Source organism: Ananas comosus, linkage group 16 (genome assembly GCF_001540865.1).
Source record: "Ananas comosus cultivar F153 linkage group 16, ASM154086v1, whole genome shotgun sequence".
Classification (NCBI taxonomy): domain Eukaryota; kingdom Viridiplantae; phylum Streptophyta; class Magnoliopsida; order Poales; family Bromeliaceae; genus Ananas; species Ananas comosus.
The window spans coordinates 2,318,045-2,390,133 of NC_033636.1; the positions used below are offsets into that span (position 1 = coordinate 2,318,045).

Here is a 72,089-nt window from a genome sequence, read left to right on the forward strand (position 1 = left end):
CTCTAGCACTAAAGCATGTAAAAATTAGAGTACACCGGAGGAGGGAAAATAGCTTGGAAATAGAGAGAAGCAAAATGAAAACATGCAGCGAAGCAGAGACACCAAACAAAAGTGTAATCCCACATAAAAAAAATGTAAACTAATTTAGTAGAGAGTTGTAATCAACTATTCTCTATTTTTGCTTGTTCCTTTTATTAAAATCATCATTGTCTCTTTCATTCAACTTATGCCTTCTAGGACATTAACCAAACGAATAAAGCATTAACGAAAAGAAAGGTAATAAAGTATATGTTCAAGGAAGAAAGAAGCAAGAATGTGGGAGAGCCATTTAGAGCCATTTATTAATCAAACAGAAAGTCGACAAATGAAATGAGGGGAGAGAGGCTTTAAATAACATCATCAAATCTATTAAACATAGGATAAATTCATTTGTAGAGGCAATTTTAGTAAAAGAGTAAATAATAAATAGGAACAAGAGAAGCGAGCCTCATCTCAAAGGAAAAAAAAATCCTAAAGTTCAAGAGAAGACAACATCTATGAGAAAGGACGTAGAAAGTAAGGAATATATATGGGAAACAACATATTCCACACAATAAAACATTTAGCACTAATATATAAGGAGTGGAATTTTACTAAACAAAGTAGGGAACAAATCGGCAACACAAAAAAGGAGGAGAGCAAGGTGTGATTCGCAAGGGGTTGCCTGTAGCTACCTAGCAAACAAAGAAGATACAAAATGTTAGCAGAAATTCATACCCACGCCATTTTTAGAAACTGTCACATAAGTAAAGGTAGAAGGAAGAAAACCTATAGGATCAAAGGGTATTCGGAAGATGTTAATTAGAAGTTACCTACCAAACACAAAAAATTCAATATTTTAATTGAACATACAAATAAAATCTTGAAGACACAATATCTCTAAGAATTATTATTAAAGAACTATCAAACCTTCGGATCCAAGGTTGGGCCGCCTTGTGTTCTCTCTGAGAAGTACCACCTCTATTTATAGCATGAGGCCTCCGATGAGCATAGCGTAGTAGAGATAGAGGGTGGCTGTGGGAGGAGATAGAAGGAGAGGGAGGAGGTGGCAATGTTGAGGCAGTGTCGTACGATCTAAGGACATGCTATTGTATAGAGTGAGCAGATTGTGATTATGGCGGTCAATCCCATCATCGTTGACTACCAACACTTCTAATGGGAAGGGGCAGAAAAGAGAAGGCCTCGCATGACCAGAGGGACACAGGGAGGAGCTAGAGGGAGAGAGAGGGGTGAGAGAGTACTTTGTGAAACCTGCTCATGCATAAAAGCGAGGAGAGGCTAATGATGGTTGCCAATCCCATCATTATGGGTTGCCAACATCTCCGAGAGAGAAGGGAGAGAGTACAAAATAGAAGAGAGGCAAGCAAGAGAAAGAGAGAGGGAAGAGTGAGAGAGTACTGTGGCTGTACAAACCCGTTTATGCATAAAAATAAGGAGATGTTGATGATGGTGGCCAATCCTATTATCGCACATTGCCAACACCTCCGAGAGAGAGGATAATTAGTACAAAGAGTAAGAACGGGAGAGGCAGAAAAAAATACAGAGAATAGATAAGAATGGTGACGAATAGTAATTCCATCGCCATTCATTCCCCATTGGCTCTACCGTCTATGGCGGAAGAGGATAGTATGCATTAAATGCAAGGATGAAGAAGGACCATAGGCAACAAATGTGGAAACGAGGGAGATAAGGAGCTGTACATCACTGGACCGACGAAAGGGGAGGAAAAGGGCTTGGAACGGGACCGTATAGCGCCGTACATTACCATGGCAACCATCCCACCAAAAAACGGCCGAGGTCCCTATTGGCGCATATCACAGATTGCACTCATAAAGAGGGGGAGTAGGCGAAAGGGTGGACAACATATGTGTTTATACCTCACCATTCAAGTAGAGGAAAGGACGGTGGTGGGGGTGGGAGTGGGAGAAAGTGCTGGAGACGGAATAGAGGGGGGGGGTATTTGGTTGGGGTGGTTGGGACGGTAGGGCGGATGGAAAGCGTAGTAAGGTGGGGGCTGGGGAATGGATAGGGCGTACTGCAGGGGATGGGTTTGACGGAGGGGGAGGAATGCCGAGGGGAGGAGGCGAAACGGTAACAGTACAAGAAATCAACATACATACAAGAAATCAACATACATACTGTTTAGAACTCACGATTCATGTCTTTTTTATAGATTCGTTACCTCGAGAAATTTTCCTACTGATTTTTTTTTTTTTTTTTGGGTTCTTCTTCCTCTTTTTCTTCTTGCCTGCACCTACTCTAGGGGTTTCTCTAATTTTCACCGTATGAAGCAATTTTGTGATGCGACCTTGTCTTTGATTTTTGTTTTTGTAGGTAAAGCCGGATCAAGAAACAAAAAATGTCAGGAAACCTCAAGTTTATCATTTCTACAGTACTACTATTATTTGGTATGTCGTACTTTAATCTTTGTCATGTACTTTGTGTTTCTACAAGCTTTACGTCTCTCTCTCTCTCTCTCTCTCTCTCTCTCTCTCTGTTGCTGGAATTTTTGGAGCATTTTCTATGTTCTTCATGTCAATCTTGTATTCATTTGATACTAGATTTTATCATAACTGACATTAGCATTTACACTCTTTTGTATCTTCACCCTTTCTTCCTTTAATCATGAATGAATTAAAAGTCTTGCAGGTCCTCTGCCCAACCATAATCTCTCAAATCCTCTGGTTTCTCAGTAGTTTTGCCTTCTGTACACAGTACATTGCTCTAATTTGTTTTTACACTCTTTCATTTATAGAACCGAGCTTAACATCACCTATTTATGTCTTTCCAACCCTTATCCTACTTGTTGGTTATTGGTTTAAGTCCTTTATCTGATTTAGTAATTCAGATTTCACAAAGAATTCTTTTACAATAAGTCGAAACCTATTCTTCATTGTCTTTATCTTCTGAGTTGAAGTGTGATTTGAGATGTGGTTATTAGTTTCAGGGTATTCTTTCTGCAGCATTTGCAGATGTTCTTTTAGCTATTTCAGATAGCTCATATGTCATAACTTCTATTAGCAACGTTTTATGTTCTGGCAATATTTCTAATTTTCCAAATGCATACTTGTTTTGCTTTGTTAGTTCATAGAATACGGCTTCTCTAGTTACTTGAAGTGTCCTCACTAATCAACAATTTGTCATTGATAGTGTTGGCACATGCCTCTACTGTGAATAACCTGACAGTAATTTTTTTTTTTACTATTGGTTAGCAATATCAACACCTGTCTGCTCCAATGAAGATAATTATTTGCATTGTCAAAGGGTTGTTAAGAATTGGGTAGAATCTTCCCGTGAGAGTGGACAAGACAGAGATAAGTTAAACCTGAAAGATTTATTGTTCTTTTTACATGTTCCTAGAACCGGTGGACGAACATACTTCCATTGGTAAGTATGTCCAAAGTTGCGCTTACATAATAAAGTCACAGTACATTTTTGTGCCACCGAACTTATGCTGACAGATATTTTTACTATTGGCAGCTTTTTGAGAAAGCTGTACACCAGTGCTCAGGAATGCCCACGCTCATATGACAAGCTGCGTTTTGACCCCAGGTGATTGTCCTTTTTGGCTGAAAAATATATTAGATTGTGCTGTACCGGTGCCACTTAGTTCTCTTATGCATAGACTATGTGAGATACAAATGGTATATGGCGCAAGCATGTAAATGTTTGCTCTGTGTTTGTTGCAAGTTTGTCGCTCTCAAAATTTCTGACATTTTGATTCTTAAAACAGTAAGAAAGAACATCATTCATCTACCTTTGCTATCATTTGGTTTAGAAAACAGTAATAGTTATAAAACTTTTATTGAAAGTAGTAGACGTTCCTCTATAAGTGCATTTCGAGAATGGAAACAGCAGTTATAATGTGTAGTAGCAGTAACCACTGGACCACTTACCAGGAGTTCATTAGTGTTGTGCGAATTTTCTGTTTGTGCTGATAAGCAATCTGAAATATTTTTCATTTGTACGTACTAATTTACTATTCAACCAATAGAATTTCAAACGCATAATTTGACAATTTATAAGCATATTTGACCAATTGGTATTTGTGTTTTTTGACGATTCTTTCATAGTTCTGTGAAACCCGAGGAATTAGAGTATATTGATATTGTGCATTCTTATTAGGTAACAGAGTACACATGATAAATTTATTCGAGTGGTTTTAGTTACTTACATCTTAACTTTGGGCAGCAAACCAAACTGCAGATTGGTTGTTAGTCATGATGACTATAGTTTGATTTCCAAACTGCCTGAAGATAGATCCTCTGTGGTGACAATATTAAGAAATCCACTTGATCGCGTATTTAGCACATATGAATTTTCTGTGGAAGTTGCTGCTAGGTTTCTTGTGCATCCAAACCTAACTTCAGCGAAGCAAATGTCTAGTCGAATACGGCCGAAATCTCGTGGTGTAAGCACGTTGGATATCTGGCCTTGGAAATACTTGGTTCCTTGGATGAGAGAGGACCTCTTTGTTCGGGTATTTTTCTCAACTTTTTTTTTTTTTTCCACCTGTGTTTTGTGACAATGCTTTACTGTGAATTGTAACCAAGTTTTAGTAAAATTATGGGAACAAATGCATCAAAGACGGATTTCCTAATTCATATCCCCCCCAAACCATTTTGCATCTTTGAGCCTTCCCCTTTGTTAGCTAAGCTTCCCCTCAATTCTGGAATTACTCTTATAGTTGGAAACAATTAAAATCTAAGAAAAAGTTAGGAAATGTCCCAGATTCTGAAAGGGAGCCTGAAACTCAAATTTTCTTTTTCCTGTGTATATCTATGTCTATCTCATAGGAGAAAACAGATATCTTATTGCGATTTTTTCTATTTTTTACCTTGAACAACAGCTGTTGGTAGTTTGTGCAGCTTACAAGTGGAAACGGTGCTTGTTTTAGATACTATTGGTACTCTTCGTTGTGTGGAGACTTGATTATCATCTGTTATTTTCTGAGTCTTGTTATCCTAATTCCTCACCATCACAACAATTTATCTTCATTCACTGGGATTGAACATATGCCTTCCCAATTTTCAATTTCTAATTGGTCTTTATAGTTTGAAATATTCTCACATTGTAAAAACGTAGATGCATGTTAAAGTTGAAGTTACACAGTGAATGTATATAGAATGTCTTATTATTCTTTGTAACCAAAGACTAAAGTAAATTACTGTATATCTGAATGGAAAAGATAGTGATATAAGTTATTGTCGTGCCAATTTAGAGTCGTAACTAAGTGCCTCCACATTCGTCAGTATCAAGCTTGACTGCCTTAGTCAAATAATCCTTATTTTTTAAAAGTTATCAGTTTTTCTCTCCTCCGAGTCTACTGTAACTTGATCGTCTATCGGGATTTTTATTATGATCCAACAACTTCTTTGCAACTTTCCTAAAAGAAATAGTCGCTACCGTTTATTGTAATAGACGTACCAAATGTGCATGAATTTTAATGCTTATGTTGAGTGGGGTTGCTTATCAGAACTCTCCATTCCTCCCTTTCTCTCTGACTCCTTCCCTGCGCCCTCCTCGCGCCCCTTCCCTACATCGCCCACCCCCTCTGTCACTCTAATCCAGTAGGGTTGGATCTCCATGTGCTCAAGATCGTGGGTTTTCTTTTCTTCTATTCTTTTCTCCGATTTAAGAAAAACATAAAGTGGGCTAACAGAAACCTACCACAGTTTTCTTTCATTGGTGTTCATTGGTGTTGGGACAGGAAATTGCCTGATTATTTTATGATGTAACTGTTGCAATGGAACTTTTTGTTTCTTCTTCTATTTCTTTCTTCATTTACCTCTTCTCCTAATTTTCTTTTTTCTTTGGAACATTTTACTAGAGGGATGCAAGGAAACTTGGGAAACTTAGAAGGATGAATGAAATAACTGATCCATATAACATGGAAAATATGGTGATGCCTCTACATGACTTCATCAATGATCCTTTAGCTCATGAGATCGTTCACAATGGAGCGACTTTTCAGGTATAGTAGCATGTTTCTTATGCCTTTCTTTTTCATTACATGGGTGTCATGGGGCTGAATTGCATGACATTCTATCTGCCAGCAGTATTAAGGCTGAATAAAATTTGTGCTACTTGCTCCCTTAAGTAGTCATTAGGCATTGAGCTCTAATTGACATTTAAACTAATTAAATTTTCTTGAAGAAGCAAAGATTGATTCTTTTCAATTTTCATCCCACTTTATCTAAGCCTTTTGTAGTATTGAAAGCTAGTCTATATGTAGAAGTCATTTTGTTCTTTGCTCTTTCTATTGCATGTGCTGATTTTCATTTGAAGTATTCAAATTAACCACCGCCAGTGAAAATGTCGGATCATTTAGCTGTGCGTGTACTAATAATGCAAAGCATCTACGTCATGATTCTTCCTTTTTACTTAATTGAACTTGGAACTTTTGAACACGAGATGATTACATATTATCTAAGAAAATGTTCCAAACTTTTGTGTTCCGTACCTGTCAAAGGGCATGGCTACTTATTTTTGATTCATTCGATAGAGAAGACAGAAGCACGATTCCCGTTGTTTCAGCTGTATTGTACAGTAGGACGTTGCTTTCCTTTTCTTTTCTTTGTTAGCTTTAGTATCTATGATTTTCACACCATTGTCACATTTTTTTTTTTCCAGGAGTTCTTGTAAGCCATGTAGTTTTGATCTTACGCATGACTTTCTGAAACCCTATTTGGGGATTTCACCTTTGTGATGTGTATGACAGAACATTTGAATTTTTCTGTTGCTATAGTAGGCGTTATTTGCTTAAATTTTGGATATGATCTCCAATTCTTAGTATTAGATTCCTTTCTTGATTTTTGTCGATACCTTTTCCCTTCAATTGATAGGTAGCAGGACTGACAAACAATTCTTATTTGCCGGAAGCTCATGAAGTGCGTGAATGTGTGAGGAAACACCCAACACTTGGCCGTGCTGTACTTGAGGTTGCAAAGGTACATAAATAATCATACCACACATATTTTTTCCGTATTTGCACCTCCTCCTCATTTTTCCCATTAGACGGCAGTGACTTTGTTTTCTTATCATACAGAGTAGGCTGGATCAAATGCTGTATGTTGGACTTACTGAGGATCACAAGAAGTCTGCCAGATTGTTTGTTAATATGGTTGGAGCACAAGTCCTTTCCCAATCTGAAGCCTTGAGCTCCTCTGATGTTCAGGCTGAGGCATCCAGGAAAACTGGTATTGCTGCTTTTTAATTTTTATTTATACTTTTTTCTGTATCTTGCCTTAAGGAATTATAGACCAGATATTCTCATTCTCACTGGGAACATCTGATTCATCTCTGTGCATAAGTGATGCTAACTTTCTTAGCTATGCGGACAGTTTGGTATATTAAATGTGAGATATGGATAATGAAAGTGTCGTTTCTTGTGAATTTGCGTTCGCAGAATTAAGCTCTTCCTTTCCAGAGAGTGAGACCGGAGAACCAGATCAAATTCAGGTAAACTGTAACTGGATATGATTGTGCATGAAATCCTGATAGCCCTCTTGAACCATTAGCAAGGATATCCCCTCATGCGTTTTCTTTCTTTCATTATAGAGTAGCAACTACAGTCAACTAGGCACTGAAGTTTCTTCTCCTACAGATGCTACATCAGTTGAAGCAAATGTAATACCATCGATTTACCTTTATCTTTATGCTTGAAAATGTGTTTCTGATTTCTTGAAATTAATTTATATATAAAAAAAACTATCTTCTCATTAATTGCACCTTCTTACTTTTGACTGATATCAGATGACTGTTGAGAAATTGATGGGAGCCTATGAAGAATGCATTTCCAGCTTGCGAAAATCTCAATCAACTCGGCGTAGTATGTCTCTGAAAAGGATTGCTCCTGCTAACTTTTCAAAGGAGGTAAGGTGCAATAGGGAGTCGGATAGTTTGCAACAGTAATTAGCTTACTTAATAATTTTGTTCCTTATGTTTAATACACTAAAAAATATGTGGCTTGTATCAACAGAATAGGATTTAACCGAGGGCCCAAGAGACATAGTGCTCAAACTTTGCTATCTTTCTTTTTTTTTTCTTTTTTTTTGTCTTTTTTTTTTTTCAGTTTAGCTATGCCTGTCTCACTAAGTTCAATGTTGTTTGTGAAGCGAAGTGATCTGTTTTGGTCAAATTCTAGAATTAGAAAAGTAGGCAATCTTCTTTTCTGTTGTTTGGCCATTCATCTAATCTATTATCATTTTAGGCTACCATTTTTGACATGCTATATAATTCTGAGAAAAGCTTCTTGTTACTTTTTTTTTTTTTGATGCAAAATGTAATAACTAGCCTATGAAGATTGCTTCCTTGATTTTGGATCTGTTTTAAATTTGATTGGCTTTACCTGCACATTAAATTCTTCATGACTAACATCCATGGTGAGACTGTCGGAATTCAGAAACGTGAGCAGGAAGTTGCTTTGTAAGTATGTGTCAAGCATTTTGCTGATGCACATTTACATTAACTAAATTGCAAAGTTATTTTGTGATTATGCTCCTTGAATAATGGCATTGGAAAGACTTGTTACTAACTGACGACAAATGATTATTTTGGATTTGCAGGCACGCCTCCTGGTCCCAGAAACAGTTCTGCAGCAGATCATCTCATTGAACAGCCTTGATATGGAACTATATAGGCATGCAGAGAGTATCTTCTTGCAACAAGAGCATCATAGTCTTAAGGGGCGCGGTGCTTTCATGGCGCAGCAACAGCAAAAGATGATAAACACTGTTAGTCCTGGTTCATCCCTTCATTTACATGCAAAATCTTGTCAGTTTATCAAAAAAGAAATAATTTCATACTTAAATTGATGGCCAAATCACACTTTTGACCCTCAAACTGAGGCGGTTGAGACTTTGGTCCTTAATCTTTTGGCCTTGTTTGGTATTGTGTTTGTTTTTTATTTTTTTGAATAGAATTTCTGTATATCAAAAGTTTAGGAGTGGACAGTGGATTGCTTTCTATCCTTTCATCCAAGGTACTTGACAATAAAACACAAAAACTTTAAAATAATATTTTGTTAATTCCTTTTTTTTTAAACAAATTATTATCTACCACTTAGCCGGATGGATTGTAAGCTAATCAACTATAATAACAGAAGGTCTTTCTTCCAATATGTCAAATTATATAGATTAGTGTTTAAAAAAGTGAGAAACAACAACGATACCTAACGAGGTCTTAATTTGTTGCAATTTCTAGCTCGCACTTTCTAGATTGTTGCAATCAAGTTCCGCTGTCCAAATTTAGTTGACTAGATAATAATATGTCGCTGATGTGGCATTTTAGTCATTACCATCTCATTAACTACAATACTGCAAGTCACTGCATCATCAACGACACGTTACCATTTGGTCAACTAAATTGTACTGTGGAACTTGATTGCAACAGTCTAGATTGTTCGAGCTAGAACTTTGCAACAAAAATTAAAGTTTTGAGTACCAAAGTGTCACGCGTCTCATACCGCCCCATAGTTTGATGACCAAAAGTTTAATTTAAGCCTAAATTGATCTTTTATCTTAAAAAAAAATTAAAAGCTTTGGCTTGGGCTCCCTTGATGTTCTTGTTGGCAGGGAATTACATCATGGTAGTAAAATATGTGCTAATGTTTGTGATGTTTCTCTTACTTTTTAGGAACATGAAAGCTCATGGAACAACTTGTATAATGGGTACTCTTCAGGGAAGGTTTTCTTGTTAACCACCACTCTAACCATTTGCCTCATCTTATTTGTTATAACAAAAAGGAGGAGGACATCTAAACTTAAGGTTTGAACATGATAGCTGCTATAAGTAATGCTCTTGTTACACATATATTCAAACTTAAAAAAAGAGCTTTTACACCTATGTTTGGATCTGTTGACTTTGTTAGGCAACATGCAAAAGGTTGAAAAGCTGAGTTGGATCACTGACTCTCTGTTGATGGTTCTGGCCATTATTATTATTATTATTATTTTTTTAAATACCTGTTAGCAGCAGAAAAGTTGGTTAGAGTTTTTGGCCAAAGCACTGAGCAGTTGGAAATGCGGCAAATAAGTTTTATTTAAAAAGGTGATTAAGGTCTAGTTTGGTAATGTGGTGACTATATAAAAACACTATTTTTATACTACAGAAGGATAATTTTAAAAGCGATTTTAACCTTTTCTTCTTTTATACTTTAAAATTGCGGTTGCAATTGTTGTGTTACATGCTTCTCCGGTGGTAATTGCGATCGCAATTTTACAGCATTAGAAGAGAAAAGATTGTAAGCGCTTTTCTTAAATAGGTTTCAGTAACCTCTCGTCTAAAGTTAGACTCTTCCATGCGGGAAATGCGGCAAATTTCAGTGTGGTTCCATTGTAACAGTAGAGCCTCTTTGTTAACAATTTCTGCAGCAGTTGGATGCTATTACAGTAATTTAAACAGGGAAATTGAACCCACCTGTTGTTACATCTATAATGCAGTAGCAATTGCATGCAAATATGCAGAGTCTAAATTTCGTTGAAACTATTGTATATCGTGGCAGTGAAGAGACAAAAGCAATAGTAGACTATTCATGATTGTGGGGAGAATGCGACGTACATGTGAGAAAGTACGATCGTAAAATATGTTGTTTCTTGTCATAAAAAGTATTATACCACGTGAATAGCAATGATTCAGTTAAGATATAATTTTGAGTCCCGTTAGAAATTTGAGAAATATTTGAAATATATTGCCTCAACTAGGGATGTCAATAGGTACTGATATCCGAAGTTTTAACCGAATTCGAATGGAGTGGATTTATTGGCTGCTAAATGAATATGGTTTTGGATATGGATATTAAAAATAAAATTCCGACGGATATGGATTTTGATTGTACCTGACCCAAAACAGAACCTGACCCGAACCCAAATTTATTTTACATTATATATAATATATATATCAAAATTTGATATTATATTTGAATTTGCAATTTATAAATTTAGATTTAATATAATATATTTTGAAATATTGAAAAAAGAGAAATAGTTGTTTTGGGTCAGATTTTTTGGTTCGGGTGTGGGTTCGGATTTCGGATTTTTGGTCGGATTTGGATATGGATTTAAAATCCGTTGGATTCGGATTTCGGGTGTTTGAAAATCTGACCCGAATCTAACCGGTTGACATCTCTAGTCTCAATTATTGTTTGCTATAATAGTTGATAGTTAAATCATACTCTGTTTAGGAGCATATTACATCTCTAGTCTCAATTATTGTTTGCTATAATAGTTGATAGTTAAATCATACTCTGTTTAGGAGCATATTACAGTTAAATCATACTCTGTTTTATGATACATTCATACAGAGTTCAAAGATGAAAGGTATGAATGGTTTTACAAAATATACTAGTGAAGGTTGATTTTGTAGAAACAAATAAATAAAATAAGCTGAAGAAAGAAAAAATAATAAATACATAAGGAAAATAAAAGAAGGATAAAAGAAGAATAAAGGCAAAACTATAAAAATAATAAATACATTTATAGCAGTTGTAAAAGCATTTGCAAAAGAAGAAAAATTAGCAGAAGCAACAGTAAAAGAAGAAGAACTAGCAGAAGCAACAACAGTAATAAAGTTGATCAATGAAAAAAGATGAAACAAAAATAATAACAATAGCAGAAGAAGAAGAAGAAGAATCAGAATATTAGTAGAAGCAAATGGTGTATTTGTTGTCTTATTTTACTGTCCATCTACTATTGTTATTTTTAGACGACTGACTGTATAAGTTTTTATATATAGACTTAATATAGTGTAGATTGCATATATTATATTAGATTTTAATTTTTTGATATCAATCTTTCAAAACTAAGTTTAGTACATGCAATGCATCAATAAATAGGTGATGATAATAATTCATTATAGTTGACAAGGAAAAAATAGAATGGTAGAGGAAAAATGTTTTATGCACCGGGCATAAAGTAAATTTTATATACTGTATTTTTAAAACCTCATTATAATATTTTAAATTCTATAATTTTTTACACAGTCTTTCGTATGGTTTAGGTTGAATGCATTGAATAGATTTTAGATTTAGAGCTTTTTTGCATTTAGCCCTCTAGCAAATTTTTTCTTTGCAAATAACTTTATAAAATTTATATTTATAAAATTGGGCCTATCTTTGCTATGCAAGCGCCAACTCCCGCCATACTGATTTGGGGGATTTTAGTTGAACAGGGCGAATGGTTCATCATGTATAAATACGATAAATTATTTATTTTGTCCAAACACGATGAATAGTTTTTCGTATTTAGACACGATAAAACATTTGCTATGTCTAAACATGGTGAATGGTTCATCATGTTCATGTCGTATATACCAGCCCAAACCGCACAATCTCTCTCTCTCTCTCTCTCTCTCTCTCTCTCTCTCTCTCTCTCTCTCTCTGATCTCGGGGGGTTTTAGTTGAACATAGTTAATGGTTCATCGTGTACAAATACGATAAATTATTTATTGTGTTCAAACACAATGAATAGTTTTATGTATTTAGACACAGTAAATCATTTGCTATGTCTAAACACAGTGACTAGTTCACCATATTTATGCCTTATATACTAGTCCGAACCGCACAATCTCTCTCTCTCTCCCCCTCGAGCTTCCCCACCCTCTCCTATGTCACCTTATCTCCCCCCGACCGTCGTTATTGTGTTGCGACTGCTGTCACTACACTTATCCCCCTCTCTCTCTGCTCCTCTCATCGTGCTCTCTGCCATCGCCACCGTCGACAGCATACTCTCTATCTCTCTTTCTCTTACACGCACACTTTCTCTCTCTCTCTCACCCTTCCTCATCTCCAGAGCCCTATCTTTTTCTTACCTCCCCCGCCTTCTAGAGCCCTCGCTCTCTCACTCTTTCTCTCTCCTGACCCTTCTCCCTCTCTCCCAACTCTCTCCATCTCTATTTCAAACTCCCCTTTCAGAGCCAAAACCCTCACTCTCCTTTTGTGTGTCAAACCTCCCCTCCTTCCAGAGCCAAACCCCTCCCTCTCTCTCTTTATCTATCAGCAAGCCCCCTTCCAGAGCCTCCATCGAAAAGAATTCGTGCCGATCTTGTCCGCAAATTACTAATTTCATCTTTCATCCATTTCCTTTATTATATGTTATATATGTCACCTAATAAAATATGGTGAGACTCTTATATAAAAATTATTATATTTTGCCCAAAACTTATTTTAAGTTTTTAGAGATTTTTATAGATAGAGACTATTCACCTATATATTTGGTAATATTGTTTACACTAGAACATTATATTTGGTGAATATGTTTTATGTTGTATCTATTGGGACAAAGATTTAGTCATGATTGATAATGTACCACAATACATTGGTGGCCGTAATAATTGGTTGGTATCCGACGTGATGTCACATTTCGAAATTTCAAGACGAAAATATATAAGGTTACAAACTATGATTGAGTGGAAGCATATCTCCACATAACAGTTTGATTGTCCAACGAGAGCTAATGAATGGGAATTACTTGTCATATCAAGTGACAACACAATTGTTGGCGTGACGAGTTTTTACCTATTCATGGTTGCATAAAAGTATTTCAAAAATCTATATTTTACTCTCTTAACAATTCAAGTTATTGCATTTAGTCTCCCTCCGTCAGGGTTCCATTACTATTTCGTGTTAACGATACAAGACTGTCCATGTCACGCCCCGCGACCAATCGCCAATTTGGACCGGGTCGCGGCGCCGCCGACAGACCGCCGAACGGACCGGGAATTCCCCTGTACGCGGACAGAGTCTCCCCAGTACGTCCAAGGCGTCGCAATCCAAACAATCAACGAATGTTCCAACAAGGAACGGATATCAATCCAGATTGCATAAGGAAGTATCAAATACATAATCTACTTGCTATTACAAGAATTCATTCACAATCACGTTATACATCACAGTTTCAGTTTACATTTTTACTTCCAAATTACAATCTTACTATTACATCAGAGTTTGATACATTTTCTTTTCTTGTCTTCTAGACCCCTAAGCTAGACTGGTTCAGGTATGCTAACATCGGTCTCTGTGTGGGGCGCATCAACTGCAGCCTACGCCTCGCTCGCGCCGCGCGCCGCACAGAACGATCCTGCAAAACCCAAAACAACGTGGGGGTGAGACAACTCCATGGTTTCCCAGTTGCGGTACGGCCACCCAAAGGAAAGCTCGACATAGGCCTACGTAGTCCCTGCATCATGTCAAGTTCAACAATTATACGATTAGCAATATATTCAATTGAAACATTGTTAGACTAACAATAGCAAATAATGTATCTTTTATGCTTTTCTCATTACATTACTAGTAGATGTGCTTGATTCTACTATGCCTACTTTAGCTCATAACTTACTCTAAGGTTTCTATTACCTCTAGGATCACACACTAACCACTGGCTTCTAGAGTTCGTATTACCTTTAGCTCAATGCCTCTCATCTCTAGCTCATAAGGGTTCTACTACCCTATCATAGCTAACCACCGCTCGGCCTTCGAGTCAATCATCCGAGGATAGCCGCGCTCCGCTGGCTCAGTCAAGACCTACGCGCACGTCACTCTCGACTCAGCTCCTCAGCGGCGAAATCGTCGCACACAGCTGAATACGCGCTCGAGCACAAACTTAACCATCGGTGGCGATCGCGTCGCACTTACCCAGCAGAGAGTCGAGACCTGACATACCATCGGCGGGCGAACGAGTGCGCACCACACCCCACTAACGGTATTAGTCAGACTCAGTCATGCGAGGAGCCCGCATCGTACTTACCAGCATGGACGCAAGTCTGGCTCTGCGTCTGATCTCTCAAATGGCTTACCACTACTTGGGGCGAAAATCGTCGCACAAACGCCGAGCACAATGGTTCAAGCCCCGGGCGGTATACTCATGGTGATCGCCCCCAATTGAACACTCGGGTACAAGAGTCATCGGGCGGCGAAGTCGTTCGGACGACAGCCCTAGCCCGTACCAAGGAACATAGCAAAGTCCTGGGATTCCCGGAAATCACTTACCACAGGTCGAGGGTTGCATAGCCACCTCTACTGTCGACCTAGCTCAATCTAGTGGCTATACCACTATACTCATCAACCTAGGTTCCAACACTCTAGGTTCTATGTCCACATCACTTAACCTAGATACACTTGCTAGGTTTTTATCATCTTTGCCTAGATGTCCACTTCTAGGTTTATTAGTTCAACCTAGGTTTACTAATACTAGGTCAAATGCCACACACCTAGATTGTTCGACTCTAGGTTTACTGATCGACCTATGTTCTTTAACACTAGGTTAGATGCCACTCGATCTATCTGACAACCTAGTTGTCCAATCAACTCTATTTACACTAGAGTTATCATGTCACTTACTTAGCTCTCATGATGCTACTTTACATTCTCTACTTTAACTAGCATTATATACATGCTATGCTCATTATGCTCTCTACTTAGCATTTCCATCTATGCATAATTAGTACATGCATTCTTTACATCAACTAGCATTAATTACTTAGCATGCTTTCCATTTAGCATTTGCATCTTATATTAATCACGCTCTCTACTTAACATTTACTAGCATGGCTCTATGCATCATTATTTAACATGCATTTACACTATGCATTATTATCATCATGCATTCCAATTACTTGCTTGCATTATCTATTTATCATGCTCATCATGCATTCTTTACTTTTCTTGCATTTACTCTATGCATTGTTATTAACATGCATTTACTTTACATCATGCATCATTTAGCTTGTCTACATGCACATGCATCAACGTGAGATTACATTGCTAAGACATAAAGGGCGACCTAGTCGCTTCGGTAAGCACAACCCACCTTAACTCGCGTTCCGATTGCTTGTCGTCACTTGCAATCGGCCTCCCGCGGCACTCGGCACCCTTTGGGCCCGACAAGATCTTGCGCCTCAACCGTGTTCCGCTTTACAAATCCGGAAATTATAGGTCTTCGGTTATGTGCCACGATGCCTCAAATCCATTTCCATGATTTTACGACGTCGCATCGGCCCTCCAGGCGGAAACGAAGCCTAAACGTCCGTTTCTTTAATAACTTCTCACCGGCTCGTCGAATCGACAAACCGTCGCTTCCTGCGCGTTCGGAGACATAGCAATTAGGTTTCTGACCACTCAATTTAGATCAAAACCCCTCATTTACAAAAACCCCAATTTGGAGCTCTAATATGCTACTATTGCAAGAATAACCATATTAGCCTTTAATTCAAGCAAATAGCTTCTACTTAGCATCTAGGGAGTCCTCTAAATTCATTTCTAGGATATATATATATTATTTCCTAGCAATCCACCATTAGAGGTTCATGAAGCTTACCTCAAACACAAGCTTCCACTTAGACCAAGAAAGGAGAAGATAAAGATGAAGCTTCAACTCCAAGCTACTTCAATTTCCTTCAAGCTTGCCTCAATTTTCTTCTCCAATTCTTTCTTTGGTAGAGAGAGAGAGAGATTTCTCTTATGTTGGCTCAAATAGAGAGAATGAGGGAAAGAGAGAAAAGGCTCAATCCTTCATACATATATATTGGCATATAGGAAACTTGACCTCCAAGTTTTCCAGAACACTATTCACATTCAGGCAGCTCGAAATCTGATATCTTTCGCCGGAGCCCTCTGAATATCCGTTGAGCTCAAATTTGACATCATGTTCGTTTAACGTACTGAACAAGAATATATATTAAGTTTTCAGTTTCGACATCCGTTTGGTCCACCGAAAACTGTGCCGAACTGCAATTCTTATCAGATAGCTTTCGATTTTATTTCTCACTCTAACGTGTCAGAAAAATATGAAACCTAAATCTAGCCTCATAAAAATATTTCTGACATATCCCCCAATTTCATGAATTTTCTGAGACTGTGCATTCTGCTAATATTATCGTCCGTTTCCAACAGAAAGATTCTAGATCTTCTGTTTCATCCCGATTTCAGCACAAGTCACTTCTGACTTATGTCTTACTTCTCTAAATCCAATAAAAATAGTATCTCACACTATTTTTATTTATTTTCACTTTTACATTTAAAATTCGGTATGTTACATTCCACCGCAACCTTACCGGAACCTTTTAAATGTACACCGTAACTTCATAGTTTTAGAAATCCGGTACCTTACAGTCCAACTTCTGTTTACCATATGAGAATGCTCAATAGTGATTATCAAAGAAATTATATTGATCTCGAACGAATTCCTACATCAAGGTGTATAATAATGATCTTTAAAATTGTTTTCACACTTTTTCCTTCGTTAGTCCAAGTACAAAAAATTAATAATTTAGACTTTTAGCTATTACAAAGAGTTTGGATTCTTATGTGTGTTGGAAAATTTTTCTGATCTTTTAATAAAATATTCTTTAAATATAATTCGAAAGTTTAATTTCAATTTTAGAAAAATTTTGAAAAGAAATTAAATAATAAATACTATAGAGAAAAGGATTAGAAAAAGCATGTGGATCGATGTGTGCAGAGCATTGTCCTAGAAGTGAAATTGCTCTTCCACGTGCAAGGCTTTCCAACAATTACTTCCAGCGATACAACGTCCACGTTCCACCCCGTAGGCATGCTTTCAAGGTGGCGCAAGATGAACCCAACAAGCTTTAGGAGATCCAGCAAAATACTAGAAAGCTCAATGAAAATCAATGCAAAAGATCAATGGCGAGAAATAGAGGCAGGGATTAGGATTTTGCTCTCAGGTATGCCTCGGTTCGGGTTGAGCTCATGCAACCTCCTCCAATATATATATTGAAGGCAAAGATCTTGCTTCAACATATCAATTTCGTGTAGCGCAAGACAAGCCTAAGATATACGGCATATGGATTAGGATAAAACCCAAAAATAAAAAAAATAAAATAAATCGGATGCATGAATTGCGCACGCCACGGCCTGCCCGGCCCGGCTCGGCTCATGCTCGTGTCGTGCATGCGTGTGTTTAGTCGAGAGCATAACTCTCATTTTCTCCCAAGCAACTAGCTTGAGAATAGAGTATATAAATAGCAACGACATACTTTTCGTTTCCAATGTGAGACTAATCTTCACATGCGAAAACCTTAGTTGGGCTCCTAAGCACGACCCATGAAGTATTGTGCTACCCAAGAAGCATAATAAGTTTTAAATCACTAAAAAATCTAATAAAATCTGATATTCCCCCACATGATTTAAAACTTCAAATAAAGAAAGTAAATAAACTGAAATTCAAAATAACTTAAAAGAATGCTCGATCTCTTATACCACGTATTCAGCAAAGATACCTTTTGGGTTGGAACCTTCACTTCTTAGTGCTTGTCAATATACATCCGAGGGCAAGATAGTGGACTACACCTTGAACTAAGGCCAATGAATTGGATTTCCACAAACTGCACACATAGTACAACTGTTTAGGTTCTAAGCAGGTGAGCGCTATTATAGCCATGCGCTAGTATCGCTTTATGTGTGTTTTAGGAAACTGCCTTCTTCCCATAATCACGGCTGTACAACTCCACACATATAATAGGTTCTCAAAAGGTATCTGTAAGGTTACACCCTGCCTTATAGGTCTCGGAGCCATTCAGGGCCAACGCCCTTCCTATCCACTTGCAGATATGAGCACCATCGCAACAAGGATGAGGATATAAAATAGTGCTCCTCACAACTATTTATTCGACTTGTTTCTATCCATTGAATCTGCAACAGGTTGGGTTGCTGTCGTCGGTAACTTTTATTGTGGGCTGAGCCCCATCCCACTCGACGACTCTAGGATTACTGTCCTAGATAATCCGTTCGTAAGTTGATCAGCCAAATTCTTTGTAGATTTCATAAATTCCAATCCAATCACATTTTTCTTTAAATTCTGCCGAATGAACTTATGTCTTACTTTCATGAATCTATTCATCTTAATCTCCATATTCTCTTGGGCACACTTATCTATCGCAAATCTATAATCACAATAAATACATATAGGTGCTAAAGGTCGCTCCATCACTGGCAAATCATAAAGAAACTCTCTAATTAACTTAGTTTCTGCTACAGTAGTATCTAAAGCTATGAGTTCAGATTCTTTAGTACCTCTAGCAATAAAAATTTATTTAGTTGACTTTTAAGAAATAGCTGCTCCTCCTAGGAGAAAAAAAATTCAGTAGTCGACTTTACATCAACTGTATCACTAATCCAATTAGCATCACTATATCCTTCCAATACTGTAGAAAAACAAGTGTAATGCAATCTATAGGATATAGTCCCCTTCAGATATTTCAAAACTCTTTCTAAGACATTTCAATGCTCTCTATTTGAATTATGGGTATATCTTCTCAATCGATTTACAGCATAAGTCAAATCAGGTCTAGTGTAATCTACTAGATATCCTAAGGATCCAATAATTTGTGAATATCTGTTTTGACCTATTGGATCTCCTCTATTCTTCTTAAGATGCATACTGGAATCATAGGGTGTCACTGCAGGTCTGACATCAAAGTATTCAAACTTCTTCAATAACTGTTCACTATAGTAGAATTGGCTCATAATAATTCCTTTCGATTTTCTAATGATCTTCATGTTGAGAATTACACCTACTTGTTCAAGATCTTTCATATCAAAATTTTCAATTAGTAAATTCTTTACATCATATATCAATTCATATTAGTACCAAAAATCAAAATATCATCAACATACAAATATAAGATCACTATCTGTCCATCATATTCCTCCGAATATACATATTCATCAGACATGTTCACATAAAAACTATTTGATACAATCAAAAAGTCAAATTTCAAATGCCACTACTTAGAAGCTTGCTTAAGTCCATATAAAGATTTATTCAATTTGCACATTTTGTTCTCATGCCCAGAAACTACAAAGCCTTAAGGTTGATTCATTTAAATCTCTTCATCTAAATCACCATTCATGAAGGTTGTCTTAACATCCATTTGATGAATAATCAAATTATGGATAGAGGCCAAGGCAATCAACACTGTAATAGAAGTAATCTTAGCAACAGGAGCATAAACATCAAAGTAATCACCCCAGGCTTTTGTGCAAATCCTTGTGCCACTAATCTGGCCTTATACTTATTATCAACAGATCCATTGGGTCTCAACTTCTTCTTAAAGATCCATCTACAACCTACAGGTTTATATCCTAAAGGTAAATCAATCAACTTCCAAGTATGATTCTATAAAATAGACTACATCTCAAAACTTTATAGCTTGGTCAAAGGTATATTGAGTATCTTCTACTAGCAGGACACAAAATCATCTCCAAAAGTTTTCTCTACTCTAGGACGCGTATTTCTCCTAAGTTCAGTCTCTCCTATAGGTTCACTTATTCTAGATCTACTAGAGCTATCTATAGGTTCAGCTGGAATAGGTCTATTTACTCTAGTCCTAAAAAAAAAATATCCTCAAAGTATACTGCATCTCCAGCCTCAATAATAGTGTTGTTAGAAATCTCACTAATTTCATAATTTACCACAAAAAATCTATTTATATTGCTATCTTGTGCATAACCTATAAAAACTGTATCCACAATTTTAAGTCAAATCTTTCTCTTCTTATTCTCAGGTATCTTTATTTTAGCTAGGCACCCCCACACTTTAAAATAATTCAAATTAGGCTTCCTACTTTTCCAAAGCTTATAGGGAGACACATTAGAATTCTTGTGGTGAATTCTATTTAAAATCATACATGCAGAAATTAAAGCTTCCGCCCATAAGTTCTCAAGTATACTTGAACTAATAATCATCGAGCTCACCATATCCATTAATATCCTATTCTTACGTTCAACAACTCCATTAGATTGAGATGTATATGGAGCAGTCACTTAATGCACAATTCCAAACTCTTGACAAAATGCAGCCATCTCATTTGAAATATATTCACCACCTCGATTAGACCTCAAAATTTTGATTTTCTTATCTAATTGATTTTCAACATCAGCCTTATAAATCTTGAATCTGCTTAAAATCTCATCTTTTGATTGATCAAGTAAACACAACAATACTTTGAATGATCATCTCTAAATGTCACAAAATACTTATTTCCACCTCTACTAGGTTTGCTTCCATCACAAACATCACTGCGCACTAGTTCTAAAAGATCACAATCTCTATCCACAAATTTAAATGATTTTCTAGGCTCCTTAGCTTGCACACATATTTCACATTTATGATCAGATAAATCAGATTTAGGAATCAAATTAAGATGCATCAATCTTTTGATAGTATTAAAATTCACATGTCCCAATCTTTCATGCCAAATATTGGGAGAACTAACATTCAAAACATGAGCATTTTCATTAATGGAAGAAGAAGATACAGATAATTTAAATAAATCATCACTCAAAAATTCCTTCCCTATAAAGTTCACACATTTTGTTATAACTACCCTATTACATTCAAAAACTAACTTAAAACCTTGCTAAACTGAAAAAGAACCACTAATCAAATTCTTCCTAAGGTCAGGAATATGGTGGACTCCGTGCAAGGTTAGGGTCTTCCCGGAGATTAGATTCAAGTCCACTCGACCTGTCCCTAGCACGTGAGAAGAGGCAGCATTCCCCATGTTCACCGATCCTCCACATGAGTCCTGATAAGTGGCAAACCAAGAGCGATCAGAACATGCATGAATATTTGCTCCGGTATCTATCCACCAATCAGAAGAACTATAAGCAAGGTTAACATTAGATAAACTAGATCTAACCTGATAGTGGAGTCAGAAGGATCAGACCCAGCAGTCAGCAAATTTATCAGGCGCTCAGGTGGAGCTTCTTTCTTTTTTTTTGGGGTATGGAAGGTCGAGTCTTGCGGAAGTAGCAATCTTTCGCAAAGTGGTTCGCCTTCTCACACACAAAGCAACCAGAGTTGCCTCCACTTTCCTCAGGCTTAGGTTTCTTAAAGTTTGGGTTGAACTTTCTATGATGGAAAGGTTTTTTCTTAAAGTTCCGGTGATACTGAAAGTTTCTACCCTTATTTTTAGGATGCTTTACTAGGTTGTCTTGGGTTGTAGGTTTACTGGGCTTCTTATCCCTAACTCGGTTCGACTCTTCTATCCTAATGGATCTATAAAGGCATAATTCAGGGATAGCTTTCTCTGATTGTGGTTAAGATCGTTTGCATGGTTTGACCAAGAGGGTGACAACTTATCTATAAGGGCGGCAACTAAGAAACTCTCATCAAAATTTACACCACTAGATCTAAGCTGCTCAACTATATACTCAAAATAATGAAGCTGGTCAGACATAGACTTACTATCTACTAATTTAAATTTAATTAGATTTGACACCTGGTATCTCTTCTGGGTTGGATCAACCTGATCATACTTGTCTTCTTAGAATGTCCAAAGTTTCCTAGCTATTTTAGCACTACAGTAGATGTCATACAATTTGTCAGATAGGGTACTAAGAATTCGGTTTAAACAGTGATAGTTGATAATGTTAAGGTAAACATGAGGTATATATAGTTCTTGAATGTTTCTTTTATTATTATAGTAAGATATTTTATTTACTATAATAATAAAAGAAATAGAAAGATTAAATTAAAAAATTTCGCTTCTAGAATGTTGGAAAATCTTTCTGATCTTTTAGTAAAATATTCTTTAAAAATAATTCGAAAGTTTAATTTCAGTTTTAGAAAAATTCCGAAAAAAAATTAAATGATAAATACTGTAGAGAAAAGGATTAGAAAAAAGCCTGTGGATTGAGGTGTGCAGACCAGTCTTAGAAGCAAAATTGCCCCTCACGTGCGAGGCTTCCTGACAATTACTTCTAGTGATGCAACGTCCATGTGCCACTTTGTCGGCATGCTTTCAAGGTGACGCAAGATGAAGCCAACAAGCTTTAGGAGATCCAGCGAAATACTAGAAAGCTCGGTGAAAATCAGCGCAAAAGATCAATGGCGAGAAATAGAGATAGGGATTAGGGTTTTGCTCTCAGGTATGCCTCAGTTCGGGTTGAACTCATGCAACTTCCTCCAATATATATATCCAAGGCAAAGAACTTGCTTCAACGCATCAATTCCGTGTAGCGCAAGATAAGCCTAAGATATACGGAATATGAATTAGAACACCCAAAAAGATTAGGATAAAACCAAAAAATAAAAAAATAAAATAAACCGGGTGCTTGAACCGCATGCGCCGCCCGCCCGCTCGGTTCGGCTCGGCTCGTGCCGTGCATGCGTGTGTTTAGTCGAGAGCATAACTTTCATTTTCTCCCAAAACAATTAGCTTGAGAATGAAGGAGTATATAAATAAAAACAATATACTTTTAGTTTTCAATGTGTAACTAATCCTCACATGTGAAAACGTTAGTTAGACTTCCAGGCACAACCCATCAAGTATTGGGCTGCCCAAGAGGCCTAATAAATTTTAAATCACCAAAAAATTCAATAAAATCTAGGCTAAATTACAAAAAAACACCCTGTAATAACTCGCTTTTTCACTCCCCCCCTGACATTTAAAAAAACCTACACTTTGCCCCCTCGTAAAATGAAAAATGTTCATAGGGGAGTTACGGTGTGTAAAATGTCCATTTTGCCCCTCGCCATTTTCGTCTTCTTCCTCATCTTTCTCAGCCGCCGCTTCGATCGGCCGCGATTCCCACCTCAATTGGCCGCGATTTCTTTCCATTTTCTTCTCCACCTACTCCCCTTCTCCTCCTGCACCCTCGCCACCCCTCGATTTCGACGATAGTAGGGAGGAAATCGAGGTGGGTGTTGATGGAGAGGTAGGCAAGGGCAACGAGGGCGAAGGCGAGGCGGCGGAGGAGGGCGAAGGGGATGTGGGCCAGGGCGAGGCAGTGGAGGACGGCAAGGCGGCAAGGCGGCGAGCCGGAGGGAGGCGAAGCAACAAGAAAGAGGGCAGAGGGGTATTTTCGGCATAAAAAAAATATTTTATAACGGAACCCTAACGGTAGGGGGTAAAGTGCACATTTTTAATTTTACAAGAGGGCAAAGTGTAGGTTTTTAAATGTCAGGAGGAAAAAGTAAAAAAGCAGGTTATTACAGGGGGGTTTTCTGTAATTTAGCCTAAAATCTAACAATGTGTGCCAAAGAGTGCATCATTGCCATCTATTATTATGGATCTCTCTCTATTGGTTGGACTTGATGAGTGGTAGGTGATTGTATGATTTAGTTATATAAAATTTGAATCAGTACGAATAGTTAATCTTAAATATCTTTGCAGGTTAACTATCCATTATAATTAAAGTGAAGGTTCATCATCTAGTGTTCGAGAACATACTGATTGGGAAGTAAAAAATGCGAGTGATAATGAGGATGTAACTAGAACTGATGATGAGCATGTAATTGAAAGTGACGATGAAGATGTAAATGGAACCCATAATGACTCTACATATGACGATATAAACGTTGTTTTATAATATGTGGATGTTGATTATGATGGTGGTTTGAACACTCTCACATATGTCATTCGAAATAAAGGTGTCAAATGGGTTAAAAATTCAAATGCCAACAATGATAATATACCAGACTCAGTGGAATATGAAGAATTTGAAGTTTAACTAACTTAATATTAAATCGTTGGATTTCAATGTTACTTAATAAATAATCCAACTGGTTTAATTAAAATCGGACCACTTCACCGGTTCGATAGTGGAACCACCGGTTCGAACTTTCAAAGTAATTTTTAAATTTATCCATTTCAAAGGATTAAATTGAATCGCTTTATAAATTCGGATCAGGCAATTCCGCTGGTTTGACCCATTTTTAAACGATTGTTTGTCCGGTTTGACCTTTTTTGAAATTTTGAATTTTAAATTTAAGATTTGAAATTTAATTTTAAAACCTTAAAATTTGAAATTTAAAAATTCAAATATAAAATTAAAAATTTAAAATTAAAATTAAAATTAAAATTTGAATCTAAAATTAAAATAAAAATTTAAAATTTGAGTAAAAAATCTGAGTCAAATTTTAAGAAGCAGGTTTCAACTGCTTCCGGTTTGAGCCTTGAAAATCAAAAAAATAATTCTAAAAATCAGAATCAAAAATTTGAAAATAAAATTATCAAATACTCAATTGAGGTAAAATTTATTTTTGAGCTAAAAATTCCTCTTCAAAAGTTAGCCTAAACAACCACTAATTCTTTAACAAAAAAATTGATTTGAAGAACTGACGGTCCTAATGTAACTGGCAAAGGACTCGGTCGTTGATATTGAAAGTTTCAAATTCGAATTCTAATTCATTCATATTTTCAGCTAAATTTATTTATTTTTTTAAAAAATAAACAAACCGGCTATCTTGCTATCTCTCTCAAAAAAGAAAAAAAAATACGGTGAATGATTTACCGTGTTCAACTTAACTAACTGGCCCTAACCCAGCCCACATGACGCTGACGTGTCGCTAGCGTGACAAGATCGTGACTTTTTTTACAAATATAAATTTATTTTTAAAATTAATTGTTTTCATAGGGCCAATTGCCGAAAAAGCCCAGAAAACGATTTGAAGAGCGCGAGGAAGAGGGCTTTTTCTTTTCGCCAGGGATGGAGGGTTGGGTTCGCGGCCTGGTGGAAGCCATTCATTCAAGCCCCACTCAGGCCGTCATCGTCCTCGCCGGCGGCGCTTCCCAGGTCTCTTCTCACCCCTCTCTCTCGAACTCTCGAACTCTCTCCTTCTTCTTCTCTCTTCTCTATCCTCTCACTACTCTTCTTGATCATCGGAGATACGTAATCACAAGTGTTATTATATAAACAGGCACTGGGATGGCTGATGTCGGTCCCAGGCGCTTCTAATACTATTCTTGAAGTCGTCGTGCCCTACTCTAAGATCTCCATGGCCCAATTTCTCAGCAAGGTATTTATATTTTTGCTATTTATAAACAAATAATTATACATTGCATTAAGAATATTTCAATCTAGCATAGTTTTATTTTCAGCGAGTTGAGCTAGAATGCTATCAGTAGCAAGCGGGTTCCGTTGCCACCCATTTATTTTCGATGATGATGGAGTCTCCAAATCGACGATCGGCACTATTAAACATGATCTGTACCACTTGAAGCATTTAGAAACCAAATTTTATGTTTTTTCGATATTATTCTCTTGTCAATTAAGTGGATAAAAAAATGAACGGCTGAAAATAAATATCCTTTAAAAAGTGATGATAGAAGTCTTGTAATCAAGATCAAGAGTATAGATCTCGTTCTAAAGAGTTTAAAGAATTTTCTAACCAAAATTCAATTGATTTGGATATCTTTACGCTGTTAAATGAGAAAACGTCTTATATCGACAATTAAAATTACAAATTTTGAAACTCTTTGATCGTTAGGCTAATGATGTCGAAAAGATTTGAAATTTGGTTTTTATATATTTCAAGTGGTATAGATCATGTTCAACGGTGCCGATCGTCGATTTGGAGGCTCAATCATCGAAAATAAATGGGTGGCAACGGGGCCCGTTTGTTATTGATAGCATTCCAGCTCAACTCTATTTTCAGCTTTTGGAACTTACATATGCATCTGGCTTCTAGATTCCTACTCAATTCACGAGCCAACAAACTGCAGAGGAAATGGCGTTGGTGGCATACAATCGTGCTCTGAAGCTTTCTAGACCAGGTTTGCATTTGTTGTCTGCATTATCATAATCTGCCTGCATTCATCATTATCATAATAGCAAATCAGATCAAAATAATGCTTGCCGTGTCGAAGTGTGAAGTGATGATTATGTAATGTAAAGCAATTTTCTCATGGTAAAATGAGCGTGTTACGCTCATTTTAACTTAATTCTTTTCAATCAAGATTAAAGGAGACCAAATCCTGAAGGAATTGAAACATTAAAACGCTCAAAGAAAAATAGAGAACAGTATCTTCGTTAGGAATCAATGGAAATTGTACTAACTGCTACTTATTGAAAACTGAACTGCTAAAATGACTTTTTTTCAGTGATTGGTTGTAGTAAGAGCCTAAGGTACATCACTATGATTTCTATCCTTTTCATAGATAATGATGACATGCTGACAACTAACTGTGGAGATTGAGTTATTTTCATCCCGTGTGCTGTTATGCTGAAAGACTGCTCTGCGCTTCTTGCTGCGTTAATTGTGAATTACTCGTGGGATTCTATGCAAACTAAGAAAAAATAATTTTCTCTCATTAGGTCTACCAGTTTTGGGTGTTGGATTTACTGGGTCATTAGCTAGCACACATCCAAAACGTGGCGACCATAGGTACACTTTCCCTTTCCTCTTCCAATTGTTTTGTGAGGTGCTATGGATTTGACCAAGTGTAAATTCATCTCAAACTGGTACATATTTCAGTTAGATTGTAGTCAATTCTTTCTAATATGTTTCTCCAAATTCATACATAATTATAATTTCTTAGTTTGGCATTTCCACTCCTATTATAAATCTAACACCTCAAACAATAGTGAAATTACCGTGTAATAAGGTAAGGAAACTTGTTTGTACTATGAATAGTGACTGTAACATAAAGATCTGAAATGCCAAACTCTTTGAGAGAAGTTAATCGATCAGTCCACATCACAAAAGTTATAGGAGAAATTCTGAGGAAATAAGATGAAATACAAAATGAGAATTTCTGAAAGAATGAGATGAAAACGATTGATGTGATAATTATACTATGTTACTCGATTGATTAAATTATGATATCCTCACTGACCTACTTATACCACATTATACTCCTCAATAGACTGATTCTGCATAGGCTTGCCAGGTATTGACTGATGCAAGCAGTATGCCAATGCTTGTTTACCTACCCACCCTGCTGCTAGCTTGTAGGCACCTCTCTGTGCTGATTGGTGCGAATTTTTTAGGCACCGCTCTACAAAGCATGCCAAATATAATTATTCTCTCATAAATAATGCATATTGAATTAGCTTTTTATCAATTATCATGAGATGACATGTTTTGAGATAGCGCAAGGTTAGGTTCCTCCGATTAAGGAAGGAATAATATCATTGATTGGTGGGTGTGACATTCTTACATTAGGTTGGCACCCACGTGAAGGTCGTACAGGGTTTAAAGTTTTGTTGAGGGCTTTGAAGAGCATACCGGTAATTGGCATAGTTTTTGGGAAGAACTTCAAATGGTGTGCTATAGGATAGGTGTGTTCCATTAGTACAGTTGATGTGCAGCTGGACTTGATAGAGAAATCGGCTAAGAGGAATACAAGTTTTATCTTTTACTAGTATAGTAACCCGTGCAATGCATCGGGTAATTTTTTTTTTATTTTTTTAGAAAATAATTTTGATTCGAAATGATTTAATATATGCGAAGAAAATTGCAAGAGAAGAAAAAACTGCATATTAGTGCAGAACTGATTCAAGATTTCAATTGGGTCTCAGACAGCAAAATACATATAAAGTAATAAATAAGTATAAGCAAAAAACAAAAGTATTTGAAGACAAAGAAGCCTGAATAAACAAATATATACAAACGACATACAGTTTCAAGACCAAAACTAAGTTTGGAACAGTTCTGAAAGGCAACAAATATAATCGCCAGCAGCAGAGATTATATTTCTTCGGCATCTGATGCGGCGTCCTCGATGCAACTGCATATTATAGGAAAGAGTTTATGATGATTTCTTTAGAACTGGTGCACATGATAATGAACTGATATACGATTATTTTTTTTATTACCTAAAAGGTCTTTTTCCTTTTCAAATTTTTTGGTTCTCCCTCACCCACCTCCATGTCAACATAAACACTAATCAAGCCTTGTTCGTCTTCATCCGGGATACCGTATCTTGGCATCGCGAGAGAAAATTTTTGGCATACCTCATGGAGCAGTTCACAGAAATAAATCGTAACAAATACTGACGACATAACTGCACCCAAAATCGAAGGCTAAATATCGAAAGTATGCAAGAAACACAAAACCCAACCTAATAGGAAACACAGGCGAACGTAAGCAGGTAGGACAACAGCCCCAAGCAAAAAACCAATTTATTACCTCACAACACGATAAGCTATCCCTCAGCCACAGGACACCCACAAATAGCTTCTGCCATATCGAACACAAAACAGTAAAAAATAAACAAATATGCATCAGTAGGGAACAACCAATTAAGTTACAGCAAATACAGCATTGCTGCCCAACAATCAATAGTAAAATTCATACCTATTTTTTCAACCAGGGAAAAAGCATCACAGCAGGTTAAGCAGCAACATATTGACGCCACACCGAATTGCGTACAACCACATGCAATAACACAATTATGAATTAGCAAAATTGCAGAATCCATTTATATTAAAGTGAATATCAATCAATTTGCTTCATATTTATAACTAACATTCGTTTATTTGCCCATAACAAAAGAATGTAAGAAGATAATATTATATAGATAGAATGGTCATGATAAAGAAGGAAAGTAAATATTAGTTGATCAACTAACCAAAAAGATGTAAATTATCTAAATTTTAAATATCTGAAAAAATATACTCATTAGTTACAAATTTTGAGAGATAAAACTCTCAATTCTATACTTTGTAAGAATGTATGTAAATTTTATTTTATTTAAATAAGGAAAATGTATAAAGGCCTTTAAACTTTTTTTTTGGCGACAAACTCATGAACTTTTAATTTTGATAATTAGACCGCTTAAATTTTATAAGATTATTGAATAGCCCCTTTTCAATCAAAGTAACTAATTTTGCCATTATTTTATTTGGAACTCTTTCATATATTATTTCTTCTATTTTAGTACATGAACAAAAAATAGTAGAAAGAATAGACTCACTGTATTTTTTTAATTCTCGTGCTTAATTATCAAAACTAAAAAAAAGGGTATTTGAAAGTACTCTTACAAAATTATATATAAAATATACGTCGAAAATAGCTATGTAATAAGTAATTTTGATTGGAGAAAGAGACTCATAAAACTCTTTGATGAAGTTAAAAATTATAGTTGTAAAAATCAAAAGTTTGAATGGTATGCTTATAAAATATTAAGCGTATCTTTAAAAAAGAAATTTCAGTTAGATAGGGTTAAGAAAAAAAAGAAAATTGGAAAGGAAGATGAATTAAATTAATGGGCACAATAAATAGTTTTCTCTCCTTCGTCACTCACATAATAGGAGAGAGAAAATAGAGTAGCACTCACTGTGGAGGAAGAGGAGGGTAACTTGCAGGTAGGTCCCATCAAGGATTTAAGTGCCGTGGCACAGGGTCGTGCCGGAAACTTGTCGGCACGGTGCGTGCCGAGCCGTGCCGATGCGTGCCAGTCAAAAAAATTCTTGTGTGCCGACATATAATAACATGAAATATTTATTTTCTTTAGCAACAAAATATTCTAACTATTTATTATGTCTTTTATCACATCTTTTGAACGTCATTGAGGAAATTACTTACTAATTTAAAGAATAGAGGGTTTTGAGCTGTGTCATCGGCACGGGGTCTGTATTGTAACGGTATTTTTGTTGGCACGGTACGGCATGGTGGATACGGCCCTTGCCGATGGGCACTTAAAACCTTGGGTCCCACACCCTTTAACAGCAAGAAGACAACATCTCCACACCTAATTCCCAACGCCAGCAAGATAGAAATCCACAGCAAATTTGCAGGCAAGAACGGAGACAAAGAACACAAAAATACCGAGGGAAAACCATAGAGAAGAGTAAAGAAGGAGGAAGGAAGAAAGAATATGAAGAACAATACTGCTATTTATAACAAACCGGCCATAGTAATGAGGAAAGACGAACAGTTTAACTGGAGCAGAAGAAAGTAGAAAGTCCTAAGGTCAAATCAAGGACCTATATAGCCTGTCAGCACCCACCACACCCTCCTAGTCATCTTCATCGGCGGCCGTATTTCACGCTGCCTCGGCGAGTTGTAGGAGGGCACGTCGGCCTGCCATCCCAAGTAGAGGGCAGGTGTTCCGTACAACCATCCACCAGCCATGATGTAGACAGCGACAAGGCCACTCCGCGGCTGTCCTAGCAAATACAGAGGTAACGACCATCGGCACGACGACGTCGGAGAAGAAGAAGAAGATGGGGCGATGGAGGGAACGGAAACGGTAAAAATCCAGACGGAGTAGGTTCGTATTCAAGCGAATAGACACATCGGAAATATCGCATTTAATGCGCAACAACAGCGCATTTAATCGGCAACAACAGCGGGCCCCACAGGCGCTAGAAGCGGAGAAGCCTCGAACAATTGCCATTCGTATGTATATAATAATATATATAATATACCAATATAGCGGGGCTCACAGTATCATTCACATTTCAAATGTATGGCGGGCCCCACAGCATGTATAAATATATAGTAGACCCCACAGCACCATTCTTTATATCTGTATTGCGGACCCTACAGCATATATACAACATGTATAAATATATAGCGGCCCCAGCACCATTCTTTCTATGTGTATAGCGGACCCTATTGCATGTATAACATATATAGGGGGCACCACAGCACCATTCTTAAAAACTATAATTATTCATAGATGCCTTAAGGTTAAGATTCAGTCAAAAAATCATCACATATTCTATAAATCTATACATAACATTTTTATCCTAGCACAAATTTAAGTAGGTGTAATAATTTAAGGTTAATTAAATGATCAATTTTTAATTTTTGAATTATATAATAATTTAACATTCTCTTTAAAATTTTACAATTAAAGATCTACAGGCGATTAAGTGTAATAATTAAATCTCATTATGATTTTTCGTTTTTAAATTATACATAGCTGTAATGCAATTGTCCATTAAAGTATTCAACATTAATTATTTCAAGATTTAATTTTTTTAAATCTTATTTAAATAACTCACATATCTCACATAATATTTTGCTATCAAAATTCTTAATATTAGAGTATTTCTTATGTGACCCACTCAAACAAAAAAAAATTAAGCGAAAGTTTATTGTCAACAATACATTAAAAATGTATGAAGAACCTCACACCTGTAGCCCGCTTTGATATGGCCCTAACTTGGATTTTTTTATATATATACATTTACACCCTCTCAACCTAAGGGTTTCTTTAATTTTAGCAATTGAGCGTTTTTTCCCAACTAAATTAAATATTTTATCAAATTCTTCTGTGAGGGATCTCAATTGAAAAACTTTTAACCAGGTATAGCCAAAAAAAAAACTAAAAGTTCAAGGGCTCTTAATGTTAAAAAATTAAAGTTAAAAGGTCTATCTGAAAGGGGTTTCCATATATTTTTACCCACTAATAATTAGTGCTAGAAATGTTATTTTTAATTAAAAGAGTACTCATAAAATTGCCTCTTATTTATCTACTGCTAAAATAACACCCTAATTTTTTAGGGGTAAGTCAGTCATTTTATAACTTAATCTTTATTTAACTAAACTTTAACTATGATAAAGTAACAGTTCGTTAGAAGGAAGGATAATCATGATAAATTTTTTTATTTGAAGGAATACATATTATATTTTTAATTTTGCAGGGGTATTTACAATATTTATATATTTGAGAGGGCTACTGGTGAAATTGTCCTTCTTCATATGTATAGTGGGCCTACAGCACCAGAGGGTCCCACAGCACCAATCTTCATATGTATATTATTGTGTAGCGGGCCCCATAGCACCAGTGTTTAAAAAAGTCCAAGGCGCACCTAGGCGCAAAGGCCTGTTGGAGCCTAGGCGCAAGGCGCAAGGCGCAAGGCGCAGGCGCGCGCCCGAGAGAGGTCAGGCGCACAAAAAACTAAAAGAGAAACTAGAGAGAGGCCAAGGGAGAGACAAAAAACCTTAGAAGAAGAGGCGAGCGAGTTGAAGAAGCAAGGAGGAAGTGCCGGAAGCAAGGACAACCGGAGAGGGAACGCCGGAGAGAGAGAGATGGTCGAGCGGGCGAGCGGAGAGGGAGAGGGGCCGAGCGGACAGGGAGAGGGTCGAGCGGACAGGGAGAGGGAAGAGCGGACAGGGAGAGGGGAATAGAGAGATAATTGATGATTATTTAGGGTTTAGTTTAGGGTATTGGGTTTATTTTAGATATTTTAACCCGTTAGACCAATAAAATCTGGATCCAAACCCGTTACTATAAATATTACCTAGGCGCGCCTTGAGGGCGCCTTGCGCCTAGGCCCAGGCGCGCGCCTAGGCTGCCTAGGCGCGCGCCTGAGTCATGTCGCCCGCCTAGAGCTGCTCTAGGCGCTGGCCTGTGCGCCTAGAGCCTAGGCGCCTAGGCGCGCTTTTTTAAACAGTGCATAGCACCACTCATATTACATATGTATATAGTGGGGCCCACAACCCGTCAGATGCGAAGCTTGGCATGGGTTGCCAATTCATATGTTTATTAAATAGTTTTGCAGGTCTAGGCAAACTCTTTCAAGATTTTCATCCTTTCTATGCGATACTCAATTTTAAAAATATTCATTCTCTCAAGGCTAAATTATATAAAACCGCCCTGCCAATACCTGTTTTTCACTTTCCCCCCTATCATTCAAAAACCTATACTTTGCCCCCTTAAAAAATAAAAAATGTTCATAGGGGGGTACGGTGTGACAAAATGACCAAATTGCCCTCATTTTCTCATCTCCTTCTTCCCAATTTTGCTCATCCCGGCGGCAGAGGAGGGCAAGAGTGTGTCTGGGCATGGATAGAGGGGTGGGCGAGGGCGAGGGCGAGGGCGAGGCGGCGGAGCACAAGGCGGCCGCTGAGGGCATGTGTGTGGGTATGGATGAGAGTTTTAGAGGTATTTTGGGTATAAAAAATAAGATATAAACGGAACCCTAACGGAACACTGATGGCGGAGGCCGAAGTGAACATTTTTCATTTTTTAAGAAGGCAAAATGTAGGTTTTTGAATGACAGGGGGGGAAAGTGAAAAAGCGGGTATTGATAGGGGGGTTTTCTATAATTTAGCCTCCTCTTTCGAATGCTAGTGTCTTTTTTTTTAATTGTCTTTCATTTATTAATCTTGTTATTATTTATTATGCTCGAATAGGTTCTACCTGTCCACTCGTACATACGACAGCCTTAGAACCTCAAATGTTACCCTCTTGAAGGTACTTTATTATTTATTTGGTTTCTTGACTAAACCATATTCGTAGAAACTTTGTTTTATGATGTTCTTTCTGAAGGGTTTGCGAACTAGAGAAGAAGAAGACAAGGTTTCGAGCCATTTTTTACTCAAGGTATGCTAGGAGTTTCAAATGCAATTTTTTTTTTTCATTCCAATTATTCTCCATCGTAAGTTCGATTTTAATTTCTACATAACATGGAGTGTGGAATGCTTTGCGAATTCAATGGTTCTAAGTTGCCTTTTGGTTAGACGGGGCAACAAATGTAGAAACTAGCTAATTACCTGAACTAAAGGGTAGTTTAAGCAGGTTGTAAAAATATATGATATTCCTAATTGCTTTAGTTGTGTTAAATTTACCAACTGCTAAAGTAGAATGGAAGCATATACCTTTCTCTTTTTGTGTCTTCTCACTAACAATTGGCTTTTATCAGAAAAAGGAGATTCTGTAACTAATTGTCTCAAATGTTCTTTATCCTATGTAGTTGCAATCTGCATTGGAAGTGTTTATTTTGTTGATTTTATTCCATACAAATAATATTAACCTCTATGGCAGTCAGAAATTTGGATAAGCTCAGGAAAGCAAAACTATTTTCTGTCAGATCACCAAGTATATTGTATGGCTAGAAATCAGAAACTATTGTCTCATGCATATTTTCTAATTTCTACTTAGATCCCTTTGCATAATTTCCCTATGTAACTTCTTACTGACACACACACAAAAATGGAGACACAAACACACATATACACAAATTAGCTTAAGAAAATTATTGGATCAATAGAGGCTTGAAACTTACCTGGTGGAAACTTGAGTTTGTGCTTCTAGTGCTTTATGTGATCATCACATACTCTTTGTACTACAGCTAAGTTATGTAGGACGGTTGTATGACTAGAATTGCAGCTGAATTGAGTAGTTAAGGTGGATAACTGATGCCGTTAGAGCAGATCAAGCAAGGATGACTATACTTGCTGCATGTTAGAATGCATCCTTTGAGAGCATTTGTGAAAAAACTATTTAAATTTGTTCGGTGTTATTTAGCAGTGACCAAACAGTAAAATTGGTTGCTGCTAGCTGCAATTAGGCTGATTACCAAGGCGAGGATAGATATAGTGGAATAATATACGGTACACCTCAAATAACTAATGGCAGGAAGAATCAAATCCAGCCAAGTGAAGAAAGATTCATGGAGCTGAACCTGAATCACCTTTTTAATCAGGAATATAAGATTTTACTATTTAATTTACACTTTGCAGTTAATTACTTGCGATAAGTTTTACTTGATTGTTCTTGCGCTGCTTTTGCTTAAAAGAAATTTCCAGAGCACATCAAGAACAAAAACAACTACAACATCAAGACCAACAAGCCTTGAAGTTCCAACTATTTGAGATAGTGTAGCTTTATTATTTTTCTTTTCCAAACTAAGAGTAGCACAGAAAGAGTTAATTTTATGCTTATTGGGTATCATTCAATTTGGAATCCATTAGTTTTTATTGTTATTGACTATTTATTTTGGTGGCACCTATTGTGATTGCCTTTTCTATCTGTTATCAAGGCAATTGCTGACGCCTGCAAAGTCTCTGCAACCTTCAAATCAGAATTACATGAATCTGAAATTCCATTTCAAAGTGAAGAGCATTTTGATGAGGATCAACAGCTTCAGCAGGTTATTGATGGGCAACTATGCATGAAAATATACGATTTTTCTAAGGGTACTGCAAAATATTGTTACTAACTATTCTTGTCATCAGAAATGGGCAAGCTTCCCTTTTTCTCCCCTCTTATTTTGCTTTTTTAGTAAGCATGTGCTTCTCCTGGTTTTGTAGATTCTGACATAGCAAATAAGGACAGGAAAGTTATATTATCTGGTTCATTCAATCCCTTGCATGATGGTCACCTCAAATTGCTTGAAATTGCAACAAGGTATACTTTCATACTAAATCTTATCAAGTGTACATGGCTAGTTTTCATTTAGTTTTAAATCCTTACACGTACAGTTACTCTGGAAATTTGCTTTTGCACCGGTATCCATTGTGTGTGAGATAATGAAATTTCATGGCTTCTCATTTTGTTATAGGAGCCATGTAATTGCAACTTTATAATCATTCTTTTGCAGTCCTCTTTTCGAGAAGACTACGTAACAGTAGAAAATTAAAAATAATAATAAACAATGATCGTAGTTCTGGTATAAAGTTGGAGTCACAGGTCCTTTTTCTTTTATCGTCTTCAATATTTAGATTCATGTTTGAAGTTTGAGGGAAGCTGGAATTCTTGGTTTTGAAGTTTGAATGTTATCGTCTTAATGAGATGTGTCATGATAAATTAAAAAGTTAAATGCAAGGATTAAAATGCCGTGGCATGGGGGCGTGCTGCTGTTTGCCTGGCACGGCACGGCACAGGCACGCTTCCGTGCCGACATGTGGTACGCTTGCGTGTCGATGGATACGCATGACCTCCTATTGGCACGTTTTGGCACATACTTATTTTATTTTTTTTTATTTCAATAAACTCTTATGATATTCTTTTGAAAGATTTAGTCAAATAATTATGAATATAAGCTATGTATAGGTTACTATATTCATCAATTAACATACTGGTAAGTTTTTTTTATATGTAAAGTACAATTATATCTGATAGAGAATAGAAATTAAAATATAATAATAAAATTCACAACTATAATAATTATTTAAATTTATATTTTTACTGAGAGATGACTGCTTAATTTCACATAGATCGTTGCAGTAGATCATATGGCATGTTGTTATCTGCAGATATAAGATTTATTTGACAATGTTGGTATAAATATTGCTGGTATTGTGAGAAAGTCATATATTTCCGGTGCATCTAATTGTATTGTCGTACATAATCTGCATATGCAACTGGATTGTGGATATAATGGACAACAGTCATCTGTGTCATATGGACTGCAACATCTATTAATAAACATTTGAAAAAAATATTTTTTTATTAATTTTTTTAAGAAAAATTGTTAAATCTATCAATAAAAATTTAGCAATAAATTATATGACAAATGACAAATAAATTAAATAAGTTTAAGTATTAATTAATTTAATTTAGCTTTTAATTTTATCAGTGTTTTCAATCTTCTAATCCAAAAATAAAATTTTATGTTTGATGTGCCTCAAAATTTGTTTATTGAGTTTTGTTCCCTTGATTTGCCGAAAGCTTTGTGGTGCGACAAATTTTGATAAAATATTTTGTAAAGAAAAAGTGGATGTCAGTGGTGGAAGTAGAGGGCTCGGGTAGAGGGGGTGCGGGGACCGAAGTCTCCTGCGTTATGAAAATTATATATTTGCCCGTATATTGATTAAATCAAGTACTTCTATTTTCAACTTTTTATAAACTATATGTTAAAAGTTGCCTAATTTTATATTTCTTCAAAAAATAAGCTTTACAAATAAAAAATATTCAAAATATATAAACAAAAAAAATAAATTATATATATTTTTGACTTACCTAATAAGTAGATCTTCGATTTGCAATCTTTTCCCTCCTTTTTAAGTGACGAAAAAAGAAAAAAGAGGAGGAAAATAATTTTAGGAAGATATGTAAGAACTAAGAAGAAAAGAAGAGAGCGAGAGAGTAGAGGAGAAGGTACCTAGGCACGGGAGAAAGGGAGGGGGAAGAAAGAAAAAAAAGGGAAAGAAAAAAAAGAGGAGGTGGTGGGGGAATCTAAAGAAAAAAGTGCATCAACCCAAAAAACAAAAAAAAGAAAATGTGCAAAAGGCCAAAAAAATGAAAAACAAACCACTGTACAGAGGGGGATGGGTGGGCGGGGTGGGATGCTTAGAGTGCCCCTCCAAAAAAAAGCAAAACGCCAAAGAATAAAAAAAACACCACGGCACGGTACCCTGCTGCGATACCCTTGCAGGTATCGCGCTGTCTTGCGCTTCACGTATGTGTATGTGCCTCCACGTGCCGAACGGCACGAGGCGGCACTTTAATCCCTGATTAAATGTATAGGCTCACTCTAAACTTTGACGAGCAAGTAGGCTCCTAGATGTTCGTATTTCGTAATTGGGCCCCAATAGCTTCGTCTCTAACCTTTCCACTGAAGCCACTTTAAAAATCAATTGGTTCCCTTGTCACCTCTTGCACATGCATCTGGGCAAACTAATCACAGTTAAATCTTACCTTTTTAAAGCACCAGTACATTTGTTGCATTGCCATTGTAATGCCCCATCCATAAAATAATGTACTGCACATAAAGATGGCATTTCTCCTTGTGTATCCATCTTTTGTAAAAACTAGCTTATTAAGGTGCTATATAGCTGGATCTGTATTGCGATTTGGTACAGTTAAATATCCTTAATGTTTTTTCAACCTTAATGTTTCATTCTCTCATGATAATCCTGATAGGTCAATCAAATTGTGACAGGTGAATCACATTTTTATAATAATGAACTATTGCATGTTGCAATTCTTGTATGTAGATACATTGCAGAAAATGTAATTCTGTAATCATTTCTTTAGAATGGGATCCACCCGCGTATCAAGGAGCAGAAAATAACTTTCATGTTGTTCTTTGATTTTGTATCCAGTATGTGCGAAGATGGGCATCCATGCTTCGAGATATCAGCAGTTAATGCAGATAAACCCCCACTGGCAGTGGCAGAAATTAAAAATCGAGTCGAGCAATTCAAAAAGGCAGGTTTGTGGCAAAGTTAAATTTGGATAAAATGGTTGGTCACATTCTTGTATCTATATATTTTTTTAAAATGATGTTTTTCATGTCTAGTGTAGTCTAAGTTTCTGCCTAAACCATTATATGTCGTGCTATCCATTGTTTCAGTTTCTTCCGCTATTGCTGTTTCACAGTGGATAAAGGATTTGTTTCTGTTACATTCTATAAAATCTGCACAGCATTTTGTCCTAAGCAAATTGCTGCTGCCCTGTTTGTTGATTCAATTAGGTCTGCTATTTTGTTCTTCCTTACACCTGAAGAATAGGATAAAAAAGTGTACAAAATTCAATAATTGAAATGAGAGGTCATAAATCTGTTGGTAATGGCAGCAGCAGCTTAATTTAGTATCCTTGCAAGGACAGAATCGGAGTAATTGCAAAGGAGTTTTTATCACTTTGTAAATCCTTCTGAAGTTCTTCCTATTCAATAGAGACAAGTTAATATAGTGATCGGCCAGATTCATTTATGAGTTATTTTCATAGTCGAGAGCTTCAATTCAAAGATATATTGGTGGGATTGACAGCTGATGGAAGTATGGTGCACAGATGTATGTATTGCACTAGGCAATCATTTTTTCGTCTAGCCTTACTGGACCATTAGATTATCCTAACAATATACATAACTTACCTAATACTACCAACCAATCTCTCCTTCCTTTGCCAGCCTGTAAAGACAGGATCTTTCTCCCATCACACCTCATCCACTGTGGTGCAAAAGGAAAAGCACTACATTTTGAGCTCTCCTTGATGGAACCAGAGTGTCCAGCCGGCATGCGAAAATCTAAATACATGGCATAAGTTAGGCCACTTTTAGTCGAATCAGATAATCAAATTAAAGAAAATAAAGAAGACCATACATTTATCAAAGAAGATCAAAATTGAAACAAATCTAACTTTAAATAAATTGAATTGATTTAACATCAAAATTAATTGAAACTTAACCCAAGTTCATCAATTGAACCAAAACCACATCCCAGTCAAAGCTTAAAAAAAAAAAAAAAAACCTGATTCAAAGATAAAACTGAATATGATGAAATTCAAATTGAAACTTAAACTCATATTCAAAATTAAATTGTTTAAACCAAGAATTGGAATCGAAGTTTGCATTAAATATTAAGTTTAAAATTTTGAACTCAAATAATTAATTGAACTAAATTAAACTATATATCTGAAACCAATCTATATCCAAATCTAACTGTAGCTAAGATCAAAGTTTCAAGCCTGCCCCTTTATAAGCCAATCCAAAAACTAAACTAAAATTTAATATATATTTTTTTGAGAAATATTAAAGGTTGCATTCATTCTTCCTTAGTGAATGAAGGCTCTGGTATTTTAGTATATTGAAGCCTTTCTCCGCTATTAACTTACACCGAATTCAGGAGCTAGAGTAGTAGTAATACAGTCTATAATGCAAATATTGCTATTTTCATTTAATATTTTCTCAACAAATATTAATCTAAACAAAACTAAAGTTTAGTATTCCTGGTTTAGTTCATATATAAATTTAAACCTAAACTCACTTAAATTCCTAAATGTAAGTTTTGTTTAGATTAATATTTGTTGAGAAAATATTAAATGAAAATAGCAATATTTGCATTATAGACTGTATTACTACTACTCTAGCTCCTGAATNAACAAAACTAAAGTTTAGTATTCCTGGTTTAGTTCATATATAAATTTAAACCTAAACTCACTTAAATTCCTAAATGTAAGTTTTAAATTGAAACTTAAACAAAAATATAATATTACAGGATTAGCAAAACTAAGGTTTTATAAGAGGCTTGTTTAGAAAATAGTAGCATACTTGTGTTAATTGTCACTAAGAAAATTTTGAGTGGTTAACGGTACGGATTTTGTTTGGCTTTCAACAAGTCGCAATTTATTTTGAGAATCAAGAATTCTTTGACATGAGCAGTTGAGTGGAATGGTTGGCAGGAATAATCCAATTCTTTTGATTGCATTAATGTAGATAAAATTATTTTTTTCCTCACTTCTTTTATTTATGTTGGTAAGTTGCTTCAGATTTCGTGTAGTAGTTTTGATCATTAATGTTGCAATTCCCCCATTAAGAACTTAAGAACTACAAAGTGTGGCTTAACTTTCCTGCTATATTTAATGACTGATCTGTGCTTGATGTTTTCTTGAATGCACTCTCTCTGTTACCGTACATAATTTTTTCTTCTTTTTTGATCCAGGAAAGACTGTAATTATATCAAACCAACCTTACTTCTACAAGAAAGCAGAAATTTTTCCTGGAAGCGCCTTTGTGATCGGTGCTGACACTGCTGCAAGGCTTGTTAATGTAAGAAGTTCAACTTTTTGACTAGAGCAGTTGCAGGCATAAAATTTGCGTTGAAAATTTGCGTTGTCAGCTTTGTAGGCATATAATTAGCTTCGTCAGCTTAGCTTCATTTGGGATTGCAGAAAAACTGCGTTTGTGCAGTCGGAAAGTATGATGAGAAAATATTTTATTTGTTTCAGTAAGTGATATTACGTTGCACGTATCACAATGATTTGATTGACATATTTTCTGCAGTCCCACTGGAAAACCAAAAAGCATATCTTTATATGTTTTGCCCTCAACAGTTTTTTGCTCATTAGCATTAGGCAGCTCTCAACACCTAGTAGGCCCCTAATAGGCATATAATTAGCTTTGTCGGCTTAGTCAACATTTCTTGGGGATTAGGCGCTCTTCTTTGCTCTCTTTGTTTTTCCCCCCCTTTTCCCCTATAATAAGTTCATCTTTTGTTTTGGCTTTCGTTGTTTTTGATGAGTTCAGCTTGGTACTTTATTCATAATCTCATCCTGTCATGGTACTCATCCTGCAAAATGGTTTTGACTGTCATGTCTGCGAAGCTTCCCTTAAAAGATCACTTAAATTTTATCAGGAATAATTGATTTAGTTTGATCCTGAAAATTGGTACAATGTACTTAAAAAAGCCAAATTCAAGTAGCAGAAGAGCATGAAACCTACAGGACTTGGTCACAAGGAAGAAATATATCTTGATTGGACTTCATCCTAAGAAACCAAGAGATAACATCCTAATATTATGTTCTCTAATTAAATAAATAGTACAAGAATTGTACGTATAAAACACTTGATGAATTATGTATATATATGATCCTTGTATATAATGTGAGACCCCAGGTAGTCCTATATATAAGATATAATAGGGCTAAGACTCTTAATCTGGTTATAGTATTTTGAGCGGTGGTTAGGCCCAAGAGGTTAAAAAAGTTAAGCGTGTTAGCATTAGAGTAGTCTTAGGATAGGTGATCCCTTGGGAAGTGGGGCATCACACCCCCGGGAAGTGGGGTGGGTCGGCTATGGCTAGTGAGACAAGTCTCACATTGCTAGGTGGTTGTGAGTTTCTAAAACCCGACTATAGCATTTTGGACGGTGGCTTGGCTCAAGAGGTTAGGACTAGGGTAGTTCTATGATGGGTGACTCCCTTGGAGGTGGGGCGTCACATATAACATCTCTAAATCAAGGCCTAGATACTTTAGGAATCTATATTTGCGCAAATGCCCCTCTCAACTATCCAAATTTTAATATTAATGAGAAAAATGACTTTCTAACTGTAAAACATTTTGGACAAATGCCTTATGTTGAGTTAGTAGCATATTTATGATGGAAACTCTGAGTTAAAAAATCAGGAAGGATTTGACCTTTTCAATGCAGTACAATTTTTCATGTCAGATATATGGAAGGCTGTAGGAAGCATATACAATAACTTGGAAGGTATGAGCACAAAGTCACATTTTTCAGTTGTATAAAGATAAAAAAAGAACAAATTAATAGCTCGATTTGATTTATTGAAGACGCATAGCAGGCTAGCAGATACTAATTCATTTCCATACCATGCATTTTAGCTGTTAATTATGAACTGAATGTAACTATGCAAGCCATTCTGATTGTGATAATTTTTTAGAAATCATTTGTTTATTGGGAAATAGACAAGTGAAAAAACATGGAACACAATTTTATTGCTATGTTAAGCGATAGTAAAGACGAAAGTCAGCAAGTCTGGCATTTTACTTTTTACATGCTCTTTTCATTGTTCCAACCGAAACAATCAGATAAACATAGAGGAATTGTTCTGTGTAATAAGCATTTGGTGATCTAGGGAAAAATTATCTTGTTGTCTTGAGTAAAGAAATTGATGTTCCCTACTTTTGTTACCCAACCATGCTATGCTGTTAGAGTTGGGGAATTTAGTGGAATAATCTCCAAGTGGAGAGATTTCTTTGCACCATTTCTTAATGAGCCTTTGAGGAAGCATTTACTCTTGAATCTTCTGTCAGCATTTATATAGTAATAGTTGACTGCTAATGCTTGCTTTTTTTAAACTAGTTTTCTATCTGAAATTGTTTGTTGCGTGCTAAAATAGGTAAATGTTTTCTTTTCTTTTTCTTACTCTCTCTTGCTTTATCAAGTGTAAAAGGTATAGCCTTGAGTTTGTGTGGCTAATATTCCTCTGACACCAAAAAAAACTTGGTTTTATTGTTACTTTCTTAATCATCTTATTTTTACTTAGCTAGCAAAATGTCGTTCATCTTATGCATATAAATGTATTATTGAAACAATTGGTCGGAAAATCGTGACTGACCGGGGTAGGCCAAGGAAATGAGCTTGTGCCAGGGGCTAAGCCACTGGCTCTGACATTGTAAATATGCAGTCCAAAATAATCCTGCTGTAGTAATAGGAATTAGATCTTAAATGATTCCAAATAGAAATATTTTATCATTTTGTCAAGTAATGGTCTGGCTTCTAGAGGAACTTTATTGTTTTCTATCTAAAATGTATTGGGGTGTTTTGAAAATAAGTGTTCATCTTTTTTTTAAAATTTTTTTTGTTTCCTATTCTTTTTTAATAGACCCAAGTGGAAACATGTAAGCAATGAGTGTGGCTGACGGTAATTATTCAGTTCAGATGCCATAATAATTTTGTATAATAAAATCTACGAGTCATTTACTCTACCATTGTAGTAATGCTACCATGGTGACCTCACACTATACCATAAATATAATATTATTGGTTAATTGAAAGATAAATCTTAAAGAAGATTACGAGCACATCTTATACTGCACTGATATTGTATATCACTCTTCTCCCACTCTTTTTTTTTTTAAGCGTTTGAACAGTAAACATCACTTTCGTTGGTTACGTATTGTGAATTTCAGTTTTAAAACTTTTCCTGTGCTAGTGGCTAATTGACTTCCATTGCTTCTATATTAACTGAGAAAGTTCATTCCTGTAGCCTAAATACTACTGTGGGGATTATAACAATATGGTGGGGACACTTCTCGAATGCAAAAGAACAGGCTGCACATTCCTCGTAGGTGGCAGAAAGGTTGATGGAGTTTTCAAGGTACAAAAATTCATCTTTAATCGTTTGGTGTGTCTTTGCTACTCTTTCGTTTGGCATTTGAGATTTAAGTTTTCGCCGCTTTCAGGTTCTTGAAGATCTTGAAATTCCTGAAGTATTGAAGGATATGTTCATCTCAATACCGGAGGAAAAGTTCCGCATGGATATATCATCAACAGAGCTAAGGAAGAGCCTAGGACTCTGAATAGCATTTACCGGTTGTATACGCTTTCGATAATTAGTGCCAACTAATTATTGCGATTGTTTCTTCTTGCTGTTTCTATAATGGGTTTTTTTGCACACATACCTTTGCAAATATGCAAAATTATGCAAATGCCCCTTCAAAGTCGGTATTTTCCTTGTGTGCCCTTCGAAACCTCACCTATTTGTGAAGTAAATTGCAACACTAGTCTCCGAACATTCTTGTGGGGTAAATTGCAACAATCGTCTCCAAACTTTCAGACAAGTTTTTACTTTGGTCGACTTGCAAGTTCAACGTTAGAGACTCTAAACTCTTAAAATAGTTTCATTTTAGCCGTGCATATTTGTTATTAGAGAGCAATTTATTGCATACACCTAGTTCATGTGTACATATATGCATCTTTTATTAATCGGCCATTTACCCCATCTCATATTTTACCATACCATCCATTGACTTTCAAATTTTAATTTTTTTTCTCTATTTACTAATTGGACTGTCGAATTGAAAGTATGTGATAGATGGAGAACAGACATATAGAATGAAATATTGTTGAAGGTTTACGGACAAAAATGAGACATTGTCGAAAGTTTAGGTAGGGTCTTAGGATGTCGAATTTGAAAGCTGAAGGACCAAAACGAAACTTATGTTGAAGTCTGGAGACTAGTGCAATTTACTCTCTATTTGTGCCAACGCCCCAGCCGACATCCGAGCAAAGCGACGAGGTTTAGTGGTAAGCATGCGATACCAGCTTTGCAGGATTATTCGCAGTCTCACATATTTGCAGGGGTACATATATGCAAAATGCCCTTATATGTTATTATGGTGAAAGAGTTTTTTCTATTGCAGATTTGGAGCTGCACACAAGATAAGTTGAAATGGATGTCAAATAACACCATAATAAGTATTCAGAGGGGATCAGTTTGAGGTGATTGTTGGCTTGTACTAATGCAATTGCTGAATTTGTGTCTTTGTCTTACTGGTCTTTCTATGTTTGAGATTTTGCTCGCGAAGCTTTTCGCAAAGCTGTGTGTAGAATCACTTTGGTTTGAGCATTAAGTTTAACTGGCGTGGCTAATTACGAGCACCAAGAACATTTTCTTATTCGACCTCACGTATCGCAGATCGCTGCATCCTTTTTGTATATTTTTAGCTGTTTCCGCAGGTAGTGTTCACTGCAGAAGCCTCAGAAGATGTATGTGGTGTCCTCTTATTACAATGGCTACCAGTTTATAGAGTCCTTTTTGTTAATTTCAGTTGGCTTGTCAATAAATAATTACCAAGTGCATACTCTCATGCGCTGTGAGTAGATCGTGTCTTTAACTGTTCTGAAATTACTGAGCAACCGTTGGGGTTGAGAAAATGCTCAAATACGGTCAGATATTAGGGAAAAATAAGTTGTATCCAAACTTGACGTGTGGATGCGAATCTGCAATGAATATTCGGTGAATGCTATATTTTCATTAAGGCTCTCATTTGGGTGTCGGGATAAGATATTTAATGACAACTTAGCAGATATGAACAACCATAATGAAAGAAAAGGCTATAATAGTCAGTATACAGACGGCCGCTTTTAGGGACCGTCTAGTTGCATGAAGTTGCAATTGTTGTAACTGTATGTAAATACAAATTCGGTATTTAGTTTGATGTATTTAATTTCAGCTGTTACAGTAGGAATTGTAAGAGGTCTAATTGCGGCAGTTGGAACTACGCTCAGATTGGTTGCAGTTTCAACTGCAACAGTTAGAGAGAGTAACTTTATACAAAAGATAAGCCTATTTTTTAAATTATTTTTAAACTAAATATATATATTTTTTATATTAGAGGTAATCTCACCATTATATATATATACTAGTTAAGTGCACGTGCAATGTACGTCGCATAAATACTAAAAAATAAAATTTTTATAAATAAATATTATAGATTCGATATATAGTATTTAATCATTATCAAAATAAAATGACAGAAATAAGAAATAGAATTACAATATCATCAAAAAAAGAACACAAAATTCAGCATGGTATCATTGAAAAAAAACACAAAATTCCTCACTAAACTAACTGAAAATGTCACCATTAGTCTCCATTCCGTACAAATTGCACTGAAAGTAAGAAAAACAATAAAGTAAATATTAGTAAATTATCAGAATAGATAAAATTAATAAAAAATATAAATTTAATAAGAATTCATATAAGTAAACTTTGCTAAATAAATTGATCCTGATAAATAAATTTAAAATACTATAGAAAAAATAAAATATTAAAAAGTATATTTATCCTAATTATCTATATTAACGTGCACTGCTTTAATACAACAACTGAATTGTTTGCAATAGCCTCTCTACACATGTCAATATGTGTTAGCACTATCTTGTCTTAGAAGATCAATCTAATTCGATTCATGCTTCAATCCATTCAAATAATTAGTTATTAATATTTTTTTTCATGTGAAATGATATTAGGGAAAAATAAATTGTATCCAAACTTATCGCGTGGATGCGATTCCGCGATGAATAGTTGATGTATGCTAAATTTCATTAAGGCTCTCGTTTGGATGTCGGGATAAGATATTTAATGACAACTTAGTAGATATGAACAACCATATTGAAAGGAAAGGTTATGATAGTCGGTATACAAACCGTCGCATTTAGGGACCGTTTGGTTGTGTAGTTGCAACTGGACGACAGTTGTAACTATATGTAAATAAAAATTCGGCATTTGGTTTGATATATTTAACTCTAATTGTTGTAGTAGAAACTGCAGGAGGAAGTTTAACTGCAGTAGTTAGAACTACGCCAAAATTAGTAGCAGTTTGAACTGTAACTGTTGGAGAGAGTAGCTTTAACAAAATATAAGTTTACTTTTTAAATTATTTTTTAAACAAAAAATATATATTTTTTTACATTGGAGGTAATCTCACCATCATAATATATAAAGATAATTTTAGAAGTCATTTTTCAACTGCATGCAACGAAATAAATTACAACGGTTTCTACTATATCCAACCCAAAAAAATACATAAAGTTGCAACTGCTATACTTTCAACTGTATGCGTCTCCAACTACATTATATCTGTAATTATATTTAACCAAACGACCTCTTAGATTAACTATGCTACGTTTTTAGGGGTATCCAAACGGAGCCTAATTGGTAGATTTCGTCTTTGCATGCTAGGGAACATACAGACTCATTTGTCGCCCAAATGGGTGGAACCGGGCCCAGGCCTGAACAAGGCCTATTGGGCTAGGCTTGGGTGCATGTGTGAGAGTATGGCACATAATTACATATCTACGTGACATTAGTATCTACTAATTAATTAATAACAATTGTAATAATTTGTTTGGGATAATTTCATATGTTTCCCTGCAAAGTTTTAAAATTATGTATTTATTTTAGCAAATTTTTAGTTATGAAATATTTTCCTCTAAAGCTTCAAAATATGCAAGCGCATCCAACTGGCTCATTACCGTTTGTTGACCATTAAAATGTGACCACTTGGACAAGAATGCCCTTATAAGAAAATAGCTATTTTGATATTTTAATTTACAGTTTACAAAAAATGATATAAAAGTTGGGGTTTCTATGTGATGGACAAACTAGAATTAATAACTGGGCTTGTGCTGGTGGTATTAGTGGGTCGGGTGGTTACATTTGGTATCAAAGTTGATCGGTTTACCAGCCAGAAGTTAAAATATGAACCTTACATCGCGCGGTGATGCTAGTAACTTAAGTAAACAAAGCATTGGTATAGTCATAAGTGTTATAAGGCGCTACAAGTAAATGATGCAGGAAAAACTTTAAGGCGCTACAAGTAAATGATGCAGGAAGAATTTTTATTCAACAAACCTTCAGGAAGGACTTTTATTCAACAGAACCTTCGTATCGAATTGATCAATGAAGAATAAATATATCAATTTAACATGTAGCAAGTAAACTTTATTAAACATATACATGCATTACATTTCAAAGCTTGCGTTTTGAAATTAAAATTACGAGTTAAATGCACTATTAGCAAAAACGACACACTCTAGCAATATAAAAAAAAAAAAACTTTTCGACGTCTTAGTTGTATTTTATTATTCAATAATGATAGCCAATAATGATAGCCAATTAAGAGTGAATTTTGGCCTATGTTAGTGCCTTTGAATTGATGGAATATAAACTTAGGTTCTTAATTATAAACAATAAAAACTTTGGATGATAAATATGAAATTTCAAAGTTTAGGTATAGTCGATCAGCAAACAAATACTTCTCAAATATGCACAATCACGAGAACAATGGTTAATTTGCTTTCCAATTTATTTGGTCATGATCGAGGAAATTCTTATGTTCAAACAACATACTAAATTTTTCTTTATTTAGTTATGTAAGTCCATGAGATTTATAACATTTTGATGCCTCCTTTGAGTTCAAGCCAACAACTGATAATAAGCATTTCATGCAGGAAATATATGTAGTTTCATGTACGTGGTTCTTCCATATAAGCACTTGGAATTCCGGATCGATGAACATTTTCAAGTGTGCTTCTTCTCCTTGATCGGTTGTCGCGGGATCTTGTTGAGGACACTCGAGTCGAACCTCTTGTAGAACTTCTTGAGGTCGTGACTCCCCTTCAGCAGCAGATGATCGACTTCCGCCTCGTACCGCTCGTACAGCGCTGGCAAAGTATGAATGCAAAGAAATCCTGCAGCAATGAACCATGAAATGCCTCTTATCACATGTAGCCAATTAGATGATCAGTAAATGAATGTGCTTTCTATATATTAGTCCTCAAAACTTGCGTAGAGAACCAATATATATAGTCTTTAGTTTTGTAAGTATAATGATCGAGTCGTTCTATCGATCTTACGTTCATTTGAGCATTAATTCGACGTAGAACACATAAGTAATATTTTGGTTATCCAAGTTCCTCATAGTGTAATATCCCTTGCGCAAGACAAGTGAGCTTATGTGGACAATTTAAGTACCATTTTCATTTAGTTTCGAACATAAACATGGAAGGACCGATCGACTTAATTGTTGTTACACTTAAGAGAGTCTCTTATTTGAATCTTTGGAAGCGTAGGAACTAATTTTGACAAAAATATAGGTAACTAATCCTTGGAGCAAATATAGTTTTATTTTCACGAGTTGATTGATGCTTACCAAGATATAAAAGGGTTATGAAGCTGCAACTACTCCCAAGAATTGATAAGAACCAGAGAGAAACAATAGCCTGATAAATCAAAGGAAAGAAAAGCAAAAAATTCGCACGTAAGATTCAAGTAATAGATCAGTTGTGAATTTACTATTTAAAAGATCGATCAGATAGGAAACGACTTATATAATGCATGAGTACGTAGCACAATACCAGGAGGAAGAGCTTGAGATCTTTGCCACATGCAATCTCATAAAGGATTGACAGGAATCGATTAAGTTTGGCGTGGAAGGCAAATGCAACTTCTTTGAAGGCATGCTCGGATACGATGACTTCGGGGATTTTCGGGGGAGCCCTGCAAAGTAGAGAATAAGCTATATCTATCTATCTATCTATCTATCTATCTATATATGTATATATTTGGTTCTTTTATTTTGTTTGAGAGAAGTTCATGTTAGAAAACCAAGATGCTTTCATTCAAAGTCAGATGCAGAAACTTCTATTGAAATTTCTTTTCTTTTCCTTTCAAATGTTGCAGAATGCTCACCTTGTGCTTCTAACTTTTTTAGCCATATGCGTCATATATCTATCAGTGCCGTATTGGATAGAAAACAATATCCCAATCTGTATACAACGTGCCAGATTTTTCGACCTATTTGCTTTAAATTTTTGCGTTAGGCCTAAATCCTGAAAAGGTCGCATTAAAACAGTAGCCTCTGATCATTTGGTTTTTATTGTGACTCCGAATCTCTTTCATCATCCATGCAACAATTTACTATATATGTACTGCTAACAACAAACCAACTGTAATCTAGGGGTACTAAATCTATTATCTACTGGATACATATGGGCTTAGTTTACATTTCTCAATTGAAATTGCCATCAAAATTAACTAAAAAAAAAAGAGAAACAAATTGGTTACCTTTCAAAAAGATGTGCACCATTGGACCAAATGAAGACCACAAGCATGGCCGCAACGGAGAGATGGCAAAGGAGGGTGAGGACATGGTACTCCGCCACCTCGAAAAGAAACCATGCTACCGTAGCCGCCGCGAGGATCCCCGCCGATAAGTTCTTGTTTCTCCATAACAAGACATCCGCCACTGTATTCAATAAAATAAATAACATTAAAAACTTAATTTGCTGCAATAAAAAGTTACCATATTTTCATTATAATTAATATACACTTTCTAATCCACTACTTAACAGAAGCATTTGCGAAAAGGGTTAATATTTTGCACCTTCTTTTACTCTTGATTATTGTTGTATAAAAATTAATAACAAGTGGTGGCTATTATTTTCTAGGGAAAACTTCAAACCCCCCTGTGGTTTTGTAGTTTCTCACTTTGCCCCCCTGTAGTTTAAAATCTATCAATTTGTTCCCCTGTGGTTTCTTTTTTCTCTTTTTCTTATCAATTTCATTATTTTTTTTTTCTTAAATCAGTGATAAAGTTAAAATTAAAGGGTACTAAAGTGAATATTTGATAAATCTAAATGGATATCTGAAGTTTTTTTTGTATATAATTTAATGAAATATTAACGAAAAAGCTATCGAAAAGATAAAAATGAAACCACAGGGGGGGCAATTTGATACATTTTAAACCACAGGGGGGCAAAGTGAGAAACTACGAAACCACAGAGGGGGTTTTTAAAGTTTTCCCTATTTTCTACCTTTTAGGGAAAAAGTTTTCTAAAAAAAGGACTTCTTATGAAAAAATTTTTCTAATTTCTTGACCGTTTGATTATAAGAAACTAGTTTTTTTGAATTTTTTTTTTTTTTACATTTTATGGTAGACTAGTATTTTTATTTTCTAAATATTTTTTCAAAAGATAAAAATACTAATTTTCCATAAACTTTAGAAATCTTTTCAAAAAGCTAGTTTCTCTAAAATCAAAAGGCAAAAATCTAAAAAATGAGGTTTTTTTTAATGAAAATCTTTATTTTATACCGAATATTTTTTCTCATGCCTTTTTCTAAAAACCAAACATGTTTTAAAGACTAAACAGTCAATATCATATAATTTTACACTGAGGGAGATTATTAAGAATAAAGCAGTCAATATCATATGGACTTGTTTTGCTGCTATCAAAAGTATCATCATAGACAGCAGAACCTATGCTAATGACATACGTACGCAAAAGATTGAGAGAAAAAAAATGAGATATATAGAGAGAATTGCACATTTTCCGCCCCCTATGAGCTGATGAAGAGGCCTCTCTCTACCGAACGGCTTTTTCGCGGTGGCAGAATGCGCCGGTTGTTCGTCGGAGTCGGAACCGTACCTCAACTGCGGCGGCATTGCGTGTTACGTGTTTGATCAGGTTTAAGATTATGTGTTTGTTGTTGCCTTGTTGGTTGGAAACAATTGTGACCTGCAGGCCCTTATAAGGAGTTTGAAATACTACAAAAGCTTATAGTAGAGGCATAAAAAGGGAGCCCAGAATAAGAAGAAAAGAATAGCTTTGGCCTCCAGAATCAAGCTGGGAATAAGGGATACAACTTGCTTCACTCTAGGGGTTTTCCTACAATTAGACTAGGCTTAATTATATGGAAACTGCTTCTTGTACACCCCAAAAAGGGGTGTACATCTTACACTCTCGCAGTATTAGGGTTGATAAAAATCAAATTGATTTTCAGTAAAATTTTAAAAAAATGATGCAATAAGAATGATCTTCGGATGGAGTGGGTGTGAGATGTACACCTAATTTAGGGTGTACCTGTAGTATTGCTCTTATTATATCTCTCTAATTTTTCATTTTGGTCCGCAACCTTTCTTTTTCTTATAATTAGGTCCCTAATATTCTTAAACTCGCTATGCAGAAGTGTTATTTTTAAGTAAAACTGGTTGAAAAATAAATGAATAATTTTTAACTAAATTAAGTTAAAATGTTTGGACGTGCCTCAACTATAGAAGGAATTCTGCACTATCACACTTGCACCACATCATCAATAACAAGCCAATCACCTTTCTTCTTTTCAAACAAAAGTACAACAAAAATATTTTTTTATAATCACGATGGGACATATATTTCTAAAATTTTTTTTTTGATTGGTTTGTTACGCTACGTCATCAATATACCCGTTGCATTTTAGAATTTTTCCAACTATAGGCCATTTTGAATTGGCCTACAACTTTATTTTTTTTTTATTATGACCCTTGTTATGTTTTGATATTTCTTTTTTTTTTTTATCTTGATTTTTTGTATGTTACATTGAACATCTTATGTTTTGATCTACCTATCACAGACATATCAGGCTCGCATGTCCATGTCGGACACTCGTGTGTTCGTGTTGGACACATGTCGGTTGCATGTGGGCACTCCTTGGACGCTCGTTTAATGCCGATCCATAGCACAAACAATTGTAAAAAATAAATATATATGTTTTTATTTTACTTTTGTTTTTGTTTTATAAATGTAAAATGATAAATATTTTAACTTTTTGATAAATGCATATAATTTTTTTTTGACAATATAAATATATTTTTTTAAAATATATGAATTATCAATAAAAATTTTACTAATTTTCATTCGTACTAAAAATATAACAATATTTTACCAAAATTAATATTTTATAGATAATAAATATATATTATTATATTAATAATATTATATTTTATTAGCGATGTTCATGCCTTGTTTGTATCCTACTTTTTTGAAAGCTGCTGAGTCGCGTCATATTCCATGTCTGTATCCATGATGCCTAGGTTTTGATATTCTCTCTATTTTTTGGTTAAGGGTGCTATTGGTTGTCTATAAAAAAAACTTTGAAATTCTTTTTTTGCTTGAAAAGTAGTTTTCCTTTGTTTGATTGCTTGTAAAAAAAAATTTCCAAAAAAAATTTTTACTGATTCTTGGAAAAAAAAAACCAAGTTTCTTTACCCTACGCCGGTGGAAACGTGTCCAACGCTAAAAAGATAAAAATGCGTCTACGAGAAGTTATGCTGTTCGCGGACCGTCGTGAGTGTTTGTCCAACTATGGGACACTCACCCTCTTTAATATTATATATATATATATATATATATTATATTATATAGATTGGATGGAATATATTGAATAGTTAATGCTTCTTTTTAGGCTATCAATTTTGAACCTTGATCGAAATGTGAGGGTTATGGATGATATTGATCGGTTATGAGATTGGAGTGGTCCTCTGGGGTTGAGTAGTACTGGATTGTAGTATTTAATCAAATAGTTAGATAATAAAATAGTTTGTATTCTAATGGATCAATAAGCTTGGATAGAACAATGGAATTTTTGTGCGTAATATGTAGCCTGTCCAACTCTCTCTTCTTTCTCTTCTTCTCTCTCTTCTATTTATATAATTATATATATTATATAATTATATTTTTATATTTGTTTTTTATAATATAATCCCCTATTAGATGGTAAAAAAAATTATTATCCTATTTCTAAATATTATTATTTATATATATATAATTCTTTATTTATAAATTTGTAATTATTATTATTATCTCAATATTATATTATATGATGTGAATGTTTTATATTTTAATATATTTATGTTATATATATATATATAATATATTAATTATTATATATTAATAATATATATAATAAAAAAATTAAATAGTTTTCATCTATCAACTGTCCTGAAAAATTAATTTTCTTTTCCTATAAACGAAGTAAAACCGTTTTTCCCTCGAATTTTTTTTTTTTCCCACAGTTTTGTGTGGAACCAAACAAAACCTAACGGATTCTAAAAAATTCTAACCCATCCAATCCTTTTAATCCTTCAACCCTTCCCATGAGAGCAAAGAAAGCCCTACTCCGGGTGTCTAAGTATCCTCTGTACACTCTGTTCACGACACACAATATTTAATAATTTGTATATTAAAGTTACAATTTAATTTAATAAATCAAATATATTTTTTTAGAGATAATTATTGTTGGCCTAAATGGGTCAGTATCCTGCCCTATGGCGAGAGTTCAGATTGGGCCGAATCATATTCGAAGTGGCGTGAAGCTGATTGGGCCGAGTAACAATCGAAACTCGTGGGTGCTATTTATATATGTACTTTAAGTGAATTAGTTGTATATTTCTAATAACTCAAGCTTTTGAGATTAATGATTAGTACAAACGATCCGACAAGTAGTATTAAAGATAACTATTATTTTTTAGAGATAACTATTACTAAGGTAACAAATTAATAGTTCCAAAAATTAACTCAGAAAAGGACAATCATCTTATTTAAGTAAGATCAGTGTTTAAAAAAGATAAAGCTTTTCTTATACTAAATAAGCCAAAAAATGAGAGGGCCGCAGGCCCGAAGTGCCTGCAGCAGGACAGGCCGGGCCCGCCAGCCCGCAACGAACCCCTGCTGCCAGGCAGACCAGACTTGCTGGCGCCTCAGCGCTGCCGGGCCAGGCCCGCGCGCTCGCCCATGGCAGCGATAGGCGGCACCCCCTATTTTTATTTTTTATTTTTTTTTAATCTCACAAAGCAGAAAACAAAAGTATATATATAATTTTTTTAAAATCCATGAAGCAGGGAAAAAAAAAACAACTAATGTGAAAAAAAAGCTTTTTTTTGCATGTCTCGTGATCGAAAAGAAAACTAAAACTAATTTAGTTTTTCTTTTTTTCTTTTTTTTTAATCGATTGCACATAGAAAGACGAATAAAAAATTGTAAAACTAATCTACATTAAAAAAAAAAAAAAACAAACGAAGCATGCAAATAAAAAATAGGCATCATAGGGCTAATTATAAGGCGAAAACAAGCAAAACGGCTCTGATACCAATTGTTGGAATTAGAGGGCAGCAGAAACTTACAAACTGGATAACCAACATATTCAGAAACCAAAATCGGATCGGGTTGGTTATTTTACTTACCTTCTTGTATCATACTTGTCTCGATGCTTCTGGATTTTCAGATAATTGCGGATCGTCGAATGCGAAGAGGGCTACTAGAGTTCTCTTCTATATTCACACTGAAAAACTCTAGAAACATAGGTGGATATCCTAGAGAGAGAGAAGAGAGAGAAAAGGAAGGAATCTATTATTTTGTACGTTCTCATAGATACTCGTGGATTCTTTTAGATACAGAATCGGAGAGAAAGGAATTTTTATAGATTATCAGAACCCCTTAGAATATCCTGAATCTCATATAAATTTTAGGATTAGGATATCTAGATATCTATTAGGAGATATGTTTGTTAGCTAATAAGAAACGTATAACCCATTTTTATTTTTAATGTATTAGAATAAGTTTCAATCCACATCTTATGTGGATGGGGTTAAATTTGAATAGGCCAATACGAACACACCACAAGGGGACGAAAAGTTTATGTAATTAGAGTAAAATTTATAATTATCTAAAGTAAAAGTTGGATTTGTCATATGTTATTATTTCATAGCTATATATAAATATAGATAGGTGTGGGTTAATTAGATGAATCAACCTCAGTAGACATGGTTGCATAAGGGTCGAGGGTGTCATCGAGTCAAGGATGTAATTAGATACTTTTTATTAATAAATTATTAGTTTTCTTATCTTCCTCCTCCAATAACCTTTTCTCTTATTATTTTATATTAAAATTTTGAATTCTAGATTACATAATCTGGTACGGTGAATCACGCGTCCAACAAACCACAATCCCACATAATCATGACATGCATATCCTCAATCAGCATCCTTTATTGTTTTAGTTATACAACTAATGCAATGGATAGTGGAACTTATCATGGACCATTTTTGCTTGTCCTCTACGTGTCCTTTACTCGAAAGCCCAGCAATTAAAAGGTCAAAAGAGGAGGGTTTTTTTTTTTTTTTTTTTTCCTTTTAATTGAAAAGATGGTGTTGACGATTTCTACCATACGGATTTTGATCTTAGGCAAATTAGGCATTTCCAAGTTGTTTAGGCTTCCGAAATTGCGGTCAACAATTAACATTTTATTTACAAAAATTTTGATCATGAATTTTTTCATTTTGTTAAAAAATTATAGTTTTTTTGGTCTTTTCTGCAGCAGTTATGACGCAATCTCATAAAATTAAATATAGTAGCCGGACTCGAAAAAAAAAATCGATCTAAAGGGCATTTTTTTTAAGATTAATTACTTATGTATCACTGCAAAGCAATAAAATTGCATATTTATCTGAAGAAGTTTTAATTAGTTATCGTACAAATCCTTCAAATTAAGTAACATAATTTATAAATATATCCTGCATTGTCAGTTGATTGGTTAAAGTTGATATTTTTTTCCCTACAAAATAATCATTCTATCTTGCAATAAATTTCTTTCTAATTAAATTTAAAATTATTTATTAATTATGATAATTTTATTCTAATTTTATGTCATTCTACGTAAACTATAAATTGTAAATTCAAGAAAAATGGAAAACTATTTTTTTAAGAAGGCATAATGGTTTAGATGGTAAAAATTTAACTATCAACTAACGAAAGCCAAATATAGCAATAAATTTGCATACTTAATTTGATGCTTTTAGAGGGTATATTCGATATTTAAAATTTTACAGAAACATCAATCCGCAATTTTATAATTAACTTCACATAAGTACATTTCAAATTATCTCTTTCTTTTTTTAAATTGAAGTTGCTTGCATGTCCTCCCCACTTTAACTACCTATAGTGCAAAATATTTTTGATAGATTATCCAATAATAATGAGTTCTCTATGAGGATTTTCGTTAATTATTGAAACTTAAGAGTTTGATATGTATTAGTTTCTTAAACAAATTTGACAATTATATATGATTTATTAGAATAACATATTCACCTAAGGTGATCAATATTTTTTGTTTGGAAAAACAACTTGAACACTGAATATTACATACTTTTCAAGACATGATCTGATCCGAATCTTTTTGTACCAAATTCTAAAAAATATTTTTAAACAAATAAAAAATAAACATATAGAATAAGAAATTCAAATATTTAAACGTGGTGAGTCTTTGCCAAATGTACGATAGTTATCTAAATATGAAAATAATAAGAGTGTCATACTAAGCAAGATTTTAAGTATCATCCTGTGCCATACGTGTACTGTGCCCCCAAGATTTTAAGCTTGTAGCTCAAGGAGGAAAGCTCTATTTGCAAGTGATCGACTACAAGCAAATAGAGTACATTGTCGAGCTTGAGGTGGGTTGTGTTGCACCGAAGTGACTTGGTCACCTCTCATGTCCAATGTGTAGTAATTAGACTAATGAGTGTTAGTAGATATTAATGATAAGATGCATGATAGAATATGTGAACATGTGGCATTATTTGGAAACCTATACTCATGTGGAAGCAAATATAATTGTACCTAATATATGATAAATAGAGTACCAACTTCATATGATGAATGTATCCATGTAATGTTGATTAAACCTATGTTGTGGACTAGATGGAAAATGGACATTCTCTAGGGACATAGAGAACTTGACACATGACATAGAAAACCTAGTGCCATCGGAACATAGGTGTGACAAATGTAGTGGACATGAACTTAGAATGATGACATTGTAGGGTTAAGAAACGAACCCTAGTGACTTAGCATGAAGGAAATTCCGGAATTCCTAACAACCAATGGCCGTGGGTGCGCATAATTACCACCCAATGCCAAGGGGATAGTTTGATGCCTACAAAGCCTATGGTCGGGGGTGTGCAAAAAACACCTAATACCAAGGTGAGGGATGAAGATGGATGAACTCGCTACCAATAACTCCAACGGTCGGGGGTGCTCGGAATGACACCTAATACCAAAGAATGGAGCGACTTCATGAATTGTGTATTGGTGGTCGGGAGTGGACGATAAAGTCGCCACCCAATGCCCGTGAGAGGATGGCGGTGTTCCGCTACTAATTGTCTCATAAATGAGACGGGTAATGTGATTAGCAAGTGGAACGTAGAAAACATAGCGCATGTTTATAATTGAGGCATAAGTTAAATGTGCTTATATGATCATATTGGACTAACTCGTGTTAGCTTTGCCTCCTTTGGACCTGGTGGGTCGAGTTTTTTTCTTGGATGGCTGTACCTACTGGAAACTATGTATATAGTTCTTACACCCTCGTTTTTCAGGTCCTTCAGAGCCGTACGGATGCGGCGGAGAGAGGAAACGGCGTGGAGCAGTAGATAGCGACCATCCCCTTTTGGTTTTATTTGCATAGATGTATCCCTTTTTGGAACAATGTAGTAATCAAAGCAAAAAAATATAAATTGTATTTTGGGATGGTCACATGTATGTGAATGAATAGAATGTTGTAATAGCATAGTATTACTTGTGTTGTATGATATTTACCTTACACCATCCATATATTGCATTCCTGTTTGGAATATCTCGTGTATGCATGTTGGGACGTCTTGGACGGGTAGGGAAAGACCCTGTGTCACGCCCCGGATTACACTTTCCCCGGGCGCGCCGACAAATCCGCTGTATACAAAGGAATTTCCCCTGTATACGAAGCGATAGCTGTACCTGTAAATCAAACACTACTACGAACAGTAGTAGAGAGCTGCTAGAGAAAACAGAAGATAAACAAACTGAGTTTCATATACATAGTCCAAATCCAAAATACAAAGCTACTCGCACTAGCGAGTTAAGTCCACTATGTACATAAACTCGAAATAAAACATCTACCTGCAGTAGGGGCACCTCTAGCTCAGCACGTCGGGTAGGGCTCTAACTCGCGACGCCCTTGCCTCGATCCTGATCTGCGGAAGGCGCAGCAACCGAAACCTGTGGCTCTGCAAAACAGGGGTAACAACTGGGCGTGAGAACTACTGTAAAAATAAGTAGTCCTCAGTGGGTACCGCCCAAAACAATATCGGTCCACCCACTAAGTCTACAGAAGGGAGCAAGAATAGCCAAAAAGCAGGAAATAAACTCAACCGCTACAAATCACTATACTATCATGCTCTACACTAACCAACTGTAGGAAATNGTTCAAAATCAACAATTTTTAATGATTGATGTGTGTTATTTGCAAGTTTAATGGTACTTATATAAGTATTCAAATTTGATGAAGTTCTAATAAAAAAAATTTTATACTATATACACCAAGATTAATATCAGCAATCGAAAAATTTAATGCTGTATCACCACTTTTTGTGAAATTTTTATTTTCAATCATTAATTTTGAATTCTTTCGATCACTAGATAAGTGATATCGAAAAATCATAAAATTTATTTTTTAGAAACTTCAAATACACTAGACCAAATTTAATGGAGCCAATCGTCGATTCGAAAATTTTATCATCAAAAACAGCTAAGGAGTACAAAAACCTCCGTGCCCTTTTCCAATGCCATTTTTTAACTAAACTTTTTAGAGGGTTACTACTTATATGAAGTTTTTTCTAAAATTTTTATGTTTCCTTTTTGCAGTTTTTCCGAAGATCGGATCTCACCAACTTGGTTCGTTGCCGGGTAGTATGCTACCCGTTTCGTTTATTTCATTTAGAAATAAACTTAGCTGAAAATGTGAATCAACTAGAATTCGAACTTGGGTCTCGGATACCAACTAGGTTTGTTGCCGAGCATTAAAAACGGAGAATGGGGATTGGGGACTGTCCATACCAGATATATGGTAGTACATTCTGATTCTGATTAGGATCAATCCATGCCACCTCTGAAGATACATCCCACCTATCCCTTTCCTAATGACTATTTGTTGATGTGCCCGTATCCGTATTTATGGCGCCGAAAATTTTAAGTTTCTGTTTGGATGAATAAATATTTTCGTTCGGTATAATTTTTTAATTCGATTAAGAAATTTGAATGTTTAGACTATAAGAAGTGTGGTCAAATATTTAGAATAATATATCATACTCGATCTTCAAATTATTTTATCAGAATAAGATAAATCACAAGTACAGTTACTATACTTTTATTAGTATGATCGCCCACATATTTATAAGTCGTTTTCGATGATAGAGTTTCTGAATCGACGGTCCATACAGTTAAACATTATTTAGAGCATTTAAAACTTCTAGAAATTAAATTTTATAATTTTTCGACAACATTTACCTTACGATCAAAAGCTCACAAAATTGATAATTTTTAACGGCCAATATGAGATACTTGCTAGTTTAACGGTGTAAAAAAATTGGAATATGTTGAATTTTTGATAAAAAATTCTATTCACTATCTAGATAAAGGTCAATAACTCCGATCTTAAATAGAAGGATCCAATCATCCATTTTTAAGACGTCGTTTGATTTTGACCGTTCATTTTATGCCTGCTTGATTGATAGATTTTATTATGATTTCGAAAAATTACGAAATTTATGTTTTAAAAGTTTCAAATACTCTATATCATATTTAGCATAGTGGATTGTTGATTCGAAAACTTCATCATCGAAAATAATTTATGACTATAAAAGGCTTTATATATATATATATAGTAGGGCTACTGTGCTATTAGAAGTACAACAGCCCTTGTGTTTCTAAGTTCCTAACCATTCATCAATTTTGATGGGTGGTTAGGATAAGAGAGAAAAGAGAAATTGGGAAGAAATTTAAAGAGAAGATAAATTGAGACACCGAATTTCTCCTCAATTTCACTTCTCTCTCTCACCCTGTATGGTTAGAAAGTTAGAAGCATAAAGGTTGTTGTGCTCCTAATAGCACAGTAGCCCTCTCTCTCTTTCTCTCTCTCTCTCTCTCTCTCTTGTAAGAAAATTATGTGTATGCAGCGGAACAAAATAACACAATTAAAATTTTCTTAAAACCAAAGATCACCTCGTGTTTCGGTTTAGATCATTAATAATAGATCTAATTGATCTAATCAAATAGGATCTATTTTATTTTGTTTTATCTCGCGCGGGTCGAGATCACCGTGAAATCGACAATCGTTTTTAAAATTGTTCGTCCTCGGTTAGCCGTGCACGCGCCCGGCCTTTACTCGCGTCCACACGAAATCACGCCCTTGATCGAATTAGACGATTGCTTCGATCCGTGATCCGATCACGAATTAACTCTTGCGTCGATTTGAGCAAGATGAATCAATCTTCTAGATGTGCTAGCAACATTTTGAAGATCGAAATCGATGGATTAATTGTGGAGAACTTGAGGAGAGAAAGATGATTGACGGCTAGGGTTTTCTATTTCTCTTGTATTAATTTTCCATTTATTTTAATATGTCGTATGACATATATTTATAATGAGAAAACCCTAAGACTAATTCTAATCCTAATCGAAATCCCAGTCCGATTGGATTATCCATTAACCCACAAATTAGTTATAATATTAACCGAATTCTGAATCCTAATTCTAATTCGATTCGTGTGTAACATTTACGCATAAGTCTTCATATTATTTACTAACGATTAGTAAATACATCATGCAATTTTTACACATAAATACCTCTAATTTACAACAATTGCAAATTAGTTCTTTTACTAATAAATTAGTAAACTTTAGTATTTAACTATATTATAATTGCAATTAATCCATCCGATAAACTTCTTTTATCGTCTCCTTAACATCGATCATACGTGATTTCTTATGTGTTTGACCTAATAGGTTCAATTCTGTCTGATAGTGAGATATGATGCGATCCCTATCTACATTATCATCGAAACTCCTTTCGATGGCTTAAACTCTTTTGATTCCATCATAATAGAATAATTAATTATTAATAATTATTTCTATTGGTTTCCACAATCCACCAGTGACGCCTAGCATCATGTAGTGGCAATCCAGTCAGAAGTGAATATCGGACTGAACTAGGTGCAGTTACCGTACAATACAATCCTCCTATCGCATAGTTCCAACTGAGTGGAGGTCATGGAATATTCGTCAAATCTCATCACCCGTCATATGACTTATGGTTACTCTTGGAAACTTCTTTCCATACACCATATTACCCCGGCCGAGGATTTCTAAGCTGTGCCTTACAAATAGTATAGAACTAATCATCTCTCTACCAAGAGCGATAGATGCCTTTCAAAGTTTGTTGCATAGTCAAACTACAATAGCCTCACATTGAATATCCGTGGTGTCGCAGGTCTAAGGATCAGTTGTACCACTGCAACATCGAACCAGTTACTGACGAATAAGTAGACATCTATGTAACTGTTCGTAGTTGGTCACGCTCAGTACCTTTGTTCTCCAACAACCACCTGCATGTTCGCTCCAATGTCCCCACACTGATGACTCGAGATTCGTCATTCCAAAAGAAAAGCTGCACACACATCAATCTTACTGGATCAATCATCGTCCCCATGATGATCCTCCGATTGAGAGCATTTATGAATTAATCACCAATAATATGTATCTCAAATTCTCAACTCTTGCGAATACATATTATCATCTTATTAATTCAAAGAACGATTCACAGACGCATTAAACATGAATGGAATAAAAGGCTCAATTATATAAATAATAAAGATTAAGTACAAATATATGTCCCATAGAAAATAAAATGCGTCAGCCTGATAGGCTTCTAGGGCATACAACTAACAATCTCCCACTTGCACTAAAGCCAATCAGCCATGTATCTAATGCCCATCTTCTCAAGATGAGTCTCAAGTTTCTGCTGAGTCAATGCTTTAGTTAGTGGGTCCGCCACATTATCTGTGGAGGCAACCTTCTATACTTCAATATGTTTATTCTTGATGTACTCTCTGATCTTGTGATATCGCCGCTCAATGTGCTTGGATTTCTGATGAGACCTTGGCTCCTTAGCTAATGCTACGACGCCATTATTATCACAGTATAGTGGCGTAGGATCCTTACTGGAAGGAACTACGCCAAGCTCAGTGACAAATTTCTTGATCCAAACAGCTTCCTTGGCAGCTTCAGATGCAGCGATGTACTCCGCTTCCATAGTAGAATATGCAATTGTCCTTTGCTTTGAACTTTTCCAAACAATTGACCCACCGTTGCAAATAAACAGATACCCAGACGTAGACTTTCTATCGTCGATATCAGACATAAAGTCCGAATCTGTATAGCCATTAATTCTGAGTTCTCCTCCTCCAAAATGCAAGAACATATCCTTCGTTCTTCTCAAGTACTTAAGGATATTCTTTGCTGCTATCCAGTGTTCCTCTCCTGGGTTCGACTGATATCGGCTCGTGACACTCACAGCCTGTGCTATATCAGGTCGAGTACATAGCATCGCATACATTAAGCTCCCTATCGCCGAAGCATAAGGGATCCTGCTCATGCGACTTCTCTCTTCAGATGTCTTAGGAGACATAGTCTTAGAGAGGTGAATTCCATGTCTTAGAGGTACCATACCCCTTTTGGAATTCTCCATACTGAACCTTTTCAACACTTCATCTATGTACATAGCTTGCGATAAACCAAGCAACTTCTTAGATCTATCCCTATAGACCTTTATCCTTAGGATATAAGATACTTCTTCAAGGTCTTTCATAGAAAACTCTTTAGATAACCATAACTTGACTGATTTTAGCATAGGAATGTCATTTATAATCAGGAGTATGTCATCCACGTACAGTAAGAGAAAAGTAACAGCACTCCCACTAATCTTTTTATATACACACGGCTCTTCCTCATTTCTGATGAAATCGAATGATTCGATTGTATCGTTGAAACGAGTGTTCCAACTCCGAAGAGTTTGCTTCAATTCATAAATGGATCGTTAAAGCTTGCACACCTTATGACTCTCATCTTTGGAAGTGAAATCCAAAGACTGCTCCATATAGATATCTTATTCAAGATATCCATTTAGGAAAGCAGTTTTCACATCCATTTACCAAATCTCATAGTCATAGTGTGTAGCAATAGCAAGCAGAGTTCTGATAGATTTAAGCATGGCTACGGGTGAAAAGGTATCCTGATAGTCAATGCCTTCGTGTTGACTATAATATTTTGCTACTAGCCTAGCTTTGTAGGTCTCTACCTTTCCATCAAAACTAATCTTTTTCTTGAAGATCCATTTACATCCAATGGGTACAATACCCTCCGGTGGATCAACCAAAGTACGTCCATACTTGATTGGAGTACATTAAGTCCATTTCGGACTTCATAGCTTCCAACCATTTATTGGAGTCGATGTCTGACATCGTCTCGCTATAAGTCTTAGGATCATCTCTATGGTCCTTGTCTCCCATTAGAAATATTTCTTTCATCTCCTCTATAAATAATCCCACATATCTATCAGGAGGACAGGAGACCCTACTAGACTTGCGAGGTGGCGATGTAACCTCTGGTGTTACAGAGTAATCAGGGAGGGTTCTTGGAATATTCGATCCTAAAGAGACTTTCTCCTCTAGTTCTATTTTTCTCCCACTGCCCCCAGCGAAAATAAATTCACTTTCAAGGAAGAATGCATGACGGCTCACAATCACATTATGGTCTTCTGGGAGATAAAAATAGTATCCAAGTGATTCTTTGGGATACCCAATGAATCTACCCTTGACTGATCTGCTTTCCAACTTGTTCGTCTTTAATTTTTTGATATAAGCTGGACACCCCCAAGTTTTAATATGAGTAAAACTTGGCTTCCTATCATGCCACATCTCATATGGTATGGTCGGAATAGATTTGAAAGGCACTCTGTTCAAAATATAAATAGCTGTAAGAAGTGCGTAACCCCAAAATGACATAGGTAAATCCGTAAAGCTCATCATAGATCGAACCATATCCAATAAAGTTTGATTCTTCCGTTCAGACACCCCATTCAATTTTGGTGTTTCAGGAGGAGTCCATTGAGAGACAATACCATTATTCTTGAGGTAGGTTAGAAAATCCGTACTAAGGTATCCCCCTTCTCGATCTGATCGAAGAGCCTTAATTAGTTTTTCAATTTGCTTTTCTACTTCTTATCTAAACTCTTTAAACTTTTCAAAGACTTCAGACTTATGTTTAATTAAGTATACGTACCCACACCGTGAATAATCATCAGTAAAGGTAATGAAGTAGAGATAGCCACCCCAAGTAGACACATCGAATGGTCCACATACATCAGTATGTATTAGGGTAAGTACTTCAGTAGCTCTTTCTCCTTGTCCAACAAAAAGAGACTTAGTCATTTTTCCTTGAAGACATGATTCACAAGCTGGGTATGGTTCAGAAGGTAAGGACCCTAAGACAGCATTCTTAGCCAACTTGTTAATCCTATCCTCTCCAATGTGACCGAGTCTAAGATGCTACAAGTACGTTTTATTTACCTCATCTCTTTGTCTTTTGAAACCAATAGTGTTTTCATTTAAGCCATTATTAACTGTATTAACACTAACATCCATATATAAGTGATAGAGATTGTCTATTAAAGAACCATAACCGATCAAATTATTTCTCAAATAAATTGAACAAACGTTTGATTCAAAAATAAACTTATAACCATCCAATACCAAACGTGAAATAGAAAGAAGGTTTCTAGTCGCACTAGGAACATAAAGACAATCTTTTAAGTTCTAAGACTACTCCTGTCGGCAGACATAAAGGATAAGCCCCCACAGCAACAGCAGCAACTCTTGCTCCGTTTTCAACGCGTAGGGTAAGCTCTCCATCCCTAAGTCTTCTACTTTGTTTTAGCCCCTGCATTGAAATACATAAATTGGAGGTGCATCCAGAGTCAATGACCCATGTGAAAGTAGAACAAACCGATAAGTTACTAGTTTCAATGACATGAATCTCGGACATCTTAGCCCTGAACAGTCGCTTCGACACCTCGTAGTGAGCTGTTCGACTTTCCTCATCATACAACTCCTTGAGATGAAGTAGAATATCAGCAGTACTCTCCATGTGCTCATGCTGGCGTTGCAACTCATTGCTCATAGACGCAAGCATGTAGCATTTTACTTTCATATCATCATCAGTCCATTTATTTCTTGCAACTCTTTGTTGAGCTGTTGGATTTTCGGGCACCGCTGGAGCCTCTGTGTCCAACACATAGGCTAGTTTCTCAGAATTGAGAACAATTCTCAAATTCCTTAGCCAATCGGTAAAATTCGGTCCAGTTAAGCAATTAATATCAAGTATTTTGGCAAGTGGGTTAGATGCAGCCATTTTCTGTAGAAGGTTAAGATTCTAATTAGTTGTGTACTTAATCATAATCCATTTGATTAGGGTCTTTAAATCTAAATGGTGCCTCCCACTAATTTTGGCGAATCTCCACACTCCCCGAGCGGAGAAAACGGAAACTTTACTTAAAAGTTTCTAGTGGGTATTGCGGTCCCATCTGTTTACACACCACCTCATCCTGACAGATTCTTGGCAATGAGCAAACAAATAAGTGAACAACTCTTGTTCAATGCTTCTCAAGCAAATTGCAATCTAATCCTTGGCCTCCATAAGATATAGGCCTCATCCTGACAGATTCTTGGCTTTATCTCGTGGTTAAGTTAGACCCACCGTTCATCGTGCAAATAAGAATGTCATTGAATCCTCATCCTGACAGATTCTTGGATCCAACCCCTTTCTTACCACACAGCATCTCATACCAATAGAATGGTTGCGGCTCCCTAATGCAACTGACCCCCGTATCCGAGTGCATCAATCAACACTAAAAAGACGCCCACACCCTACAACGGTGGAAGGCCACTAATGGGTTCTTAACACCATTAACTTAATATTTCATTTAGGGAGATTAGTTTGTCTCATCAGTTTTAATTTGTTATTAATTTACATCTCATGCAAACCATCACATCATATGCATACATACATCACATATAAAATTAACTACTGGTGATGATCATGAATTTTATCTTGATTCGGGCCTGAGCCATTAGGCCGGAATCGGGTCATAAGGGTATTATACACAAGAAAACCTTTTCTTATTCTGCGTCTTGATCGGATTGGAGTTGATCAACTCTTGTCTTCTCCCTTGATCAGCATCTGGTCCAAACTTGATCTGCATCGCATTGACTCTTGAATGTAACGAATCCCTCTCAAACCTAAACTATCATTTTCCTTATTAATTTTACAACAATAACCTTACAACTCATAAAATTAATGAGACACACAGGTCTCCAAATTACATGATTTAATTGATACACGCAAGGACCTAAAAAAAATAATCTAATACTGGGTCCTTCTTAAATTACAACAATTCACATCATTACATGATACATGCACATCACAAGGTCGCTATCCATGATCACCATCTCATACACATCACATGCATATAATATTAAATTCTCTAATTCGAATTTAATTAATTGGGTTTCGGATTAATTAAAAAACAAATCTTTATTTGTTTCAAGAATCACAATTTTTCGTAAAATTATTAAAAAGATCTAATACATCTGATGTACTAAATTTTAAAATTTAAAATTAATTTAAATTGCAATTCATGATGCAACCACATGGCATAGTCGCATCCTAGCCGCGCTGCATACAAATTTCACCGCACGCAAGCTGCTTGCCAGCACGACGCACGCACGGACATAGCACCATGTGCATATTGTCCATGCACATCGCCGCGTACCACATGCAATCAAAAGCCCATACCATGATCTAATTAATTAGTGCTACTATGCACATATTTCATGGCCATCGTAATTAAAGAGATCACGTGTAAAGCATTAAAGCTTAATGTGTGCATGTATGTTATCAACATGACGAATTCATGCAAGCGCTAGCTACTTGCTCGATCGGCCGCATGCCAACTGCCGCAGCCTAGCCCAGTTAACATCGCAATGTGCATACAATACAAAATTATATTTTACGTGCGATTTAATTAACATTTCAAAACAATCAAAGTTGTTCGAAAAAACAATCTTCATCATTTTGAATTCGATCAAAGTTGTTCGAAAAAACAATCTTCATCATTTTGAATTCGATCGTTCCGAAAAATTCAATTAACATCGAAAAAGAGATTAGATCTAAAACAAACAACGAGGGTGGCTCTGATACTACTGTAAGAAAATTATGTGTACGTAGCGGAAGAAAATAACACAATTAAAATTTTCTTAAAACCAAAGATCACCTCGTGTTTCGTTTTAGATCATTAATAATAGATCTAATTGATCTAATCAAATAGGATCTATTTTATTTTGTTTTACTTCGTGCGGGTCGAGATCACTGCAAAGTCGACAATCTTGGTTAAAATTGTTTGTCCTCGGTTAGCCGCGCACGCGCCCGACCTCTACTTGCGTCCACACGAATTCACGCCCTTGATCGAATTAGATGACCATTTCGATCCGTGATCCGATCACGAATTAACTCTTGCGTCGATTTGAGGAAGATGAATCAATCTTCTAGATGTGCTAGCAACTTTTTGAAGATCGAAATCGATGGATTAATTGTGGAGAACTTGAGGAGAGAAAGAGGATTGACGGCTAGGATTTTCTATTTCTCTTGTATTAATTTTTCATTTATTTTAATATGTCATATGACATATATTTATGGGGCAATTTCATGACTACCCTTGTAAAATTTAAAAATATCATAAATACCCTTTAAAATTTTGAAATATCATCAATGCCTTCTCAAACTTCATAAACTATCATGAATGCCCTTCCATCACCCTCTATTTGCTTTTGTAAATTTTTATAAGATAAAATAACTTTTCTGCCCCTAATTGTTGGTGAGTAAAAGTGTATGGAGACCCCTCACCTATAGGTCTATTTTAAAATAGACCCCTTCAACTTTTTTTTTTTTTATTAAGGCCTCTTAAGCTTTTAGTTTTTTTAGTAGGATTTTGCATGTAGTAAACTTTCTTAGCCGAGATATCTCATTCATTAATTTACTAATTTTTTTAAAAAAAAATTAGCTAAGAAAAATCACTCAACTGTAAAAAGAAAATAAAATTGAGAAGGTGTAAATAAAAAAAATTAAAATTAAAGGAATTGTTCAAATGGCCTATAGGTGAAAGAAATTTTACGCACTTTTATTTTATTGTAGGAAATACATTTTCTATGAATGTCAATTGATACTATCAAAAATTTTGGCTATCTAATTTTTTTTTTGTGTAATGAATGTAAATTATTATATTTAAATAGAATTAATAAATAATTAACTCTTGAGGTAACATGAATATTAATATTGACAGTTATATATTATGATAAACTATATAATTTCATAGCGCAAAAATTAAAAAGGAGCATTTTATATTTAGTAAATTATAAATATTTTATTAAAAATTTTAAAAAGTAAAGTTTAATTAATATACAGTTCAAAATTTAGAACCAATCATTTAAATAACTTTAAATTTTTATACTTTGTTAAATTGATATTAGGGGCAAAAATGGCATTTAAAAAATAATGGATGATATTTTTCTTGGATTTTCTACCTAAAGGGCATTCATGAGTATTTTCAATATTTAGAGGGGTATTGATGATATTTTCAATTTTAGAGGGGCATCTATGATATAATGACCTCCAAGAAGGGTACTGGTGAAATTTTTCCTATATTTATAATGAGAAAACCCTAAGCCTAATCCTAATCCTAATCGAAATCCCAGTCTGATTGGATTATCCATTAACCCACAAGTTAGTTATAATATTAACCGAATTTCGAATCCTAATTTTAATTCGATTCATGTGTAACATTTATGCATAAGTCCTCATATTATTTACTAACGATTAGTAAATACACCATGCAACTTTTACACATAAATACCTCTAATTTACAATAATTGCAAATTAGTCCTTTTACTAATAAATTAGTAAACTTTAGTATTTAACTATATTATAATTGCAATTAACCCATCCGATAAACTTTTTTTATCGTCTCCTTAACATCGATCATACGTGATTTCTTATGTGTGTGACCTAATAGGTTCAATTCTATCTAGTAGTGAGATATGATGCGATTCCCATCTACATCATCATCGAAACTTCTTTCGATGGCTCAAACTCTTTTGATTCCACCCTAATAGAATAATTAATTATTAATAATTATTTCTATTGGTTCCCACAATTCACTAGTGACGCCTAGCAGCATGTAGTGGCAATCCAGTTAGAAATGAATATCGGATTGAACCTCTAGGTGCAATTACCGTACAATACAATCCTTTTATCGCATAGTTCCAACTGAGTGGAGGTCATGGAATATTCGTCAGTCACCCATCATATGACAAATTTGATAGGACAGAAACTCTTCTTGTTACTCTTGGAAACTTCTTTCCATACACCATATTACCCCGGCCGAGGATTTCTAAGCTTTGCCTTACAAATAGTATAGAACTAATCATCTCTCTACCGAGAGCGACATATCCCCTATAAACACACACCCATTCCTGATATGAACCGACTGCAGCCAACATATACTACTAAGATCCATGGCTAGGATCAGAATTTGTTGCATAGTCAAACTACAGTAGCCTCACATTGAATGGTCGTGGTGTCGCAGGTCTAAGGATCAGTTGTACCACTGCAATATAGAACCAATTGCTGATGAATGAGTAGACATCCATGTAACTGTTCGTAGTTGGTCACGCTCAGTATCCTTGTTCTCCAACAACCACCTGCATGTTCGCTCCAGTGTCTCCATACTGATGACTCGAGATTCGTCATCCCAAAAGAGAAGCGGCACACATATCAATCTTACCGGATCAATCATTGTCCCCACGATGATCCTCCAATTGAGAGCATGTATGAATTAATCACCAATAATATATATCTCAAATTCTCAACTCTTGAGAATACATATTATCATCTTACTAATTCAAATGACGATTCATGGACACATTAAACATGAATGGAATAAAAAGCCCAATTATATAAATAATAAAGATTAAGTACAAATATATATCCCATAGAAAATAAAATGCGTCAACCTGATAGGCTTCTAAGGCATACAACTAACATCTCTCTCTCTCTCTCTCTCTCTCTCTTTATATATATATATATATATAATTGAGCTCCTATACTTTTAAAAGCACCAAGTTACAGGTGTTTGTAGGTTTTTGACATTTGGTTGTGTGGTTATGATGATAGTGGTCCCCTAAGGTTGAGTGGGTGGTACGTTGAATAGTATGATCTAACACGTGAAAATGGGCAAAGAGATTGAGCTAACGCAAAAAACTTACAATCACTAAGTGTTTAGTGCTTTTACAAGCACCATAGCCGGACTCTTTCTCTCTTTCTTTACATAGAATTGAGCTTCTATACTTTTAAAAATACAAGTTATTGATGCTTGTAGGTTTTCAGTCCTTTTATTAAGCAATGTGGTTAGAATAATAGTTGTCCCTTAGGATTAAGTGGATAGTTGGTTGAATAGTATGATCTAACATGTGAAAATGGTCAAAAAATAGATCTAATGGTGGAAAACTTAGTAGCGCCAAGCGCTTGATACTATTGATAGCATAGTTGTGGAACTCTCTCTCTCTCTCTCTCTCTCTATATATATATATAGAGAGAGAGAGAGAGAGAGAGTTTGGCTATGGTGCTTGTAAAAGCACCAAGCACTAGATGCTTGTAAGTTTCCTGCCCTTAGATTTACCCCTTTGACCATTTCTGCCCATTAGATCATACTATTCCACCACTATCCACTCAATCCTACGGGATCTGTCACGCCTCGGGGTTCCTTTTTGATATAAACTCAATCCGGAAGTGCCCAAAACTTTTTTTTTATTTGAAAATCCTGACCCCAAGAGTATGCCAGATCCGCCACAAATATAGAGAGTCCACTATTCACACGGAAAGAGTCTTCCCTATATTTGCACGGCGTTGCACAAGTACAAGATATAACCACCAAATATGAACATCCAAATATTCATACACCATTCACATCTACAGTTATTTCATCATAAATTTTCATAAATCCACATCTATCAGTTTAAAATGTTTCTTACCGAGAAACTCGTTTTGAAATACTAATATTCAGGAAAAACCAGAAAATTTTTT

General features: G+C 35.5%; 3 protein-coding genes across 5 annotated transcripts in view; 2 read left to right on the top strand and 1 right to left on the bottom strand.

Annotated features, from left to right (window-relative positions):
- The window catches only part of LOC109722462 (protein-tyrosine sulfotransferase-like), a 14,757-nt gene extending 4,756 nt beyond the window's left edge, over positions 1-10,001 (top strand). Inside the window, exons 2-13 of one of the 2 annotated variants that reach the window (XM_020250530.1) lie at positions 2,374-2,447; positions 3,252-3,426; positions 3,520-3,591; positions 4,231-4,519; positions 5,870-6,013; positions 6,885-6,989; positions 7,088-7,238; positions 7,448-7,500; positions 7,600-7,668; positions 7,795-7,914; positions 8,607-8,774; positions 9,676-10,001. In XM_020250530.1, the coding sequence (XP_020106119.1) occupies positions 2,399-2,447; positions 3,252-3,426; positions 3,520-3,591; positions 4,231-4,519; positions 5,870-6,013; positions 6,885-6,989; positions 7,088-7,238; positions 7,448-7,500; positions 7,600-7,668; positions 7,795-7,914; positions 8,607-8,774; positions 9,676-9,813 (1,533 nt within the window). In that variant the 5' untranslated portion in view covers positions 2,374-2,398 and the 3' untranslated portion in view covers positions 9,814-10,001. The remainder of the gene's footprint in view (positions 1-2,373; positions 2,448-3,251; positions 3,427-3,519; positions 3,592-4,230; positions 4,520-5,869; positions 6,014-6,884; positions 6,990-7,087; positions 7,239-7,447; positions 7,501-7,599; positions 7,669-7,794; positions 7,915-8,606; positions 8,775-9,675) is intronic. The other variant, XM_020250531.1, reaches the window with a different exon arrangement.
- Positions 25,469-45,476, top strand: LOC109722380. Of its 2 annotated transcripts, XR_002219459.1 has the most exons (13): positions 25,469-25,576; positions 25,701-25,799; positions 26,472-26,556; positions 27,098-27,167; positions 33,876-33,936; positions 34,012-34,065; positions 35,504-35,660; positions 35,775-35,871; positions 38,511-38,620; positions 40,848-40,954; positions 43,914-44,024; positions 44,110-44,953; positions 45,070-45,476. XR_002219459.1 is itself a non-coding variant. In XM_020250430.1 (12 exons), exons 1-12 carry the CDS (start codon positions 25,490-25,492, stop codon positions 44,224-44,226), a joined length of 1,155 nt encoding a protein of 384 aa, XP_020106019.1. In that variant the 5' UTR covers positions 25,469-25,489; the 3' UTR covers positions 44,227-45,476. The 2 variants fall into 2 exon arrangements, 1 of the variants encoding a protein (XP_020106019.1); XM_020250430.1 differs by having other exon boundaries at positions 44,110-45,476.
- On the bottom strand, positions 48,504-51,725 carry LOC109722373 (reticulon-like protein B2). The gene is made up of 5 exons (XM_020250421.1): positions 51,540-51,725; positions 50,280-50,460; positions 49,571-49,712; positions 49,366-49,435; positions 48,504-48,904 (listed from the first exon to the last, which is right to left on the bottom strand). The coding sequence occupies exons 1-5, from the start codon at positions 51,655-51,657 to the stop codon at positions 48,735-48,737; spliced, it is 681 nt and encodes a 226-aa protein (XP_020106010.1). The 5' UTR covers positions 51,658-51,725; the 3' UTR covers positions 48,504-48,734.

Bases quoted from the DNA above. Each gene is read 5' to 3' on its own strand.
- LOC109722380 (XM_020250430.1), top strand. From the start codon at position 25,490: ATGGAGGGTTGGGTTCGCGGCCTGGTGGAAGCCATTCATTCAAGCCCC. The intron at 27,168-33,875 runs GTACACTTTCCC...ATGCTCGAATAG, and splicing joins CCAAAACGTGGCGACCATAG to GTTCTACCTGTCCACTCGTA. The intron at 40,955-43,913 runs GTAAGAAGTTCA...TCATTCCTGTAG, and splicing joins CTGCTGCAAGGCTTGTTAAT to CCTAAATACTACTGTGGGGA.
- LOC109722373 (XM_020250421.1), bottom strand. From the start codon at position 51,657: ATGCCGCCGCAGTTGAGGTACGGTTCCGACTCCGACGAACAACCGGCG. The intron at 50,461-51,539 runs GTGCAATTCTCT...TATTGAATACAG, and splicing joins GCTCATAGGGGGCGGAAAAT to TGGCGGATGTCTTGTTATGG. The intron at 48,905-49,365 runs GTAAGCATCAAT...TCATTGCTGCAG, and splicing joins CATAACCCTTTTATATCTTG to GATTTCTTTGCATTCATACT.